This window comes from Nicotiana tomentosiformis, chromosome 8, assembly GCF_000390325.3.
Source record: "Nicotiana tomentosiformis chromosome 8, ASM39032v3, whole genome shotgun sequence".
NCBI lineage: Eukaryota > Viridiplantae > Streptophyta > Magnoliopsida > Solanales > Solanaceae > Nicotiana > Nicotiana tomentosiformis.
The window spans coordinates 137,959,821-138,031,909 of record NC_090819.1 but is presented as its reverse complement, the minus strand read 5'-3'; the positions used below and the strand labels follow the sequence as shown (position 1 = coordinate 138,031,909).

Below are 72,089 nucleotides of genomic sequence, written 5' to 3'. Positions count from 1 at the left end.
ATCCAAGGGAAAATTTCTCTCACACAAGGTTAGACATGTCACTTACCTCGATTTGCTCCAATTTAATCACGTAGTATGCCTTTTTCTCAATTTTTCGACTCCGATCAATTCGTATCTATTCATTAATAATTCGATACAGTCAAGAGAAATTATAGAATCAATTCCATAAGAAAATACTATATTTTTCAATAAAATCTAAAATTAACTCAAAAATTGCACGTCTCGGAATACGAAGTTATGAAATATGAACGCCCATTCAACAACGAGTCTAACCATACCAAAATGACCAAATTCCGATAACAATTCAACCCTCAAATCCTCAAATCTATCCAAGAGAGTTTTCAAAATTTTCCAACTTAAATCACCAATTAACCGATAAAACGGTGATGGATTTGGGTAATCTAACCAAAATTGAGTTAAGAACACTTATCCCGATATTTTCTCTGAAAATCTCCCAAAACTCGCCTCAATTCGAGCTCCAAATCGTTAAAAATGAAAATTCCAGAACTTAAACTCTCTGCCCAGGCTTTTACTCTTCCCGATCGCGAAGCACAAATTTCCACTGCCCAAATTAACTCTACGCGATCATGTATATCCTCACGCGATCGCAAAGCACAGAGTTCCCAGCTCCACGCGATCGCAGGCCTCTTCACGCGATCGCATAGAGCAAATGCGTGACCTCCACTCCTGCTCCGTTACTCTACGCGAACGCGATTGTCTTCATGCGTTCATGAGTCACAAGGTCTCAAAGCTATGTGATTGCATCCCGTTTCACGTGATCGCGAAGCACAAAACTTAGCAACCCTCAATTAACCTTACGCGATCGCAAACAATGCCACACGATAGCGATGCGCAGACTATCCCAACCTACGCGATCGCGGTTGACCTCACGCGATCGCGAAAAACAAAATTAACAATGCCTCAACTAAGCCTACGCGATCGCGTCCCAATCTTCGCGATCACGAAAAAGGTTTAAAATACCAGAAATCGGAAGCTACCAGCAGTGCCAAAATGAAGGAAAATACTCTGAATACCATCTGAAACACACCCGAGCCCCTCGAGACCTCAACCAAATATATCAACAAGTCCTAAAATATCATACGGACTTAATTGAGTGTTCAAATCACATCCAACAACACTAAAAACGAATCACACCTAGATTTAAGCCTAATGAACTTTAAAACTTTATGTTTCTACAAACGACGCCGGAACCTATCAAATCAAGTCTGATTGACCTCAAATTTTGCACGCAAGTCATAAATGACATAACATAGCTACGAAATTTTCAGAACTGGATTCCTACCTCGATATCAAAAAGTTAACTCCCCGGTCAAACTTCCGAACTTAAATTTCTATTTTAGCCATTTCAAGCCTAATTTAACTATGGACTTCCAATTAAAATTTCGAACACGCTCCTAAGTCCAAAATCACCATACGGAGCTATTGGAATCATAAAAATTCTATTCCGGGGTCGTTTTCTCAAATTGTTGACCAAAGTCAAACTTAGCATTTTAAGGCCAACTTAAGGAACCAAGTGTTCCGATTTCAACCCGAACACTTTCAAATCCCGAACCAAACATCCACGCAAGTCATAAATTTATAAAAACACATACGAGGAGTTTTATTTAGGGGAACGAGGTTCTAAAAGTCAAAATAATCGTCTGGGTCATTACAACATCTTATCAGACCAAGCATCAATAAACTAGCTATACGAGGAGACTTTGAGGTATATCTGCCAGCGTCCGCAGACTCTGGAGACCCCTTCTATCTTACTATGTTGTCTTTTTTATTTGCTTTAGACTCTGATGTATAGAGACATAGAGAATAAATTCTTGTGACTTATTTCTACCGGGTTTTGGGAGTTGAAATTGTTTAAATTGTAGTTTATTTATTTCAGATATCTATTATTATTCCACATTGATAGGATTACCTAGTCTTAGAGACTAGGTGCTATCACGACGTCCTACGAAGGGGATTTGGAGTCGTGACAAGTTGGTATCAGAGCTCTAGGTTCATAGGTGTTATGAGTCACAAGCAGGTTTAGTAGGGTTTTGCGGATCGGTACGGAGATGTCTGTACTTATCTTCGGGAGGCTATGGAACGGTTACACTTCTTTGATTCCTTATCGTGCGCATTTGTTGACTTCAATTTTTTTTAAACCATTGTCTTTCTAATCTCTCACAGATGGTAAGGACACGCACAATTGGATCCGATGATCAGACACCCGTGCCCCATGTTGGAGCCGCAAGAGGTCGGGATTGGGGCAGAGGCCGAGCTAGAGGTCGAGGAAGACCACGCGGTGTAGCCAGAGCACCTGCACGAGCTGCTGCACCATAGCCACCAGTAGCTCTAGTTGTAGAGCAAGCACCTGAGACGCATGTTACTACTCCTACACTTCAGGAGACTCTTGCCCAGTTTTTGAGCATGTTTGATACTCTAGCTTAGGCATGGTTAATTCCACTTGCTCCTGCCACATCTTAGGCCGGGGGAGGAGCACAAACTCCCACCGCCCGTACTCCAAAGCAACCAGCCCAAGTTGACCATGCCCCAGAGGTTATACTAGTGCAGCCAGTTGCCCCAGTTCGGCCTGATATTAGGATAGGAGTTTCAGATGGGGAGCAGCTCAGGCTCGAGAGTTACAAGAAGTACCACCCTCCCACTTTCAGCGATTTAGCTTCAGAGGATGCTTAGGGTTTTCTGGAGGAATGTCACTGTATCCTTCGTACTATGGGTATTATGGATTCTAGTGGGGTTTCTTTCACGTCATTCCAGTTTAGAGGAGCAGCCTACCAGTGGTGGCGGTCATATGAGATGGATAGTCCCGCTGAGGCATCTTCACTCACTTGGACTCAATTTTCAGATATGTTTCTCAGAGTCTTAGAGATGCATGGCTTGCAGAGTTTGATTAGCTGCGCCAGGGTTCTATGACTGTGTCGGAATATGCGTTCCAATTCAGTGATTTGCTAGGCATACATCAGCCTTAGTTGCTACAGTTCGAGAGCGGGTTCGATGATTTATTGAGGGTTTCCACCCTAGTATCAAATTCAGTATGGCCCGAGAGCTAGAGATGGACATCATATATCAACAGGTGGTGTCAATTGCTAGGAGATTGGAAGGTATGCGGATTCGGGAGAGGGAAGAGAGGGAAGTTAGGAGACCCCGAGATTCTGGCACATATAATAATGCTAGTGCCTAGTTGCAGCCCATCATGGTAGAGGTTATGTGAGCCGTACTATTCATGCAACACTTCCAGCTTCCAGTGGTATTCCGGCTACTCCCAGACCTCAGGTTCCATATTATGCACCGCCAGTGTCTGTTGTACCTCTTGTACATGGTGTTTTCAGCGGGCAGTCTAGTCGATTAGGCCCGATCCAGTCCCAGCAGCCACGTCCTCTAAGGGCTTGTTTTAAGTGTGGTGACACTTGTCATATCATGAGAGAATGCCCTAGGTTTAGGAGGGGTGCACCTCCACAGATTTCTAAGGCCTCACCTATTCCACAGGGCCCTCAAGCTTCTCAGGCCATGATTACTGCACCAGTTGCCACTCCACATGCACAACCAGTTAGGAGTGGTGGTCAGACAAGTAGAGGTCGCCCTAAAGGGAGAGGCCATGCCAGATATTATACCCTTCCTGCTAGGACAGAGGCCGTTGCATCCGATTCTGTTATCACAGGTATTATTCCAGTATGTCATAGAGACGCATCACTCTTATTTGATTCAGGATCCACTTACTCTTATGTGTCATCTTATTTTGCCCCGTATTTGGGTGTATCACGTGATTCCTTGAGTTCTTCTATTTATGTATCTATACCAGTGAGTGAATCTATTATTGTGGACCGCATGTATTTGTCGTGTTTAATTGTTGTCAGTGGTTTTGAGACCAAAGATGATTTATTATTGCTCAGTATGGTAGATTTCGATATTATTTTGGGCATGGACTAGTTGTCGCCCTATCACGCTATTCTTGATTGTTACACCAAGACGGTGACGTTGGCTATGCCAGGTCTACGGCGGCTAGAGTGGAGAGGTACCTCGGATCATGTTCCTAGCAGGGTTGTTTCATTTCTTAAGGCTCAACGAATGGTTGAGAAGGGGTGTGATGCGTATCTGGCCTATGTGAGAGATGTTAGTTTTGAATTTTTGATACTCCAACCGTGGAGTCAGTTCCTGTACTAAGGGATTTTCCTGATATATTTTCAGCGGACCTTCCGGGTATGCCACCCGACAAGGATATTGACTTTGGCATTAATTTGTTATCGGGCACTCAGCCCATTTCTATTCCACCATATCGTATAGCCCTAGCAGAGTTAAAAGAATTAAAAGAACAGTTACATGAATTTCTTGATAAGGGCTTTATTCGGCCTAGTGTATCGCCTTGTGGTGCTCCTATCTTATTTGTAAATAAGAAGGATGGCTCTATGCGGATGTGTATTAATTACCGCCAGCTGAATAAGGTTATAGTGAAGAACATGTATCCATTGCCACGTATTGATGACCTATTTTATCAGCTTCAGGGTGCCAGGATATTCTCTAAAATTGACTTGCGTTTAGGCTATCATCAGTTGAAGATTCGGGAGTCAGATATCTCGAAAACTACTTTTAGGACTCGGTATGGTCATTATGAATTCCTTGTAATGTCATTCGGGCTAACCACCACCCCAACACCATTTATGCACTTAATGAATAGTGTATTTCAGCCCTATCTTGATTCTTTCATCATTGTGTTTATTGACGACATTCTGGTGTACTACCGAAGTCGGGAAGATCATGAACAGTACCTGAGGACCGTGCTTCAGAATTTGAGAGAAAAGAAGTTATATGCAAAATTTTCAAAGTGTGAATTCTGGCTTGATTCAGTGGGATTTTTGGGTCATATAGTTTCGTGCGAGGGGATCAAGGTAGATTCGAAGAAGATTGAGGCGCGCAGAGTTGGTCCAGACTTTCCTCATCTATGGAGATCCGGAGTTTCCTTGGTTTGGAAGGGTATTATCGCTGATTTGTAGAGGGTTTCTCTTCTATTGCTGCATCTATGACCAAATTGACCCAGAAGGGTGCTCTGTTCAAGTGGACCGAGGAATGTGAGGAAAGCTTCCAAAATCTCAAGACAACTTTGACTACAACCCCAGTATTGGTGCTACCTATATGTTCAGGGTCTTATACTGTGTATTATGATGCATCGCGTATTATTCTCGGCGCAATGTTGATGCAAGATAGTAGGGTGATTGCCTACGCGTCGAGACAGTTAAAGGTACATGAGAAGAATTATATGGTCTATGACCTTGAGTTAGCAGCTATTGTTCATGCCTTGAAGATTTGGCAGCATTATTTGTACGGTGTCCATTGTGAGGTCTACACCGATCACCAGAGTCTACAACATCTGTTTAAACAGAAGGATCTTAATTTGCGGCAGCGGAGATGGTTGGAGTTGCTTAAGGATTATGATATCACCATTCTATATCATCTCGGGAGGGCCAATGTGGTGGACGATGCCTTGAGTCGTAAGGCGGAGAATTTGGACAGTTTAGCATATTTACCGGTAGCAGAGAGGCCTTTAGCCTTGGATGTTCAGGTCTTGGCCAATTAATTTGTTAGATTGGATATTTCTAAGCCGAGCCGAGTTTTGGCTTGTGTGGTTTCCCAGTCTTCTCTGTATGATCGTATCAGGGAACGTAAGTACGATGACCCCCATCTGCTTGTCCTTAAAGATACAGTTCAGCACGGTGATGCCAAGGAAGTCACTATTGGAGATGACGATGTATTACAGATGCGGGGCAGGTTATGTGTGCTTAATGTAGATGGTTTGTGTGAGTTGATTCTCTATGAGGCTCACAGTTCGCGGTACTCCATTCATCCAGGTACTACAAAGATGTATCAGGACTTGAGACAACACTATTGGTGGAGGCGGATGAAGAAAAACATAGTGGAGTATGTAGCTCAGTGTCTAAATTGTCACCAAGTAAAATATGAGCATTAACGACCGGGTGGATTGTTCAGAAGTTAGAAATTCCAGAGTGGAAATGGGAGCGGATCACTATGAATTTTGTTGTTGGGCTTCCACAGACTCAGCGAAAGTTTGATGCAGTTTGGGTGATTGTGGATAGGGTGACCAAGTCAGCTCATTTCATTCCTATGATGACTACCTACTCTTTCGAGCAGTTGGCTCGAATCTATATTCGCGATATTGTCAGACTTCACGGCGTACCAGTATCTATCATCTCTGACCGGGGGTACACAGTTTACCTCATGGTTTTGGAGGGTTATACAGCAAGAGTTGGGTACTCGGGTAGAGTTGAGTATAACATTTCACCCTTAGATGGATGGGCATTTCGAACGCACTATTCAAGTACTGGAGGATATGCTTCGTGCGTGTGTGATGGATTTTGGGGGTACTTGGGATCAGTTTTTACCACTTGCAGAGTTTGCTTACAACAACAGTTATCAGTCGAGCACTCAGATGGCTCCATATGAGGCCTTGTATGGTAGGCGGTGCCGGTCTCTAGTGGGTTGGTTCGAACCGGGCGAGGCTAGGCTATTGGGTACAAACTTGGTTCAGGATGCCTTGGAAAAGGTTAAATTGATTCAGGATCGACTTCGCACAGCCCAATCAAGACAGAAAAGTTATGCGGATTGAAAGGTTCGTAATGTTGCATTCATAGTTGTTGAGCGGGTCCTGCTCCAGGTTTCGCCTATGAAGGGTGTGATGAGGTTCGGAAAGAAGGGCAAGTTGAGCCCTAGATATATTGGGCCTTTTGAGATTCTTGAAAGAGTTGGAGATGTGGCTTACAGACTTGCACTACCACCTAGTCTCTCTACAGTTCATCCGGTATTTCATATTTCTATGCTCCGGAAGTATCACGATGATCCGTCTCATGTGTTAGACTTCAGTTCAATTAAGTTGGACAAGGATCTAACCTATGTTGAGGAACTAGTGGCTATTTTGGACATGCAGGTTTGAAAGCTGAGGTCAAAGAACATTGCTTTCGTGAAGGTTCAGTGGAGGGGTCATCCGGTCGAGGAGTCGACTTGGGAGACCGAGAATGATATGCACAGCTGTTATCCTTATCTTTTCACCACTCCAGGTATAATTCTAAACCCATTCGAGGATGAACGTTTGTTTAAGTGGTGGAGAATGTAATGACCCAACCGTTCATTTTGACTTTTAGAACCCCGTTCCCCTAAATAAAACTCCCCATATGTGCTTTTATAAAATTATGACTTGCGGGGATATTTGGTTCGGGATTTGGAAGTGTTCGTGTTGAATTCGGAACACTTGGTTCCTTAAGTTAGCCTTTAAAAAATGCAAAGTTTGACTTCGGTCAACATTTTGAGAAAACAACCCCGGAATAGAATTTTGATGATTCCAACAACTCCGTATGGTAATTTTGGACTTAGGAGCGTGTTCGGAATTTTATTTGGAAGTCTGTAGTTAAATTAGACTTGAAATGGCTAAAATAAGAATTTAAGCTTGGAAGTTTGACCAAGGAGTTGACTTTTTTGATATTGGGGTCGGAATCCAGTTCTGAAAATTTTTATAGTTCCGTTAGGTCATTTATGACTTGCGTGCAAAATGTGAGGTCAATCGAACTTGATATGATAGGTTCCGACGTCGTTTGTAGAAATTGAAAGTTTCAAAGTTCATTAGGCTTGAATCTATGTGTGGTTCATATTTTTAGTATTGTTGGATGTGATTTGAAGACTTGACTAAGTCCGTATGATGTTTTAGTACTTGTTGGTATGTTTGGTTGAGGTTTCGAGGGGCTCGGGTGAGTTTCGGATGCTTAATATATCATTTTTGGACTTGGCTTGATAGCTGAAGTTCTAGATTCTGCAGGTTCTGATTCCCTTCTACGCGATCACGTGAGAAGGTATGCGATCGCGTAGGGTTAATTGGGCAGCTGGAATTTTGTGCTATGCGATCGCGTGGGCTAGTCCGTGATCACGTAGGTTGGGCAAGTCTGTGCATCGCGATCGTGTGGCATTGTTTGCGATCGCGTAAGGTTAATTGAGGGCTGCTGAGTTTTTGCTTCGCGATCTCGTGAAGCGGGATGCGATTGCGTAGCTTTGATATTTTGTGACTCACGAACGCGTGAAGAAGGTCGCGCTCGCGTAGAGAAACGAGGCAGAAGCTGGGCCACACATTTAATGCTTCGCGATCGAGTGAGAAGGCTTGCGATCGCGTAGGCTTGCGGAGACTGTGCTTCACGATCGCATGGGATTTTCCGAGATCACGTAGAGTTAAATCCGGGCAGTGGAAATTTGTACTTCGCGATCGTGTGTGGATGTTCGCGATCGCGAAGAGTAAATGCCTGGGCAGAGAGTTTAAGTTCTGAAAATGGGACTTCGTCCCATTTTCCATTTTTAACGGTTTGGAGCTCGGATTGAGGCGAGTTTTGGGATATTTTTAGAGAAAACATCGGGGTAAGTGTTCTTAACTCAATTTTGGTTAGATTACCCAAATCCATCACTATTTTTATAAGTTACTTGGTAATTTAAGTTGGAAAAGTTTAAAAACCCTCTTGGATAGATTTGAGGATTTGAGGGTCGAATTGTTATTGGAATTTAGTCATTTTGGTATGGGTAGACTCATAGTTGAATGGGCCTTCATATTTTGTAACTTTCGTCGGATTCCGAGACGTGCGCCCTACGAGCGAATTTAAGCTAATTTCGGATTTTATTAAAAAATATAGTATTTTCTTATGAAATTGATTCCTATAATTTTTGCTGACTATATCGAATTAATTATGACTAGATACGAATCGATCAGAGTCAGAAAATCGAGGAAAAGACATACTACTTGGCTAAATTGGAGCAACTCGAGGTAAGTGACTTGTCTAACCTTGTGTGGGGGGAATTTCCCCTAGGATTGGTATTGAAGTGATAAATTAAAATATGTTGAAAGTCATGTACACGAGGTGACGAGTGTGTACACGGGCTAAATATGAAAGATTATGTCTTTAAATTGCATAGATCGTTGTTGCATATTAATTAAATAATTTTACCTTGTTATATTCTTCATCATTGATTTAAATATTTATACTTTATATTTGCCTAACCTTTTCTTGCTAATTATTTTACCTGTTTAGTTGAAACTTGGTTTCTTCTATTCTGTGCATTATTTGAAGGGTAATTTTTTAAAAATTAAATATTATTAATATGAATTATTTGACATTTTAAATTTGGTATTGAAGCAACGTATTAAAATTTTGAAATATTATTTTGTTGAGTTATTTATTCCCGAATATTTTTGTGAGATTTTCGTACTAATTGTGATGGGGCTGTGAGCTCTTTATTGTGGAAAAATATTATTGTTAAATTATTTTGACATGAGCCGTGAGCTCTTTATCATGGAAAAATATTGTTGTTGATTTATTTTGGCAAATTGAAATATTTGGGCACTTGAGGTGCAAATTGTGATATATTGTGATATTGATACGCATGCGGTGGTATAAGGTTTGGGTGTTGAAACGCATGCGGTGAGATAAGGGTGGCATGATACGCGTGGCTAGTAGGGGAAACTACTAGAAGTCATGCGGTGTGATAAAGATAGCTAAAACGCGGGATACTATTTCGGGAAAAATATTTTCTTTAAAATAAAATTATGAAGGCTCCCGCGGTGATATAATGAAATGAGATATTGTGAATTTATTTATGATTTGGGACTACGAGGTGGTACCTCGGGAGCGCCCTTGTGGATATTGATTTATGGCCGTAGTTGCCTTTGATTATTGTTGTAATTTTCTTAAAGTTGAAAAGAATTCTTTTTGCTTCCACGAGTTATTAATTGCCATTATTTGGTGTAATTAAATGGTGACATACTACTTGATTCCATTGTCATTTTATCTTATTATATTGTTAAACATTTTATCATGTTATTATTTATTTTTCAGTAGGGCCTGACCTGACCTCGTCACTACTCTACCGAGGTTAGGCTTGACACTTACTGGGTACCGCTGTGGTGTACTCATACTACGCTTCTGCACATCTTTTTGTGCAGATCCAGATACATCTTATCAAACTAGGCATTAATAAACTATATGTACGAGGAGACTTCGAGCTATATCTGCCAGCGTCCGCAGACTTCGGAGTTTCCTTCTATCTTACTATGTTGTCTTCCTTATTTGCTTTAGATTCTGATGTATGGAGACATAGAGAATAAATTCTTAAAAGCTTTTGACTTATTTCTACTGGATTTTGGGAGTTAAAATTGTTTAAATTGTAGTTTATTTATTTCAGATATCTATTATTATTCCATATTAATTGGCTTACCTAGTATTAGAGACTAGGTGCCATCACGACCTCCTACGGAGGGGATTTGGGGTCATGACACTTAAGTACAATTTACCTCCCTTGAAGCTATATCAAACTGATTTAGTGCGAAGTGCCTGAGATATTTTAGGATCTTAAGGCAATTTTTCATGCTCGAGATAGTCAATGATCTCGTTTCTCCAGTCCCAGACCAAATTAGTCGTATTTACCTCGTAATAGCTATCCACATCCAATACCGAGTGCATAAGTTGTACGACTGTACCAGAGTCCGATCCCTTCATTTTTGTGGACGATCCAAGATTGCCTAGTGTATCTGCTTCCTCATTTTCTTCCCCAAGGACGTGTGTTATTGACCACTCCTAGAAGTGAGCGAGCAGAGCCTGGACTTTTATTACATATTGTTGCATGCATTCCTCTTTGGCTTCGTAGATCCCGTAGACCTGATTTACTACCAATTGGGAGTCACATTTGATTTCAATGACATTAGAATCCAGTCCGCGGGCCATCTCGAGTCCAATAATCAAAGCTTCATACTCTACTTCATTGCTAGTTAAAAGAATAGTTCTTATGGCCTGCCTTAGGGTTTCTCCCGAGGGCGTGATTAGTACTATACCGATCACGGACCCCTTTACATTGAAAGCTCCATCTGTGAACAAGGTACAGACTCCTGATGTTGATTCTGACACCATTACTGCTTCTTTGGTGGCCTAAGATAACAGTCCCGGATTGAAATCAGCCACGAAGTCGGCCAAGACTTGTGACTTAATCGCAGTCCTAGGTTTATCTTCTATGTCAAATTCACTCATTTCGACTGCCCTCTTGTCCAGTCTGCCCGAAAATTCAAGTTTATGAAGGACGTTCCATGGGAAAAAATATGGTCAGCACAACTATCGAGTGACATTGAAAATAAGGCCTTAGTTTTTTAGCGGAGATTACGAGGGCTAAGGCCAATTTTTCCAGATGTGGGTAATGAGTTTCCGCTCCCGTCAAAATCTTACTAACATAATAGATAGGAAATTGCTTACCTTCGTACTCGTGAGCTAAAACGGCACTACCACTACCTCCGAGACCACTAAGTAGATCAGTAGTTGTTCGCTTTCCTCTCATTTTGATAGTAACAAATGACTTTACAAATACCTCTTCAGATACTTCAAAGCTTGCTGACATTCCGGTGTCCATTCAAAGTTATTCTTCTTTTTGAGGAGCATAAAGAAATGATGGCATTTTTCTGAAGACCGGTAAATAAATCTCCTCAGAGCGGACAGTCTCCCTGTTAGCCTTTGAACTTCTTTTATGCGTGAAAGTTGGTCCGAGATGTCTTCGATGGATTTAATTTTATCGGGGTAAACCTCGATCCCCCTTTGCGACACAAGGAATCCCAGGAACTTACAGGAGCTGACCCTGAATGCACATTTCTCGGGATTAAGCTTCATGTTGTGTTTCCTCAAGATGTCAAAGGTCTCTTGCAGGTGTTTTAGATGGTCACATGCGTTCAAAGACTTAACCAGCATATCATCTATGTAAATTTCCATAGTTTTTCCTATTTCCTTCTCAAACATTTTGTTTACGATCCGTTGATAAGTGGCTCAAGCGTTCTTTAGCCCGAAAGGCATCACATTGTAACAATAATTGCCAAATTTTGTTATGAACGAAGTGTTTTCCTGATACTCCTTGTTCATCTTGATTTGGTTTTACCCGGAGTACGAGGAAACTCATCAATTCATCCCCAGTCATTGCATCGATCATTTGATCAATGTTTGGCAATGAGAATGAGTCTTTTGGGCACGCCTTATTTAAATGCTTATAGTCTACGCACATGCGAAACTTATTCTTCTTCTTTGGAACTACTACTACATTGGCTTGCCAGTTAGGATACTTCACTTCTCGGATTGAACCAATATCAAGCAAGCGAGTTACCTATTCTTTGACGAATTATTCCTAACCTCAGCAAAATGACATTTTTTCTGTCTTACTGGAGGGATGTTGGGATCTAGGCTTAGTTTGTACACGACCACTTATGGCGGGATACATGTCATATCTGCATGTGACCAAGTGAAACAATCAATATTAAATTTAAGGAATTCGATAAATCCAGACCTAAGCTCGGGGGTGTAGTCTTGTCCCCAAGTGAAGCTTCCTCTCCAAGAATTTCTCGAACAATGCAACTTGTTCAAGCTCCTCCACTATGGATTTTTTCGCGTCCGTTTCTTCTGGTACCTGAAAATAACTTGGTACCTGATAGGATTCCGACGACTTCTCCCCTTGGTTGATTGTGCTCGGCTCGGGAGCAGGCGCCGGTTCCTATAATTTCTATACCGCATGCTCCTTCCCTTTGCTACTGGAAATCGAGATTGCATTAATCTCTCTCGTTGTTGGTTAGACGCCTCTTATTTGTTTAATCCCCTAGGAAGTTGGGAATTTCAGTAGCTAATGATATGTCGACGACAAAACCTTCATCTCGTGCAACCACGATTTACCCAGGATAATTTTATAGCTCATATCACCGTCCACCACCTCGAAAAGGGTCGCCTTCATCACCCCTTTGGTGTTCGTGGGTAGCATGATCTCTCCTCAGTTGTCACACTTGCTAGGTTGAACCCGACAAGGAGTTTTGTGGCCATAATGTTGCTTCCTGTGAGCTTGTCTTTCTCCAACACTCTTCATTTGATGATGTTGGCCGAACTTCTTGGGTCCACCAAAACTCGTTTAATTTTTAAATCTAATACATTTAAAGAGATTACCAACGCATCGTTATGCATTAGCAGCAGTCTATCTGCATCTTTCTCCGTGAAAGTAATGTCATCTTCACCGACTTCCCGAAGTCTTTTGTTGTGTATCACTGACACCTTCGTCTTTTTTGCCGTCGAAATGTCATACCATTAATCTCGTTCCCCTTGAAAATCATGTTGATCATCAGGCGTGGGGAATTTCTCCTGCTTTCGAAGGTTCTACATTATCACGATTGCGGTTATAGTTATGTTTAGCTCGGTCGCTTAAAAATTCTCTAAGATGTTCGGTTTTTAGTAATGTCGCCACCTCCTCACGTAAATGCTGACAGTCCCCTATCTGGTGGTCATTGGTCCCATGATATTCACACCATAAATTAGTATCCCTCTTGATTGGATCAGATTTCGTTGGCTTTGGGAAACAAGAATCTTTGATGTTCCTCATACCCGACACCAGCTCCTCCATGCTGACGTTAAAGTTGTACGCGGAAAGCCTGGGGTAGGAGGAACCTGATGTCTTCTTATCCTACAACGACCTATCATTCCGGCCGTGATCAGTTCTCCTTTCGGCAACGAATATATCTGCTGACCGGAAACCTCTGATGCGCCCTTCAGCCCGTTCATAGGGCAGAACCCGACCCCTTGAAGATCGTTGACCTGAATCAAAATCGTCTCTTGATTTCTCTTTATTCTTCTCCCGGTTTCAACCCTTGGTTGATGTCGGTAAATCGAGCTAATCATCCTCAATTCTTATCTTCGATTCGTATCGGCTGTGAACATCTGCCCATGTTGTTGCTTGAAATTCGAGCAGGCTTTCCTTCAATTTTTGGGAAGCATCAGAACTCCTCGGGTTCAGGCCTTTAGTGAATGCTTCAGCTGCCCACTCATCCGGTACGGCTGGTAGCAACATTCTTTCTTTCTAGAATCTGGTCACGAACTCTCCTAGCTATTCAGACTATCCTTGTGCAATCCTGAATATGTCGGTCTTTCGGCCTGTATCTTCCTGGCTCCGGCATGAGCCTTTATGAAATAATTTGCGAACATCTTGTAGGAATTTATGGAATGCTCAGGCAAGAGTAAATACCATGTTAGGGCCCCATTCGTGAGGGTCTCCCCAAATTTCTTCAATAAAACTGACTCAATCTCGTGCGGAACTATGTCGTTTCCCTTCACCACCGATGTATAGGTGGTGATATGCTCATGGGGATCTAAAGTCCCATCATACTTCGACAAATATCACATTTTGAACTGCTTTGGGATTAACTCTGATGTCGCGCTTGGTTTGAACGGCAGCTAAGTGTACCTCTTTGAATCCAGCTAGTATTGGTGGTGCACCTGGAATTTGATCCATTCGAACGTTTATCTCCCTCATGAACCATATGAGTTTGGTTTTAAAGGGATTATTCTCATTGTTGTTACCAGATCCGCTACCGTTCCCCCCGGCCCTGTCAAAGCCGACATTTCCCTTGGGGTATTGTTATCGACCCTCTGCGTTATTTGATTTATGGGAGCTCCAAGAGGAACTGCACCTTGTCCATTCGCGTTGTTGGAAGCACCCGGCAATGCCTGCTTTAATTCCGTCATGACCTCCTGCCGTGAGAGATGACCCATAATAGCCCTTTGTTGTTCCCTCAGGAACCTTATTGTTTCAACGACATGCTCATCTTCAACATCGTCAAGGGTTGCCTCACAAACATGTCGTGGATATTGCCCTTCGTGAACTGGCGTGGCCTCGTTACCGTCGTTGCAAGTATCACTGATGGAATCTTCGTGTTGAGGCTGATTTCCTTGGGCCTCAACGTTGTGTGTGGTGTTGACACCGCTATCTGCCATTTTTAATGATTTTTGCTAAAAACAAAGAATCAAACAAGTTAGTAATAGATGCATGGATCAATTCAATTACATGACTGCCTATGCCACACGGTGGGCGCCAAATTGTTTACCCGTAAAACGGTATAATTGAATTTATACGTAATTTATAGACAAGTGAATCGATTGATCCTAAGATGATAAATGAATTAGACGAAAATATAAGACTTAGCCTTGATATTGAGATAAAACGGTAAAGATCTTGAGTTCGGGAACAGAGCTTCTGGAGGCAGTAAGAGCAATATAATTTAAGCAAGAAAGTAAAATGTTATTGGGATTTGAATAGAGTGTAGTGTATGCTTATCCAAAAATTTGTGTCCCTTACAATGGTTATGTGGATCACTATTTATAGTGGTGTCTTGGGAATGAGGTGCTAGAATCAAGCCCCTCTTTAATGACAATTATGAGGGCCATTGAAGAATGTATAAGGGTAAGTGATGAATGGAATATTCTCTGTAACGGACCATGCACTTAATACTATAGAATATTCTTTATTAAATGCTACCAGGTGATAGGCATTTACTTCGCCTTTATGAATATCATTCTCTCCGGTATCAAGCGAGATCGTTGTCCTCGGGCGCGACTGTCTTCTGTTTTCGGCTCCACGTGTCAATCTCTCATGCTAACATTAAATATGAATATATTTTTCCCCGTACACTAGCCTAGAAGGGTAACGATTTTGGAAATAAATAAAAAAAGAAGAAGAATATAGAGCCATTTATTTACCATTACAGGCAGCTAAACATCATATATGCAGAGAAGTCACTTGGTGGCCTGAATCCAAGTTCAGTGGGCTTAGTTTCTTAATTATTCTTGTCCATATCGTACAAAAGTATAAGGAAAGTACAGTATAACCGTTCCCCAAAATAATAGCAACATAATATATATTTTTTATATATTATATATTAATATACATATTTTATACATAATTAACGTATATTATTATATGTTAAGTATAGGGAAAGTACAGTATAATCGTTCCCCAAAATAATAGCAACATAATATATTTTTTTTATATATTATATATTAATATACATATTTTATACATAATTAACGTATATTATTATATATTAAGTTAGTGCCGGTAATTATTTTTTACCGACTGACCAAATATATTAAAGGGATCTTTACACAAATAGCCGGCCATATTTATTGTTTATATTTTTTAGCCATATACATAGATTATACATTGAATATACATAAATTATGCATATTTTATACATCCATCGACTATTTTTAGTTTAATCAATTTGATGGACGACTATTTAAGTTAATTCTTCTATATTAAAATCCCAAACGTAGACGGGCCTAATCATAGTAACCCAACTAATTGATCCTCAACTTACTATTTTAAGGTTTAAGCTAAATTATCCAACAGGTTACTTAATATCTGGGTTAGAAACTAACAACAAACTGAAATTATGGATAGAGAGAATATATTTTGATCCAAAGACTATCATAGAATTGTTTGAAAGGACCGGTTGTGGTGGGGTGATAAGTACTCATTAATTCTTAACCATAGATCTTGGGTTCGAGTCCCTGGGTATGAAGTCGCCTTTGTAGAAAGCGCTTTACTCCCAATGTGGTACTTTCCAACGCGAATCCGAATTTAGTCAGGCCCTAATGTGAGTACCGAACGCCGGACGAGAAACCAAAAAAAGAATTAATTGAAAGGTGCTCTTGAAATATTAAGCACCCAATACTTTACTTATTTGCTCAATTTATTTTGATTCAAACAAACTTTTTAATAAGTAGTGTATTGAATACCTTTGTTTTATCCATTTTGAACGTCCTCATATTTAACAGAATCCACAAATTTGATACACTACCGATAAAATAACCAACGTCTTTTTACACCAAATATTTTTGTAGCAAGGAGAAGTGATTGACTGGATTCTACTATACTTGGGCCTCATAAAAGACTGGATACTGCTGAATTTATTTGGAGTGTTGGGGCTCGGCCGAGCTGAGACGAATTTAGGATTTTAATCCTATGGATTCAACAATTTAAAATTTTTATCATTGAACCAATTATACTTTTAAAATTATGGGTACATGTCTACTATTTATCTATAATTTTAGTAATTTTTAAATATAAATTTATGCTCCGCATCGAAAGTACTGGATTTAGTTTAACCCGGTAACTCCCGTCCCGTCCCACTTAATTTTAAACGGGATGGCCCCATGTTAAACGGGATACGGGATGGGACGGGATGGCCATTTCGTCCCGTCCCGCCCGTCCCGTCCCGTCCTGTCCCGTCTGTCCCGTCCCGTCCCGCGTCCCTTTTTTACAAAATTATAGCTGTTGGGCAACGACTATAATTACAAATATAGCCGTTCCCAACGGCAAAAAACGGTCATATTTGGCCCCCACTCCCACCAAAACACCCCCTACCCCCAAACTTTTAATATAATTCATAAGTTTATTAAATTACACTTTGGCCTTATTTTGTACTATAAATACCCCAATCCTTCTTCATTTCTTCCCACAAATATAAATTTATGAAAACAACAGGTGGTGAAACTGCTCCTTCTACTTCTAAGTCTAGAGTAGAAGTTCTATGGGAAGATATGGATGATATAACAGGTTTTGATTCCTCTATTGATGATGAACTTGATTCTTATCTTAATCAAGGATTGGAAAGTATTAAAGACGAAGAAGGCAAAGAACAATTTTGGGCATGGTGGAGGGAGCGTGGCAAGGCTTTTCCAACACTTTTCATAATGACCCAAGATATCCTTGCTATTCAAGCATCATCAGTAGCATCGGAGAGTACTTTTAGCGTGGCAAGATTTCAAATCGGAGATCATAGACATTCATTAGCGGAGGACAACCTAGAGATTTCCGTATTATTCAGAGATTGGATTAATTCAGAAAGAAGAAATCTTGGTTTTGAAAAAATTTAACCACTAGGGAAGAAGAAGAATACAATGAGATACTTAGCACTGGGAGCGATGACGGCATGGAACTCATGGAACATCAATCAACATTGCCAATTCCAGAACAATGTCCGAGAGAAATTATAGATAAGTTACAACGAAGTTATATAGGAGCTTATAAATATTAGTATGATAATTTTTTATTGGCTACTAAGAGGCCTAGTTCAAAGTTCAAACAGAACCCTTCCTAGAAGGTGGCTGCATAGATTAGGTGCTCTTCAAAAGAATTATATTTGTATGTGAGATTTGAAAGTTCTATTAATAAAATAATAGGCTCTAAGCGTTGAATTTGTTTTATGAATTCTCTTACACTCAAAATTATATTAAATAAATTATAACTCTATTATATATTTATAATTGCTAGAATATTTTATTACAAGTCTTTTGTTTTAATATTTTATAATTTTTTACTTAGCTTCCTAATTTTCGTTTAATTTTTAAATTTATTGAATAAGTCAAAAAACTAGATGTTGCAAACTTTAAAAACTTAGTCATTGCCAAAAGAATATCCGTTGTCAAACTCAATGCTTAAATATTTTTTTTTTAAATGGCACTTAAGGCCCGCGAACCCGTCCCGTCCCGTCTCGTTTGTTAGCGGGATGGGATGGGCTTATCGTCCGTCCCGTCCCGTCCCGTTCCGTCCCGTCCCGTTTGTTAGCGAGACGGGATGGGCCTACCGTTTCATCCCGTTTGTCCCGTCCCATTACGTCCCGTCCCGCCATCGTCCCGCCCCGTCCCGTCCCGTCCCGTTGAACAGTCATATCCGTCCCTGCTGCCAAGGCATTAATTTATATTATGGGTGGCCAACCAATGTAGGCTACTTACCATAGAAAGACTTCTCAAGTTGCAAATACAACTTAGAGAGGTACATCAAACACCGGCAAGAATAAAAAGGAAACATCGGCCTCGATTTAAGAAGGAAATGATAACAGCTATTTGGGGTGTTGTGGTATATCATACATGGAAAGGAAAGTAAGTGTGCGAAGGTAGACTCAAGCTAAGATTCTACTCGTGAACATAATGGTATATGTCTGCCTGACTGTGAGACCGACTGGTCGAACAGAGACAAAAGTCGGCCATAGTAATCCGGGAGTCCCAAGTGGAAGGGCTCTCGCTCAACGGATCAAAGGTACGCCAAGAATAATAGGATGATGACTCCCATGGAGTTCCGAAGGGCAAATAATTTTATAAAAAAGATCCGATACCAAGTGAATGAAAAAAAAGGGCTCTATTCTTGTGTAGTCTTTATTGACCTCGAACACAAATTTTACCAGCCAAGCCAACCCGATATGATGAGCCATTCCCATCTCAAGTGGTGCCCCGAAGAATCTCTTTCTAGTAGCTCTAACACAATTAGGAGATTCTATAGGGAATTTTATTTCTGAAGGTAACATGCTTGGTCCCGCTTATGGGGTCAAATCAATACGTTAAGATTTTATGACTCCTACTTCTAACTTTAATCTTGGAGCAAGGTGAGAACTACTAAATGTAGAGGTCTTTTGCAATTATTAATGTGTAATTAGTATGTTCTCTTGATGCTTAACTCCCATCGCACTCTTTCTGGAAGGTGGCAGTGGAATTAGGTGCTCCATAGATTTTGTTTTATTTGTTATTAATGATAATATTCACCGTTGTTACCCAAAATAAAGGAAAAGTGATTGCTATTTTGAAATTTTATGCATACACTAAATACAGACGAATTCCTGGATGTAATTTACAAGATTCATTGATCTACATGATACACAAATGTATATTCTATTCTTATCTATTACAGAAACCAAGGTAGTTAGTTATTATCCAATTAGAGAAGAAATAGTGTATATTTGAACCATTACATACTACTACAAATTAAAATAAAATACCAAATAGCCTTTACGGGGTGAAAATCCCTTCTGCAAGAAGCTTCCAAAGAGTAGTGAACAACTTGAAATCAACCACAACACCTATAGCAGTACACACATATATACATTGACAATATAATTTTTTTTAAAATATTATCAGTGCAATTTAATATATTATAGCAGATGCATTAAAAAATATCATAGCAGATTGCCACATTATTTTTTAGTTAAACCAAGAGTTATTCTTTTAGTGACTTGATAGGATAAGAATTCTTTCACAAGTGTTTTAGAAGTTAAACAGAATTCGAATAGATAAGATAAAGTCTTTTTGAATTAGATTTTGTTTTATCCGATCACATCAACATTAATCACTCCTATAAATATATGAGATCCTTCCTTTATTCTTCGTTCTCTTAATTCCCCTTCATACTACTCAGAAAACGCCATGACAAAACTAGCCATAATCTTTATTTTTCTTTTCTCTTTTGCAACTTTGTGCCATTCTTTTCCTCTATCAACAAGCTCTAGATGGATAGTAGATGAAGAAACAGGCCAAAGAGTGAAATTAGTTTGTGGAAATTGGGCTGCCCATTTACAAACTATGTTACCAGAAGGCTTAGATCAGCAGCCCGTTAGTCAAATTGCTAGGCACATATCATTAATGGGCTTTAATTGTGTCCGTTTAACATGGGCTACTTATATGTTTACTCGCCATTCAAATCTGACTGTGGCCCAATCTTTTATTAATAATGGGCTTAATAATGCTATGTCTGGATTGGGCCAGAATAATCCACAACTTTTGGGCCTGACTGTTGTTGAGGCCCAAAAGGCTGTGATTGAGGAATTGGGCCGACATGGTGTGATGTCTGTGCTTGATAATCAAGTTGGTGAGCCCATGTGGTGTTGTGGGAGTAATGATGGAAATGGTTTTTGGGGAGATAAGTATTTTGAACCTAAAGAATGGTTAAAAGGATTGGATATTGTTGCTAATCGATACAAGGATATACCAATGGTATGTATAAATCATATTTAGTTTTGTTTTTTTCCTTTTTTTTTTAAAGGAGCAGATTGGTGCACAAAGCATCCTATATTCATGTAGTGTCGAGAAGGGCTGCACCCAGAGGCGGATCCAGGATTTAATATTTATGGGTTCCTGCAACGATCTCGAGTGAATTTTCAATAGTAACTCGATTCACATTCAAACATTTATAGATATTTAGTGAATTTATCGAATATATTTACATTGTTTGGACAAAAACTACTGGGTTCACGTGAACCCGTAGGTTACAAGGTGGATTCGCCCCTGGTCGCACCCTAAGGAGTGTGCCGTAGATAATCTACCCTAATACAACTATGAGTGGTTGCTTCCATGACTGGAACTCGTGGCCTTTAGGTCATATTGAGCAACTTTACCGTTGCTTCAACGGCCCCCTTCCTTTCTTTGTATTTATAATTATTTTAAAAAATTAAAATCTTTTAAGAAATAAAAAATACAAAGAGTTGAAGGCAATTCCTTGAAATAAGCTATTGTTGAATTTATTTGTTGTGCTCCTTTGTAGATAAATTGTTATTGATTTTAATTTACTTTTTGTATCTAGGTTATCGGCATTAGTCTACGTAACGAGCTACGTGGTCCTCTTCAAAACCAAAGTGTATGGTACGAGTATGTTGAGAAGGGTGCAAAAACAATTCATAGGGCTAACCCTAATCTTCTATTAATCATATCAGGATTAGATTATGATCTTGATTTTACCTTCTTAAAGGAAAAACCCTTGAACTTAAACATGAGAAATAAGATTGTATTCGAGACTCATAGGTATTCATTTACTGAGGGACAAGCAAATTGGTTTTTAACTCAGCCACTAAACAAAGTTTGTGATACTATTAAAGAAGAAATTATGAATAAATCAGGGTTTTTGATTAAGGGAAAAAATGCAGCTCCTTTATTTGTTAGTGAATTTGGTATTGACCAAAGGGGAACGAACCAGGCCGACAATTTGTTCTTGGGCTGTTTTCTTTCACTTTTAGCAGAATTGGATTTGGATTGGGCCGTTTGGGCATTGCAAGGTAATTATTATACAAGAGAAGGTCAACAAGGAATGGAGGAAATGTATGGGATGTTTAATTCTACATGGAATTCTCTTAGAAGTCCTGAATATCATGCAAAATTACAACTTATTCAACAAAAACTCCAAGGTAAAAGTTTTACTATTTCTTTTGTCTTATGTCCCTCCTTTTGGTAAGAGATAATTGTTTGGAATTGAATCCTATCAAGGTGTCTGCTAATGGATTTGACGATACGGTAAAGAATTTTATACTGTTAGTGTATTTTAATTTATTGAAACAATTAATCTGTCTAATTACATGAAAGTTAACTTGTTTATATTGATTTAACTTCTTTACATTGGTATTATCTGTTGTAACAGCTAACCTGTTTTATTTTTTGGAGTTTAACTTGTTCATACCAACTTATCTTCTATACAATTGATAGTTTATAGACTTTGTATTCTACATACACAATACAATTGATAGATTATAGTATTTGTATACTACATACACTGATAATCTGAAAAAATTTATACTATTATTTTATTTAATTTGTTATAGTAGGTAACTACCCTACTTTTTAGTATTTAACTTTTACATATTGTTAGTTAAAAAGAATTTTAACGGTATTAGTCAAAAAGATACATACAACTAAAAATGAGATTAGTAATATAAAAAATAAGAAAAGCTACATGCTACGACACGTTAAAGATAGATTCAATTTTAAAGTTTGTTATCTGTTATTATCTTTTAAGTGACGTGATAGCAAAAGAATCTTTTACATTTATGGAAGTTAAACTTGCATATTTACTCGAGTGCATTGTTACTTTCACTATGTTAACTCCTAGTATATTTGAATTTTATAGATCCAAAATCAAAACAACCAATGTACCACTTATTATTCCATCCACAAAGTGGCAAATGCTTGCATGCTGCAGCCAACAATGTATTATATGCAAGTGATTGCATCGGAGCAAGCCGGTGGAGCTACGACGGCGACGACACGCCGATCCGATTGACCGGAACTTCTCTCTGTCTCACAACATCAAGAGAAGGTTTGCCTGTAACTCTTTCAACAGATTGCAGTGAACAAAGTACATGGAAATTTGTTTCAAATTATCAACTTTCAAATCATGATGAAAATGGCACTGAGTTGTGTTTGGATTTTGATACCTATTATTCTTCCTCTAAAGTTTTGGTTAGAAAATGCATTGGCTTAGATGAGAAGAGCAATGACAATCCTCAAACTCAATGGTTCAAGTTTGTCTCAGCCAATGTTTAGTAGAGTTCTTAGTTATTTCAATGTTTAGCGATTATTTTTGGTACATTTTAGTTTACGTCTTTGTTTGACTCTTAATTTCAATCCTCTGTTTGGAATATTTTGAGTACATTTTAATATATTCCGTTTTTATAAGACATGAAATTGGAATGAGGGGATCTTGTTTAATTGATCTTATATTACAGTGTGACATTTTATATCCTTGAATAGCCCCATTTGAAAACTATTGGTTGCAGATAAAATTATTAACGGCTGACATTCCTTATTAATAAATTGTTGTGTTTCAGGTAGAAAATGGATTGACATTGGCACATAATCCAGTATCAAAGAGTAATTCTGAACCTTTGAGTATACTAATATTTTCCTCCTTTTTTTCTTGCTGTGTCATCATATTTTCTTAAATGACTTTTTAACTTTTGAATATGTCAAAGATTTACAAAGCGAGAAAAGGAGAAAAAGAAGACAGATAACAATGGAATAATTTGGCAAAAAGCAACAACCTTGAGATTTTCCTCGTAACTTTTCAAAGTTTTTTTCTCCATAATATTCTTGTTTTTGTTTTTTGTGGGTTTGCTGTGTGATTTAAAAAAAAAAAAAAAACAATATCGATGTACCATAATTAAATGAGTCAAATGGGTAGTAGAAGTCCTCTCCTTGTTTTCAGGTCAAGACCTCTTATCATTAGTGAAGTTTGTGTTATACAACGAAATTTAAAGTAAGTTTTGTGTCAACAGCTTCTTGTTAGAGTAAAGATTATACTAATATGAATTTGATTATAAGAGAGACAAATGAAGGAAGAATGAGACAACAAATAAAGCTACTTTAATACCTAAATGATGTCTTATCCATAATCACTAGGAATCAACCATTAAGCAGCAGAACAAAGCATAGTATAACTTTTTTTTTTTGGTCCAATAGAAGAACTTTTAAAAGAAACTTATTATCACTTTTAGCCCGCGCCAGAAACTATTTACATCTGATAGCCGAAAAAGTATATAAAACTTGTATAATTTTTATATATAACATAGAGAATGTATATATATACAAAAAATATACAAAATTTTATATATATTTTTGGCTATTATTTTTACAGCGGCTTTACAGTGTCATTTTTCCAAAATACTCATTTCAGTGATATTATCAGTTTTTAATATTAAGACACTAAAGGCGTTAATTATAAAAATATTCATCTAAATTACACATTACTTTTCTTTAAATATCTTACTTTATTAATTGAAATTGTAGACAATAAATTTACGTAGAGAAAATAATCGAGACCGAAAAATATTGCAACACTAGTAGTATTTTATTTCAAATAGTTTGAGCGTTACAATATCTATGGTTCCTCTGATTCTTCTTTTCAACAGTAAATAAATTCAAGGGCCTTTGAGCTTGATCTTTAATCTATATTCATTGTCACGAACTTTGATCTTGAATTCAACTAGCACGAACTTTGATTTGAACTCGTACTCCTTGAATCTTGATTTGTTCTTTGTTCTTGAACTTGATTTCTTGAAGCTTGAACTTGACTGCTTGAAACTTGTGGAGGAATTTTCAGCGTTTGATCCGCTAGCTCTTTCTTGCTTCTTGTTATAACTTATTGTATCTTTTCTGAGTTATGAAGAGCCATATTTATAGTTGTAGAATGGAGAAGTTGTGATGAGAACAAACTCTTTCCGACCAATCACATTGAAGAGTGACAAGACCGCGTTTGATTGGTTAAAACATGTCACTTGCACATCTAGCGTGATTTCATGGGCCTTTTGATTTGATTTGGCATGCCTTGTCATTTGGACACGTGTCATGATCATATTGGCTCTTTCGTTTGACTTGACGCGCCACGTCATTTGACACGTGACATGAAACTAGTAATCTAGGAAGATGACATATTGGGCCTATAAAATGAGCTAATCATTTGTTGCCCAACAAAATGGGCTAGCCTAGTCAACATTTATTGGATTTAAGTAATTAATCCAACTATATTGACACATAATATTTATTCGAACTAATATATTTAACATATAGTCCAAATGATTTAATTGAATTTAAATCCAATAAAATTTAAATGCTCACGGAAACATTAGTGATAAATCTTAAAAAGGAGGTAATAAATAATTCCATATTTTTCTAAAATGGTAATAGTTTATAACTAGTCCGATAGGAAGTTTGGTAATTAGACTCAACTTTGGCAAGTGTGATGTTTAAGACCTTTTTGACTATGCTTTTGCACAAGACTCCCAAAGCTCTTTCCTCTTTTGTTGCAAAGTCTGACTTACCCTACACAAAGATGTTCTTCTTTCCAAAAAATTAAACTCTTTACCAATTCAAATTTAAGAAAGTTTAATTAGCTCAATCAAAACATAATCTCTTCACAAGACCTACATTTTCGACTGCCTAAACTTGAAACAAAATAAACTACTATGACTCCAGCATTAACTTTTCTCACATAGTCTATATGCGATTGAGGAATCAATGAGAATGACTTAGTGGTTAGTGTCTTCTATTAAATACATAATTAACTAGATAAAGAGTGATTTCTTTAATACTTCAAGCTTGATTTACATATGTTAACATAATAGTAGACTAGGAAGTTACGTTCGAAATCTCAACATCACTCATTATAAAAGAGGTTTTTATGTGATTAGCCTATGAAAAAGAATAAAGTCCGCAAATGAGGAGCGTGTTGAAAACACAATTAACAGAATAAAAATATGCTCTCTAACGGGTTAGGTTTTTTTTTTTCATATTTTTTGCGAGAGAAAAAACAAGGGAGTAAAGAATGTCTAACTGGATAACAATTGCCGTAAAACTAATAGGGCAAGACAAGGTTAATACCCAGGATTATAATTTCACCTCCTATATGAGATAGATAATCTCAAAATTCTAGTATAAATTTTATCATAGTTTAACTAATACGTACAACCAAACACTGAGCATAAATTTAATTCCCAATTGTATACTGAAAATCTGGAATAACTCCTTAATCCTGATAAACAAACGACCCCTTAAAATTTAAATTCGTAATATTGTGATTCAAATGGCTACAGAAGAACATTTCCGGTCAATAAATGATGAATGAAGGTAGTTGGAGCTTTAATCAATACTTCACTCACTTCAAAGGCACACTATGGTAGGTCCTTTGAAAGTGTTACTTCTCTCGTTCATTTTTAATTATCCACTTTGGATGTTGTATTATCTTTAAGAAAAAATAAATGAAATATGGGTGTGTTATCACTTATTTTCTTGAAAATAATTGATTTTTTCCTTGTTTAGTTGGTGAGTAAAAAAAATTTTCCGAATTTTTTTTTTAATGTTTGGTTAGAGAGTAAAATATTTTTGTTAGAAAAAATAATTTTTATGCTACTCTCTTGACCCCTCCTTTCCCCTACGTTTCATGTGCTCTCCCCCCACTCCCAACCCAAATACCCAACTTTTTCAGGATTTTATTTTCTTCATGAATTTAATTATTCTTTTAAAATTCACACAAACCCAAAGTAACTAATGTGTTGCTTTACTTTTTTCATGCAAAAAGAATGTTGAAATTTGTGCTACATTGAAGTATTGAAGAAGAGTTTTGGAAAATATTTTCCCTTCTTTTGATAGGGAAAATATTTTCCTCCGATTGGAGAAAAATGAGTTGATGAGAATTTTTTTTTCCAAAATATTTAAGCCAACCAAATATGAAAAAATTGGAAAATATTTTCTGGAAATTGTTTTCCTTCATACCGAATACAGTAATATACTTTGTGTATTTTATAATTTTACCCATAATAATGATAGTATTTCCAAAAGTCTTGAGAAATGATTTGGGTAATGTGTAGTTAATAATAAGGGTAAAAAGGAAAAAAAGATTATTTTTCTCTTAATTTAGTATAGTGGATAAATAAAAATAAAAATATATTTTTATTATAGTGAACAAGCAAAAGTGAATGGAGGGAGTAATAGATTAAGATGTTGTGCCAAAACTATACGAAATAAATCGTCTGAACGACGTACATGAGCATTCACAATTTTTGGCGGATCCACATCACTCATTAACTTTGACCATATTTGGTAAATTTGTATAGGCAATTATAAAAATATTTCGATAAATATAGAGTGAGCACTCACAATTAAATTCATTTTTTCTCTTCTTCTGAAATTTGACTTTAAAATTTTGAATCCGCCACCATTAATGTCGGGTCCAAACATACTCACGCAAGTATACGTGGTCGTCAAATAATAAAGTAGTGAATAAAGTATCGTTCCCACGAAGACTTATGATTAACTTTTGACTAATTCAAACTCGAATAGCTTATTGATTCAAAATATTTCTGACAAAATATATAATTTTCTAAATTACTACCTAAAGACTATCAAATAATGAATTGCTAAGAATTAAACATAATATTTAATAGTTTTGAATAACAATCAATAGGATATAATATTTCAGGGTCACGGGTCATCTAATATTCATATTGCATTCTTAGTTTAAAATAACTAAATGATTTATCTGAATTGTTGATTCACAGGGTTAATTTCACTCGTAAGAATCTGTCAAGTCCTTACTCGCCTATTCAAGTTAACTTAATACCTATATGTCTATGGAATTAAGTTTAACAAGAACGCATTTACAATTCCTGTATTGCAACCGAGTAAGGCAATTAGGTATATGTCTATCCTAATTGCGAATTCGTTCCCCGATACCCGGGTTTGAGAACTTACTCTATTTACTTCTATATGCAATCTAGGGTTCCCACTTTCGAGTTCAACTCTAGATTCATAGATAGTATTTCACTGTTAGCTACTCAGCAAAATAATTAAAAACAGAATTAAATAAACAACCCAATATGATAAACTCAACGTCGTCAAATTAAACTTCAAACATCAACATTCATGTATACCCATGACCCTAGAACAATAGGGTTCTTAGCCACTCATATTCAGGCAATCATCCAAAATTTCAAAAGAGTGCATAAGAATCAATAAAAGAAAGAGAGAATAAGAACTAAAGACGAATTCCGTGGTTTTAGAACTTGGTTGTAGCTTCTTTTTTTTCTCCAATATCTCTCCCCCTTAAAAAAAAGCGTTTTTAAGCTTATATATTGCGTCCAAAAGTCGTGGGCTAGAGTTCTCCTAACCCTAGTCCAAATCGGCTTCACGGGTTGATGCTAAGGTGGATGCGACGCATCCACCTCGTCCTCCATTTCTTAACTTTGCATGTGAGGGTGGATGCGACGCATCCACCCTTCTATTCTACTTCCCAGTTTCGGATGCTATGGCAGACGCTATGGGCCGACTTCACTGCTAAGGGTGCACGAAAGATGATATTTTTCTAGGTTGGATGCGACGCATCCAACCCTTCTTCCTCTGGCTAGATCACCTTTTCTTCATATTTTTGCACTCCAAACACCTTAAATCGTCACACATAACTTAATTAGTCATAAAACCAATAATTAAACTATGTTGGGCATTTTAAAGATTAAATAACATCAAGAAACGGTTAAAACATAGGTAAAGTAACATCAACACATATCGAAATATGCCAAACATCAGTTAACAATGCCGTTTAAATCACTTCTAACTTCAAATCTGTGCAAGTGTTTTTAATTGCATGACCTAGCTAGGTAAAATTTACTTTAACTCTTTTAAGTAAACTACTAAAGTGAACTAGCTAGGTATTCTGGGAACTATATCAAAAGATTAAAAATGGCTCTCATTTACTATGGGATTATAACAACTAAGTCAAATCAAAGGTTATACTTTATTTGTTTTGGTTAAAAATGCTGCGATTTATCTCAAAGTGTGTGATTTCTTCACTATTGTGAACTGCAACGTAACGAATTAAAGACGACTCCACTTTTTCGGTTATTGATTGATATGCTAGCAACCTCTATTATAGCTGAAGGTTTTGTAGATTTCAAGCAAAAGATTTGCTTCATAGTTGGGCCAGATCCGGGTACTAGATGACCCACGAGCCCATTAGTTATTTCTCTACGTAAAACCCTAGAGTTATGGGTGTTTACGATGTGACTTTCAATGATAACAGAATGGCCCGGGTTTGGAAGAGTTCTCTTCATCTATGAGATTTTAGGTTGTGGACAAAGAGGATTCATCAGCCTCGTGAGAATTCCCGACAAGCAGTGACATAGGCCGTGGTTATTGCAAATCCGCTAAGAAGGAACACGTAAATCTCCTAAGCTAATATTTTACATTTAAATACTACAATTGTGCAAAAGAAACAACTCAAGGATGTATGTGTATAGGGTAAAATCTGATATGACGCGTGGTTGACTAAAAGGAGGACACGTGAAATTCAAGATGGAATGGCTGAGGATCGAACACAGCCACTGCGCTTGTCACCGGAACGGATAACGTTCATAAAAGTGTATTAAATGTTTTGCGTCACGTAGCATTTACTAAGGAATATTCTACAATATTAAGAGCGGTGGTCCGTTACAAAGAATTTAACATTTACGATCAACGTTATATCTTCATCAATAACTCTCATAATTGACATTAAAGGAAGGCACAATCCAAGGACATTTTTCCCTAGACATAGTTATAAATATTGACCTTAGTTATCATTGTAAGGGACACAAAATTTCTCGCAAGAGCATAGATTATATTCTATACAAAGCTTTATACAATTTCACTCTCTTACTTTTTGATCCCATCATTGGTGTGTTCGGAAACAATGTTCACGGAATCAGTATCTTTGTTATTTCATCTACATTTTAAGGCTAAGTACTGTGTATTTCTTCGATTATTATATTATTTTAGGATCAAATTAGTTCACTTGTCTAGAAATCACGTATAAATTCAACTGTACCGTTTTATGGGTAAACAGTTGGTGCCCACCGTGGGGCCTAGACACCCGTGCAATTAAATTTATTCTTGCCTCTTTTACTAACGTGTTTTGACTATTTTTGTCTTAGAAAAAATCACAAAAAATGATAGATAACACTGTTAACGATGCACACAACCCCGAAATTTGAGGGGATCAACCTCATTTCGAGGACTCAATCAGTGACACCCGCAATGAGGGGAATGACGCCACGCCGGTACGTGACAGACAAGACCCTCGACAAGTTCGAGAAAGAACTCCCGATGATGCTGATGAGGAGCAAGTAACGGATGTTGTGAGGCAAGAACAACATGCAATCATTCTAGGCCATCTCACGCGGCAGAATCAGGTTATGAAGGAACTGGAGTAGGCGTTATGAGGTGCTTCGAATAATGTGAACATGTGCGATCCGATTCCTCTTGTTGTTCCCGCAGACCAAACAACACAAGGAATCGATAACAATACTCCCACGGGTGAAGTCGGCTCCGATGGGGCTGGGGGAGCAGATCAGGTCTTAAGAACGAGAATGATTCATTCAAAGATGAGCTTTTACGGTTCATGAGGGAAGTAAATGCCCGCATGGATCAAATTTCGGGCGCACCACCAGTATTGAAAGGCCCGAACACGAAGAAGTATGTTCAATTATTGTACAAACCAAGTGCGGCACCTGTACTAATCCCGAAGCGTTTCAAAATGCATGAAGTTTCAAAGTATGATAGAACTTCAAATCCACAGGAACATATTACAACTTACACAGCGGTGGTGAAAGGAAATGATCTAACTCATCACGAAATTGAATCTGTGTTGATAAAGAAATTCGGCGAAACTCTCACGAGAGGAGCCCTAATATGGTATTCGTTACTACCCGAGCATTCCATAGATTTCTTTGATATGCTCACGGATTCTTTCATTAAAGCTCATGTCGGGACCAGAAAAGTGCAAGCCCGGAAGGCCGACATATTCAGAATCACGCAAGGAGAATCAGTATTATTACGAGAGTTTGTTACACAATTCTAGTAAGAAAGAATGTTGCTCCCGTCCATCCCGAATGAATGAGCAACTGAAGCATTCACCAAGGGATTGAATCTGAGAGGTTCAGATGCTTCCCGAAAGCTGAAGGAGAGCCTGCTTGAGTTTCAAGCAACAATATGGGCAGATGTTCACAATCGGTACAAGTCGAAGATGAGGATCGAAGATGACCAGGTCGGTTCTACATCATCGACCAAAGGTCGGGAGAAGAATAGAGAAAAACTAAATGATGACTACGACATGGATAGGAAGACTTCGTGGGGTCGGTTTTTACCCTTCGAGCGTACCGAAGGCTGCGACAGAAATTTCCAAGCAGCAAACAAGTTCACCATTGACGGAGGGATTGATCATAGTCGAAGCAATAAATCACTTCAAGATAAACAAACGTCGGGGACTCGAGATCTTTCTTACCCCATGTTATCGGAATATAACTTCAAAGTTAGTGTAGTGGAACTGGTGTTAGCCATGAGGAACATTAAAGAAGCAAGATTCCCAAGACCTATGAGGTCCAATTCTAGCCAGAGGGATCGTAGTTTATAGTGCGAATACCACGGGACGAACGGTCACGGGACATGGGACTGCCGACATCTTCGGGAAGAGGTGGCAACGCTATTGAAGAATGGTCATCTCCGAGAATTCTTGAGTAATCGAGCTAAGAACAATTTCGGTCGTAAGAGTGACAACACGGAATCCTCGAAAGTAAAGGAAGAAACCCCACGCCAAACGATCAACATGATATTTGGGGGGAACGAGATTAACGGGATCAACTTTTCGGCGGTAAAGAAGACTAAAGTATCGATAACTCACATCAAAAGACTCCGGGAGGACGATATTATCATAGAGGAAGACGCAGACGGATTGATGTTACCACACAATGACGCACTTGTAATCTCTTTAAATGTGTTAGATATTAAAATTAAGCGTGTTCTAGTGGATCCAGGAAGTTCGGCTAATATCATATAATAGAGAGTATTGGAATAAGCTAAACTCACCGGAAGCATTATTCTAGTGACAAAACTCTTCGCTGGATTCAACCTTGCGAGCGTGACGACCCGGGGAGAGATCTTGCTACTCATGAATGTTGAAGGAGTAATGAAAATAACTCTCTTCAAAGTAGTGGATGGTGATATGGGATACAACATCATCTTAGTAAGGCCATGGTTACATGAGATGAAAGTTGTACCTTTGACGTATCACCAATTGCTGAAGTTTCCGACGCCCGAAGGAATCAATTAGATAAGAGGTGACCAACTGGCTGCGAGGGAGATGAATGCAATCTCAGTTTCCAGTAGCAAAGGGAAGGAGCGCACAACATAGCAATTACAGAAACCTACGCCTACTCTCGAGTTAGAAGAGGTTATTCCAGGGGCAGAATCATCAAAACAATATCAGGTTCCGAGATATTTCCAAGTTTCGGAAGAAACTGACGCAACAAAATCCACGACAGAGTAACTAGAGCAAGTGGCATTGTTTGAAGAATTCTTAGAAAGAAAATTTTACTTGGGGATATGACTGCATCCCGAGCTCCGGTCTGTTTTTATTGAATTCCTTAAAATTAACGTTGATTGTTTTTGCATGGTCGCACGAGGATATGATAAGTATCCCGATGTAAATAGCCGTGCACACGCTGAGTTTGGATCCCAACTGTTACACCTCCTTTTTCCCGATGGATAAGGAGTTTTTTTAATTTAAGTAACATTATTCAAAATGAGATTATTTATTTGATTAGAGTCACCACTTGGAATATTTGATATGGTGTCCAAAGTAATCGATTTATTTTAAAATCCCAAATCGAGGAAATTGACTATTATTTATGGTCTGCGTACACAAAAGACCAGGTAAGGAATTTTGTTAACTCGGAAGAAGGTGTTAGGCATTCCCAGATTTCATGGTTTTAACATGGTCGCTTCAATCATACCTGGCTTAATTGTTAATTACGTGTGTTAAGAACCTATGTGCGTTTTCTCTTTTACCGCTTTTAAATTATGGCGTTATGGATTTATCTTTGAAACGGATCACGTGTGCGTGGATTTATTTTATTTGGGGCGCTAAAATCATGTCACGCGTACATGTACATGATTAATCATGCTTTATAATTCTTAAGGATTGTTTGGCTAAAGTTGCGCGAAGGCGTACTTTGATTTAATTTAGGAATCAAAATTATGTCACGCGAACGTGTACACAATCACGATAGTAAATTAAAATCTCGCCTAAGTATTCTACGAATGTTTCATGAGTTGATTGTTTTCCTAAGATTTTAGATTATTGGGAAAGTCCAAGAAGTATTGAATTATTGATGTAAAAAGTAGTAAATTAGTTATGAAAGGGGGGGGGGGCTAGCTTATTCAATTATTTAAGAAAAATGGCTAGAATTGTTATATTGGGTCGGATGAAGTTCAACTTATTGAGGCCCAAATTCTTTTCTTTCATTATAGTCCAAAACTAAACTATCATATGTCAACCAATCACAACTAATTGCCAAATTTTTGTGGCCCAAGATACATTTACAAACAAATCACATGACCTAATTTATTAACTAATTAACCAAATATAAACTCTAAAATTAATCAGCAAAAACAATCAAAACTTACAGTGAATCGGGATATAAACCAATGAAATTTTTTCAATAAATACCACAAACAAACACATAAACAAAGATTCATGAATAAACATAATGAAAAGATCGACCAAAAAATATAAATTGAAAGAGTCAAGAACGGACCTCAATCAGTCGCAATTTTTATTTAAAATGGGAGCTCTCAAATCCAAAGTACAATGAAGAGATTCGACTTAATACTTCTGCTAGAGATCTAAACCAAGATCAGAGGCTTCTAAAAGCGCCATCGCCGGAACCTCGAACCGGCAAACTCGAATATCACCTCACATTAACAATGGTTTCAGAACTGATTTTGAAGCTATTTTCGAGATTTTTCACAGTTGGTTTTGCTGCTCCTTTTTTGCTGGATTTTTAGAAAGAAAGAATGACACGAGTAGAAATTACCTTATCGTAGAAAAGAAATATTCTCTCAATTCTCTCCTCTTTTTTTCTTCTCTTTCTCCCTCACTTCTTCTCTCATTTTTCACTTCTATTATAGAAAAAAAAATCAGAATTTTTTAGATTTGTTTAAAATTAATTTATTATTTTTTTTAAAAAATAAATAAAACAAATTGCCAACTTTCTTTTACTTTTATTTTTTTAATGTCCCAATTTTTTAAATTTTTTTTAATTTTCACTTATTTTACTTTTCTTTTTTTTTTTTAATTTTCACTTTCTGTTACTTTTCTTTTTTAATTCCAACTTACTTTTTTTTTCATTCTTTTACTTTTATTTTTTAAATTTTCCACTTTCTTTTACTTTTTTATTAAACAATTTTCACCAACTTTTACTTTTACTTTTTTTATTGCATATATTTAATTTTCCTATTATTTTATTCCCATCTGAAAATTAAAAAAAACAATTTTAATTTTTTTCGATTTTTTAAATATTTATTTTATTTTAAAATAAAGATAAAAATAATAGTAATAGTAATAATTTGACCTTTTAAATTATTTTTAATTCTTACCCTATATAAAAAAAATATAACAAAGCTAAAAAAATATATATTAATTTTTTAAAAATATTTACATAGTAGATGGTAAAAATTCAAATATAGTCAAAAATTAGGTGTTCACAGCTGTCCCTCTTTGCTTGGAAACATGAAGAGTTTTCAGGCAAAGATTAGGTGAGCCATGTGACTAAGTTTTGACCAAACCGTTATTTAAAAGAAAAAGAAATAAAAGATAGGGTGCAACCGAGTCCTGGTTTTGTACAACCTACATATCCCGGGTTGTAGGGGAATCAGGTCACATGTAGTTCAAGGAGAATGGTGGAATTATAAGTTTGAGGAGTCGAGTGAGGTTCCGTCGAGGTTCCGGTCCGCGGTCCTGCTATTATAAAAAAAATAATTAAACAAGCCTATCAGCTATGAGTTATAAGATTCCTATCTATGAGTCTTCTGAAACTTGATCTTGAGTCTTGACTGGTTCTTCATGCATACTCTTATCTAAACCTTGATGCTCGCTAGCTATAAGTGTTAGTTAATTGTTCTATAGCTTCTTCTAATCAAAACGGGACTCCAATGCTCGTGGCTTCAGTCATGTCTTGAACATTCCACATCTTTTCAACTGCATTTGCATTTTGGATTCACCTATATTTTTTTTCTTTTATTCTGAATTGAGACTTCTTCTTTTGTCCATCTCGAACCCAGTGCCTCGAGATAAAACCTATTCAGACACCAAAATAAACAAACGAACAAAATATTTCTACCCTAGTTTGCACTAGAAAAATTTCGTGAGTTATTGTAATAAAATTCTAAGCTACTTCTTTATTGAAAGCAATAAAAGGTCGGGAATGGTGTACCCCGAAAATAAAACAGAGGCTAGGGAATAGAGACCCTATGTCTAAAATAAAAGAAACTAGGGAGTGGAGACCTTATATTGAAAAAGCGACTAGGGATTCGTGTACCCTGATACTGGTAAGGAAATGTAACCAAGGGTTGATACCCTGTTTTATGGAAACAAAAAATATAATCAGGGGTTGGTACCCCGTATTACTGAAAAGAATGTAGTCATAGGATGACGCCCTGTATTACTGAAAGGAAATGTAACTAGGGGATGACACCCTGTATTATGGAAAATAATTGTAACAAGGGGTTGGTATCCTGTATTACTGAAATGAAAATGAATCCTCTAGGCGAAAAGGTTCTACCTGGGTTAAACTGTGAAAAACAAGCCTGGCAAAGAGTATTTCTACTCGGATTATGAGCTGGACCCCCATAGGCGAAAGGTTTCTACCTGGGTTAAGCTACGTAAAACAATCTGAGCGAAGAGTACTTCTACCTGGAACTATGAGCTGGATCCCCCTGGCGAAACGGTTCTACCTGGGTTAAGCTACATAATACAACCTGAGCAAATAGTACTTCTACCCGGAACTATGAGCTGGATCCCCCTAGGCAAAAAGGTTCTACCTGGGTTAAGCTACGAAAAACAACCTGAGCGAAGAGTACTTCTACACGGAACTATGAGCTGGGTCCCCTAGGCGAAAAGTTTCTACTTGGGTTAAGTTACGAAAAACAGCCTGGGCGAAGAGTACTTCTACCCAAAACTATGAGCTGGATCCCCCTAGGCGAAAAGGTTCTACCTGGGTTAATATACGTAAAACATCCTGAGCGAAGAGTACTTCTACCCTGAACTATGAGCTGGATCCCCATAGGCGAAAAGGTTCTACCTGGGTTAAGCTACATAAAATAACCTGAGCGAAGAGTACTTCTACTTGGAAACTATGAGCTGGATCCCCCTAGGCGAAAAGGTTCTACCTGGGTTAAGCTATGAAAAATAGCCTGGGCGAAGAGTATTTCTACCCAGAACTATGAGCTGGATCCCCCTAGGCGAAAAGGTTCTACATGGGTTAAGCTACAAAAAACAACCTAAGCGAAGAGTACTTCTACCCGGAAACTATGAGATAGATCCCCCTAGGCGAAAAGGGTCTACCTGGGTTAAGCTACGAATAACAGCTTGGGCGAAGAGTACTTCTACCTGGAACTATGAATTGGATCCCCCTAGGCGAAAATGTTCTACTTGGGTTAAGCTATGAAAAATAGCTTAGGTGAAGAGTACTTCTACCCGGAAATATGAGTTGGATCCCCCTAGGCAAAAAAGTTCTACCTGGGTTAAGCTACGTTAAACAGCCTGGGCGAAGAGTACTTCTACCTGGAACTATGAGTTGGATCCCCCTAGGCGAAAAGGTTCTACCTGGGTTAAGCTACGAAAAACAACCTAAGCGAAGAGTACTTCTACCCGGAACTATGAGCTGGATCCCCTAGGCGAAAAGGTTCTACCTAGGTTAATCTACGAAAAACAAGCATGGGCGAAGAGTACTTCTACCCAGAACTATGAGTTGGATACCCCTAGGCGAAAAGGTTCTACCTGGGTTAAGCTACGAAAAACAAGCTTGGGCGAAGAGTACTTCTACCCAGAAATATGAGCTGAATCCCGTAGGCAAAAATGTTCTACCTGAGTTAAGTTACGAAAATAATCTGTAATAGTGATGCATGCTGAAAATAAAAGAAAATAGAGATTTTGCGAAACTCGCCTTTGGTGACATTCGTCCTTTAGAAATCACCATTCTGCACTGCTTTGTTCATGCTGCAAACAAAGAAAAATTGTGAGTTTTGAAAGTGGTGGTCGGTTTGTGGACTTGATGTCTTTGGCAGCTTGGCTTTGTGCCCATCTTATTTTGATGATGATTTCAACATGCCATTAGATGTTTCGTTAATACCACTTGCATTTCTGGCCCCAAAGAGACTTTGACTATTCAATCTTTTACGTGACGGTTAGTCGCGTGGGACTTAACCTTTTCAGCTTTATTTTTCCTTTGTGGTATTTCACTTACGACTTCTTTCCTCCAAAACTTTTAATTTCAGAGCATTGGGGAACCTTTGGCTTTTTAACTTTGCCAAAACGGTTAGCCACTTGGGACTTAAGCTATTCAACTTTATTTTGCTTGTAGGCATTTTCAATTTGATTTCCTCCTTACAAGAGATTTTGCTTTCTAAGCATCGACTGCTATGGCTAGTCGAGGTTGAATTGATGCTCCTGTCGAGTCTGGGTGACATTTTGGCATATTAGCTTGTATCAAACAAGAGCCATGTAAATCAGTCTTGTCATCCCTTCTTTGCCTTAGTTTTTGGAATAAAGTTAGACCGAAAGGGATTCAAAGAACAACAAACAATGGAATGGACAATATATTTAGACAAGAGGTGTCCCTTTCGGAGAAAGGAAAGAAGGACTTATTTGGAGTACATGCGAACTTCAATGAACATGACATGCCTTGGGCTGGACACCTGATCCTTGTAAACCGTCCGACTTTTAAAAATTCATCACAACTTTTGCCTCGAAACCGAAAAGCAATGCCCGGGATTGTGTCTATGCTAGTGACTGTGAGGATCCTCTTTTCGATCAGTAGTGCCCTTTGCGTATTTTCACCAGCTGACCTCTATCATTTATCTTCTCACCATCACCTTATAGTGCTCTTTGTAAGTTTTCACTAATAAGACTCTCATTTAAGCTTCTTTACTCCCCATGGCGTTACTGTACCCGTGAGAGTTTTCACCAATAAGACCCTATCATTTTATTTCTCTCATTTTGGTTGCATCAGATCCAAGTGACTGTATCCTCCAACTTTGAATATTCTCGTTGATTGATCGGAAGAACTTGAAAAGGATTTGGGTAAAAAATGATTTGGATTGAATTACAACTTTGGAACCTTTCAGGCGAAACCATCGCCGAACCATTATAACATCTGCCCTAGTTTCAACTTTTGGGGGAATGTGGATTTTTATTTTGGTGTGACTGAACCCTAGAGAGAGGCTGCCTACGTATCCTTTCGGAATTATGTCAAACATAGTTCAAGGTAACATGAACTATTTCTTTTCTTTTGTCTTTTTATTTTTTTCTTTTGCCTTTCTGTCTGTTTTGTTTTCTTTCTCTTTCCTTTTCCTTTTTTTTTTTTTTCTTTCTTGTTTTTTTTTTGTTTTCAATAACTCCTTCAGATTCCAAAGAGGGTAGTCAAAGAAAGGTAACTGGCTCAAAGGATTGGCAAAAAGGGTTTATGGTGTCTAGGTAGCGAGAATGAAAGCCTTCGTCATCCCAATCAAAGAGCATTAAAGGTGCGTGAAAGGTCAAACATAGTACCTTTTTGACTGCATCATCTGGAGCCAATATCCTTTAGCTTCTTCATGATGGAGGAGGATACATCTCAGAACGAGTTGCCCCACTTCAAATTTCCTGGGCCGCACTTTCTTGTTGTAGGCACTAGCCATTCTTTGTTGCTACAACTGCCCATCAGTGTCAATTGTTCCAATCGATTCTTGACCCAATATTTGTCCTCAACATCGGCTTCAACAATGATCTGAAGAGAGGAAATTTCAACTTATTCTGATTTTATTCGGACTTGGCCTAGGCCTACTATTCCAATTCTTTATTTATTTTCTAACAAGCCTTATCTTCAACACATTCTGCTTCTTGATTCATTATTTCGAGGTCTGACAACATTTTAGGATCTAGGCATGAAGTCCGCAAGCATGTCAAGTCATTAAAATATGCATTAAAAGAAGTGAAAAGAGAATAAGAAAGGTGACAAGATTAAGAAAAGAGACATTCGATGAAATATTAATTTTATTTGATTTCATTTTTTTGTTTAAAAAAAAAAAAATTAAAGATAGAAGGGTTTACATGAGAAAGTAAGAAAATAAAAGCAAAACGTTTGCATTACACCCTGAAATAATCCGGACACAAAAAAGATAGCAAGACCGGCTACCGAGACTCCCATATGACAAATAACTTTTCAGGTTTGGCGCCCGTTTTTAGGTTTTTCTTTTGCTGCGGTAATGGCTACCGTGGCTTTCAGTGTTGGATCATCCTGTCTGCAAATGCCCTTTTGAGGGTCCAAAAGTCCTTTGTATCATGTCCCACTGCTCTAGAGTGGTATTCACATCTAGCATTAGCTCGGTGTGAGGGGAACTCGGGGTTCGTCCGGTTCGGGGCCACTAGCTGCAACAGACCTAGTCTGATTAACTTTTGGAACAAGTTTGAATATGATTCACCAAGAGGGATGAAGTGATTCCATCTCGAGAGACTCTTTTTTTTATTCTTTTTTTCATATCTTGATTTCTTTTTCTTTCTCTTTTTGTTATTTTTCACTCTTTGTTTTTCTCTCTTATTGTTTGTCACTTTTTTATTTCTTTTTCACTCAATTTTTTTTCGGTTTATTTTTTCACTCAATTTGTTTATGGCTATGATCGAATCCGATGGGGATTGCCTATGTATCATGACGTCGCATTAATCAGATCATTACGTAGTTCAGGAAAATCGGGAATAAACTGAGCCATTTTCTTTTTTTGTCTTTTTATTTTTATATAAAGACTTTTAAATATTATTATTATTTGAGTTTTTTTTTTTATAGAATTTTGATTTTTTTAAAAAAATATTTAAAGAAGGAATTCTAAAGAAGAAAGAAAATATTTTAGATTTTGATTTAAAAAAATTTTTTGTCCTTTTTTTTCCGAATGAAAGACTTCGGAAAAGAAGGAAAATATTTTAGGATTTAATTTTTTTTGGATTTTCTAAGGAAAGAATTCTAAGAATGAATTAAGGAAAGGGTTTTTTTTTTTGAATATTTGGACCGGAACCGATGAGGTTTGCCTACGTATCTCACGTCCGATGAGAATCAAACCCGCGTAGTTCGGTCCATTTTGACAGAATAGGGGAAATATAGCACTTGAAAATTTTGGCTCAATTTGAAATGCCTCCTTTTAAAAAAAAAAATTTGGGCAAAGGTTCGCTATTTTTCAAATACCGTGATTTTTGGAAACCGAATGAATTTTTTCTCTCCTACCTTTCACTCCTGCTTTTCTCAATTTTTTGTTCTTATTCTAGAAGCCTGTCAACATGTAAACCAGATCAAACAAAATGGACAAGTAGCACATATTATGCATTATGATGGTCTTTTATTTTGGGTACACATATCCTAGACGGACCCAACCCCTGTGTTGAGTCCCAAAGTCAAATGCATGAGATGCAAACAAACATTCCTACTAGGAATCTAGCATGAGTCTATGTTATTCTAGGTTTATATTCTGTGGGTGTGTTTTAGACCTGGCTTACCCAAGCGGACAACTCGAGCCAAGGTTAGGGCAACGTACCGGGAGCACGAAAGTCTACCCGGCCTAGTTACTGATTCAACCTCGTTCTATTTGGTATGACCTTTAACAGAAAAGTGGGCCACGCGCACATGTGTACCATAAATTCAGAAGACTCAGAAGGGAGGCGTAAAAAGACAGTTTATACAGTTCAAATAATATCAAAGTGATAAATGAGCGATAATTAACACATTAGGTTCACAAACATAGTAATATCAACAATCAAGAAAGCCAAATATAGATCGCATTTCAAGCTCGAAATCTGAACCCTGAACTAGAGATTCTGGGTTCTATGTCCCCAACGGAGTCGCTAGAGCTATCACATCTTCTTTTCCCCGAGGGATCGAGAGTTTTTTCAATTTAGTAACATTATTCGAAATGTGATTATTTATTTGATTAAAGTCGCCACTTGGAATATTTGTTATGGTGTCCCAAGTCACTGATTTATTTTAAAATCCTAAATCGAGAAAATTGACTCTTATTTATGGTCTGCGAACATAGAAGACTAGGTAAGAAATTCTGTTAACTCGGGAGAAGGTGTTAGGCATTCCCGAATTCTGTAGTTTTAGTACGGTCGCTTCAACCATACCTTAATTAATTATTAATTACGTGTTTAAGAACCTATATGTGTTTTCTTTTTTACCGTTTTTAAATTATGGCGTTATGGATTTATCTTTAAAATGGATCACGTGTGCGTGAATCTATTTTATTTGGGGCGCTAAAATTATGTCACACGTACGTGTACTCGATTAATCACGCTTTATTATTCTTAAGGATTGTTTGGCCAAAGTCGCGCGAAGGCGTACCTTGATTTATTTTGGGAATCAAAATTATGTCACGCAAACGTGAACACAATCACGATAGTAAATTAAAATCTCGCCTAAGTATTCTACGAATGTTTCATGAGTTGATTATTTTCCTAAGATTTTAGATTATTGGGAAAGTTCAAGAAGTATTAAATTATTGATGGAAAATGTAGTAAATTAGTTATGAAAAGGGAGGCTAGCTTATTCAATTATTTAAGAAAAAGGGCTAGAATTGTTATATTGAGTCGGATGAAATTCAGCTTATTGAGGCCCAAATTCTTCTCTTTTATTATAGTCCAAAACTAAACTATCATATGTCAACTAATTGCCAAATCTTCACGGCCCAAGACACATTTACAAATAAATCACATGGCCTAATTTATTAACTAATTAACCAAATATAAACTCTAAAATTTAATCAGCAAAAACAATCAAAACTCACGGCTAATCAAGATATGAACCAATGAAAATGCTTCAACAAACATCACAAGCAAACACATAAACAGAGATTCATGAACAAATATAATGAAAAGATCGACCAAAAAATATAAATCGAAAGAGGCAAGAACATACCTCAATCAACCGCAATTTTCATTTAAAATGGGAGCTCTCAAATCCAAAGTACAATGAAGAGATTTGACTTAATACTTCTGCTAGAAATCTGAACCAAGATCGGAGGCTTCTAAAAGCGCCATCGCTGGAACCTCGAACCGGCGAACTCGAACATCACCTCACATTAACGATGGTTTCGAAACTTATTTTGAAGCTGTTTTCGAGCTATTTCGCATCTTGTTTCGTTGCTCCTTTTTGGCGGGATTTTTTGAAAGAAAGAGGAAGAAAGAATGACACGAGTAGAAATTCCCTTAGCGTAGAAAAAATAATTTATCTCAATTCTCTCCTCTCCTTTTTCTTCTCTTTCTCCCTCCCTTCTTCTCTCATTTCTCACTTCGATTTATAGAAAACAATTTCGGAGTTTTTCAGATTTAAGTTTTTTAAATTATTTTATTATTTTTTAAAAACAATAAATAAAAAAAATTCCCACTTTCTTTTACTTTTATTTTTTAATTTCCCACTTTTTTTTATTTTTTTTATTTCCACTTGTTTTACTTTTTTTTAATTTCCACTTACTTTACTTTTTTTTTTAATTTCCACTTTCTTTTACTTTTCTTTTTTAATTCCAACTTTCTTTTTCTTTTCATTTTTAAAATTTCCACAGTCTTATACTTTTTTTTTAATTTTCCACTTTCTTTTACTTTTTTATTAAATAATTTTTACCTACTTTTACTTTTACTTTTTTATTTCATACTTTTAATTTTTCTATTATTTTCTTCCCATCCAAAAAATTTAAAAAATATTCAATGTTTTCGTTTTTTTTAAAATTTATTTTATTTTAAAATAAAGACAAAAAATAAAAATAATACTGATAATAATAATTTTACCTTTCAAATTATTTTTAATTCTTACCCTATATAAAAAAAATGTAACTAAGTTAAAAAAATATATATTAAATTTCTGAAAATATTTACATAGTAGAAGGTGGTAAAAATTTAAAAATAGTCAAAAATTAGGTGATAACACCAACGTACCACCAATACGACAGAAGAAGCGCTATATTGCCGAGACCAGGAATAAATTCGTCAAAGAAGAGGTAACCCGCTTGCTTAAAATCGGTTCGGTCCGAGAGGTAAGATATCTAGACTAGCTAGCTAATTTAGTAGTAGTTCCTAAGAAGAACAATAAATTTCGTATGTGTGTAGACTATAAACATCTTAAAAAGGCGTGCCTGAAAGATTCGTTTCCACTACCAAATATCGATCAAATGATTGATGCCACTACCGGGCATGAACTTATGACTTTTCTTTATGCTTATTTCGGGTACAACCAAATTAAAATGAACCCGGAAGATGAGAAAAAGACTTCATTTATAACATATTTCGGTACATATTGTTACAATGTAATGCCTTCGGGTTGAAAAACGTCGGAGCCACTTATCAACGACTCGTAAATAAGATGTTTGAAAAGCAAATAGGAAAAACCATGGAAATTTATATAGACGATATGCTCGTTAAGTCTTTGAACGCAGGTGACCAACTTAAGCATTTGCAAGAAACATTCGATATCCTGAGGAAGCATAACATGAAAGTTAACTCCGATAAGTGCACGTTCGGGGTCGACTCTGGTAAGTTCCTAGGGTTTCTGATCTCACAAAGGAGAATTAAAGTAAACCCCGACAAAATCAAGGCCATAAACGATATCTCGGATCAATTATCAAACGTGAAGAAAGTCCAAAGACTCACAGGAAGGTTAGCAACTTTGAGTAGGTTTATTTCCCGATCATCGGAAAAATGTCATCGCTTCTTTACGTTGATCAAAAAGAAGAACAATTTCAAATGGATGCCAGAGTGCTAGCAGGCTTTGAGGGACCTGAAGAAGTACTTATCAAGTCCTTCATTGCTCTCGAAACCGAAAGAAGGAGAATCATTGCTAGTCTACCTCGCGGTTTCAGAAGTTGCGGTAAGTGCGCTTTTAGTCCGGGAGGACGAAGGTACGTAGTTTCCTATTTATTATGTTAGCAAAATTTTAACGGGAGTAGAAACTCGCTACCCACATTTGGAAACACTGGCCTTAGCTATCGTAGTCGTTGCTCGAAAGCTAAGGCCCAATTTCAATGCCACCCAATAGCTGCAGTGACTACTTTTCTTTTGCGAAACATCCTTCATAAACCCGAACATTCGGGAAAATTTGCCAAATGGGCAGTCAAAATGAGTGAATTCGACATAGAATATAATCCGAGGACTGCAATTAAGTCACAAGTCTTGTCTGACTTCGTGGCCGATTTTAGTCTAGGACTACTACCCCTAGCAACTAGGGAGGCAGTAATGGTGTTTGAATCGGCATCAGAAGTGTGGAACTTAATTATGCACGGAGCCTCAAACGCAATAAGGTCCGGGTTCAGAATAGTTTTAATCACGCCTTCAGGGGAAATCTTAAGGCAAGCCATGAGCATGTTCCTTTTAACTAACAATGAAGCACAGTATAAAGATTTGATTGCGGGGCTCGAATTAGCCTGAGGAATTGATTCCGAGGTTATAGAAATCAAATGCGACTCATAACTGGTGGTAAATCAGGTTTACGTGATCTTTTGTTACACCCCGCAGTATTACGTCGATGTTACACCTTGTAGTATTGTACGTTGAAATTGTCGTAAGATAATTGATCTCAGTTCAATGACAAGATTATTTGGAGATTATAAGTAATATGCTACTTCAAACAAGTGATAAGTAAATTCGTAAAGGTGAGAGAGTAAGTGAATCGAAGAAAGTGAGTTTTCATCGAAGTTTGATAATTTGGGGATAAAATACTGTCCAAGCTATAATACCCCGTATTTATGGACTTGTGCCATACAAGGTACCATATGACCATGATAGTGAGGTGTATAAGGTATGTTAAAAGTGATTAGTATTTTAAGTAATTTGGGATAATTCTTAATTATGTGGGTAATTAGTTAATTATTGGGTTAGTGGGGGATTAATAGGTTGATTAAGGAAAAGGGTAAATTATTTTGGATAAACTTGATAGGCTCCTAACGTAGCAGTAAATTTTGGCCAAATTAATGACTCTTAAGTCAAGTAATTTGGTGGCACATTAGAGGACTTGTGGCCAAAGTCAACAAAGAATGGGGCCCTCACCCACTAATACAAAAGACTTCTTGAATTCACAAAATAAGATACTTACACCTCTAAAGTGACGGATGCACTTCAGCAAAGAAATATTATATAAGATTAGGATCAAATTCAAAATTGATGGCAAATGGGGGTGGACCCCACTGTCCACTAACTACAACTATTATATTTACTTTTTGATGGATAAACTTATTTCTTGAACATCTATGTATATCATCAACAACTCTTTAGCAAGTGTGGAGGAAATAAATATTTTGCCTCTTCTCAACATAGTTTAGAAAAAGGTCCCCTTGAGAAATATGAGCTACAACATGTGGAGGTAAAGATATGTCCTTGCATGAAAGAAAAATGCGAAGAACGACATAGAGATTATGCCTACGTCGGTTTCCTCCGATGGTTACAAATCAGCTTCAAATCAAAGTTAGAAGAAGAGTGTAATCTTTCTCAAAGACAGTATACAGGTTTTGCGCACCACCTCGATCTCGTTGTTCTGTTTTGGCGCGTTGGTTAATCCGGGCTTTCTTCCATGTGAAGTAAGGAGGAATAAGAGTATTTCTTGGAAAACAAGGTAAGAATTTTCCTCTCCTTGGTATATTTAAATTCTTCCAGGTCATGGCTAAATTTTAGGATGAGAATTATGGGATTAATAGCGGAAACTCGTATTTTGACGTTGCTATTATTGTATCAGTTATTCGGTAATTTTATAAGTTTTATTTTTTGGTGGCTGGAAATCATTGGAATAACTTGGATATATAGTTGTAGTCATCATTGATATGCGTTTTGAAGGAGAGAAAATATTGAAGAAGTATGTTTGATAATCGTAGCCGAGCTTGCCGCTCGTTGTATCATAGTTTGGGTTGTAAAACTTGTTGTGGGAGTTGCTAGTTGTGTTATTGTATTACCTTGACCATGTTAGTCTTGAGGAAATGATAAGAACTGGGGAAATGCCGCCAGTTTCATTGTAGGATTGGTTACCTTCTCTTATGGATTAAGAGAATTGTTCGTGTGGTTGACAATAGTATTATTCGTGTTATTGATAATTATGTATTGCTGGATTGCTCTGGTTATTGTTGTTGGTATATGGTATAGGAAGGGGATCTTGTTACGGGGGAGATGCTACCCAAATTTACTTAAACGAGCTACTAGTTTAAGTTGCGGACTTAGCCTTTACCCAACACTAATTTTGAATCTCTGTATGCTATAGTAGATTGAGTTTAGTTGTTTGAAGAATTGCTTGGAAGGTTTTACAGACGTATGTTAAGGCTATCCATTCTTTTCTTTTAGCATGATCCATATGATACAAACGAAGCGTACAAATGCGAAACTTTCTTAAATAACTCTATTCATAGAAGTATTAGAGACGTTTACGCTCTTAATTCCCCATGTGAATTATTATTATATCTTCTGTTCATGGGTCTCAAAAAAATACGTAGTTGATAAAGTTTATCCGAAAGGTATATTGATCTTATTAATGTATTTCTTATGCATTTCATTCATTTATACATGTACATTGGCCCATGACTAGATGACGTTATATACGCATATATTATATGTATATGGGATATAGGAAAAGGTTACGGCGTTATACACGCACCATCATCTGATCAGCTGGTATACGTTAATAATTTCGCCCACAGTGGTAGAGATGATATGATGGGATACCCTTAGAGGCTTGATGATATTATGTACGCATATACCTATGCATGGTATGACATTTATACGCACATGCATGACATTATAAATTTTTCATAATTCACAGAGCTATTCAGAATTTCAGGTTGAGTTCCTTACTCCACATTTCTTTCATGTCTTTTATATACTACTTTCATGCCTTACATACTCGGTACTTTATTTTTACCGACGTCCCTTTTGCCTGGGGACACTGTATTTCATGCCCGCAGGTCCCGATAGACAGGTTGAGAGTTCTCCTAGTAGGCTATCAGCTCAGCAGAAGGTGTTTGTGCACTCCACTTGCTCCGGAGTTGCCTATTTAGTTAGAATGATTTGAATATGTATTGATTGGTATGACGGGGCCTTGTCCCGACCTTTATGACATTTATGTACTCTTAGAGGCTTGTAGACATGTGACATGTATATGGATACTTGTATGGCCATATTGGCCTATTTCATAAGTATACAAATGATTATGTCGGCCTTATAGGCTCGTATATCACATGTATAAATTTATATATCATGTTGGTTAGTCCTATGTCTAGTATTCCCTTTTTTTTATTCTAGTTATCTCATGACGACCTTTCTGGTTCATTTACCCATGATAGTATGATAATAATGATACGTTACGTTGGTACTAGGTTGAGTTAGGCATCGGGTGCCTGTCGCGGCCCTACGGTTTGGGTCGTGACAGAAGTGGTATCAGAGTAGTTCTATCCTAGGGAGTCTACAAGCCGTGTCTAGTAGAGTCTACAAGCCGTGTCTAGTAGAGTCTTGTTTATGGGTATGTTGTGCACCACACTTATAAGCAGGAGGCTACAAGGCATTTAGGACTGTCACTCTTTCTTCTTACTCTAGATCGTGTGGTAGAGCTCAGCTGTAAGAAATTCAAATTTTTAAATTCTATTTTATTCATTATACAATGACATCTACATCCAGAAAGACAGTTGGTAAGAGATTGAATGTGGTTGTGGAAGAGTTGAGGCAGAGGAACTCGATTTTGCGTCATACTTATGATGATTAAATGTAAGGCCTTCAGTAGATATGTGTGTACTACGACATGTGAGCCTCTTGATAAGGAGCCCTAAGGCATGAATATCTATCTATCCCTATGGTAAAAACCAACAAGAGAATCAGAAGGTAGATACATGTTTCAACAAGTAAAAGAAGATAGGTGAAGAAGGATATGAGGTACCCAGTTAGTGAAGATTATCTGTATTTACAATTCCGGCAGAGAAATATAAGCATTCTGAGTTACTTTCAACAATAACAAAGATATATTCACTTGACAAACCCATTTCAGTTATGCTCTGTGGGAGCTAACAAATATAATTTAAGAGAAGGATGGGATATCAACATCCAGTTGGGGTTAGAGTAACCCAAAATTGTGGATGGATTGGTATCATTAGCTCACATTTCCGAGGGATATTGCAAACGTGGTAATGGTTCTCCTTGTGAGACACCCAGATGGTGCACTCTAGAATAGTACAATCATATATGAATACTAGAATGTTCAAAAATTTCAGAAGATTGGCATTGGAATCCTAGAAGTGATAAATATTTACCTTTGTATGGCTCTCGTCCCTAGTAAATAGAGAGTGTTAGGCGACCCAAAGAGCCAATGAGTTGAATCAATTGGGGGGGCAAGGAGGGCTAAAAGTGAAAGAATGTTTTGAAGAAGTTTTCATAATAAGATGATATACATAAATATTAGCAGGAGAATAAGAAGAAAGTAAATGAAGCATTATGAGTAAGATGTGATAAATGGATGATAACGTTAAATCAAAATATGACAGGACTACAGATTCTATAGTCAAGTGATGGAAAAGACAAGAAGTTACATGCCTTGAGACAATAAAAGAGTATAAGCCATAAAGTCATGTCCCCATTTCGAGAAATGAGTTAGTGACTCACACATGATTACCAGAAGAAAAAGTTAGAACCTCGGAATAATAGAAATTAGTATGGGCTAGTGAATAAGATAAACTGAACATGAATTCGGGGCCGAAGAATTTGATAATAGTTGACATTGTAAGAATTTTATAGATCGCATTCCGGGCGATAATTGAATGGACAACAGAAGAATAACTTTTAAAGGTCATTCAGGAAGACGTTTCCCTTAAACAAGCGATATGAGCAGAGTTAAGCTTAAGGGACTAGGTGTGCTAGTTACACTAGGTGTCACCTTTGTGTGTAAGAAATTCAATTATCCCTAGTACATAAGGGTCACCGCAAGGCAAGTAAGAGTCCGTGAAGATGTGAAAAGACGCCAAATATGAAGATCTGAAACATTTATAGGCAAATTTTCATAGAAATAAATATTAGTACTCACCTAAGAGTAAAGGGGGAAGATGGTGTGATATGATATTAAGTCGGAGTTATGTGGTTAAGGTAACTATGTAATAGTAAAGGAAGAATGTGGTAGAAAGGCGAAAGGAATGAGATTGCATCTATTCAGATCCTACGAATATGATACGATTCCAGAACATTATGTAAGCATGACGACTGGGAGAGGCAGTAAGGGTTCCATCACTAGATGTTATTGATAAATAAGTGCAAATGAACACTCGATACATAAGGATCCAGTGTGCGATATAAGTTAAGACAAAGGATATAACCCAAGAGAGATTATACAGAATATAGATATGAGAATGGACTAACGTGTAGGTAGTAGTTGATTCAGGAAGAACCTAGTCATGGCTAAACAAGAGGATATAGACAAATCAGTAGGTTGTGCAAGATAAACATAATGAAACCAAACATAGGGAATTCAGTCTCGCAAATATGATGACATCGTAATCCTTGAGAAATATTCAGATAGGAGTTGGGGTTGTACAGTCAAAAATTTTAGTTCAGAATCAATCTTACAAGCACAAGGGCACGGAGGTAAGTAATTAAGGATAATTATAGGTGAGTAAGAACGTCAAAAAAAAAAAATCTTTCAGGTATACGATGTAATAAGCTCGCAGCTTTACATGAGTCAAATGGTCTCTCTTTAGTACTACAAAGAAAGAATAGCTGAGAGAATAATGAATAAGGCTTCAACTTAAGCATAGTGACATAAGGAAGAAATGGTCTTGTAACAATAGTCTCACAACAACATTGTATGCACTCCATAAGAAAGTGGCACCTATCGTGGCTAATGAACGAGAATAAATAAATAAATCAAAAGATGATATTTGAGATCATATGAGTTACAGGAAATTTCAGTATTCGTGGGCAATGAGATAAGCCATGTATTCATGTAATAAGTGGCAGAACGGCCATGAAAAGTAATTTCTCACATTTAAAGGTAACTGAGAAGGAACAAAAGGAAATCTATGGTGCTAGCAAGTTAAAGGAAAGTTACGAGTAGTATTAATAGATGTGTGTAGGTCGTAAGCTAAAGTATCGTAGAGCGACAAGGGTTTATGTAGATAGGAGTAAGGATAAGTAAAGATGAGTGAGAAGGTGACAAGAATAGGTAAGGCCTCATGATTAAGCCCATCAAAATAAGAAAGTTGATGGTTTTCGTAAGTTATAGAAAGCCCGGTATAGCCTTTTTAAATGCAAAGGAGTCTAAAACTAGTAGCATTTAAAAGACATGGAATGCTACCTGGTAGTAGAATAAGGGTGTAACTGTGTTAGATAAGAGGATGACGTTTGAACCTTCGATTGAGTAATGATTTGAAGAGGATTTCATGAATTGTACGGGATTAAAATACCGACGTAAGGTGAATCACATTGGGATGCTATAAAATACGATTATTGAAGTACAGTAACTCCCCTAAGCGGATCAGAAAAAATCACTTCAAATATTTCTCGATGCAACGTAAGCCCTAGTGGCAAGGTATACATAAGAAATTTCAAGTTATCAGTGGTAGATTATAGATCAACATTGAGGTGAATCAACAATGGATGGATAAAAGTTACAAAGTATGAGATGATATTAGACCATCAGTCTTAAGATGAACAGTAATGAAGAAGTGTTAAAAGACTTAGCTTTATGCATATAGGATAAGCAACGAGAGTAACCTGGAGTTTGGTAGCATACCATAGTAACGATAAATCGAAGTAAGAGTTATGGTATGGTATGGCCTACTTAGATATAGTAAATCTAATGACGCCTAGATGGACAAATTGTCATAGCTTTGTATACGTTCACAAAGTGAGGCATAGAGATTGGCTAAAAGTTGGAGGAAAGAGGAGAGAAGAGTCGCATAGGCGCATATACAAGATAAGAGTCGTATAATCTGCACGATAGAAAGTAGCAATAGCTACGAGCTTGAAAGATTTCCAACCACAAGTCATGGTATGAGAAAGAGGCCTAAAGGGGGGAATGCCCTGACCTTTGGATTTATTCACAGAACAGTTGCCTAGAAGGCAAGGACAGTGCTAAAACTATTCGTAAGAGATATCCAATTATTAGACCGATAAGCGCAACAGTCAACATTCGAGGACAAATGTTCCAAAGGGAGAAATGATGTTACGCCCCACAATATTACGTCGATGTTACACCCTGTAGTATTGTACGTTGAAATTGTCGTAAGATAATTGACCCCAGTTCAAGGACAAGATTATTTGAAGATTATAAGTAATATGCTACTTCAAACAAGTGATAAGTAAATTCGTAAAGGTGAGAGAGTAAGCGAATCGAAGAAAGTGAGTTTCGTCGAAGTTTGACAATTTGGGGATAAAATACGGTCCAAGCTATAATACCCCATATTTATCGACTTGTGCCATACAAGGTACCACATGACCATGATAGTGAAGTGTATAAGGTATGTTAAAAGTGATTAGTATTTTAAGTAATTTGCGATAATTTTTAATTATGTGGGTAATTAGTTAATTATTGGGTTAGTGGGGGATTAATAAGTTGATTAAGGAAAAGGGTAAATTATTTTGGATAAACTTGATAGGCTCTTAACGTGGCAACAAGTTTTGGCCAAATTATTGACTCTTACGTCATGTAATTTGGTGGTACCTTAGAGGACTTGTGGCCAAAGTCATCAAAGTGTGGGGCCCATATCCACTAATACAAAAAGATTTATTGAATTCGAAAAATAAGATACTTACATCTCTAAAGTGATGGATGAACTTCACCAAAGAAAAGTTATATAAGATTAGAATCAAATTCAAAAGTGATGGAAAATGGGGGTGGACCCCACAGTCCACTAACTACAACTATTATATTTACTTTTTGATGGATAAATTTATGTCTTGAAAATCTATGTATATCATCAGCAACGCTTTAGCAAGTGTGGAGGAAATAAATATTTTGCCTATTCTCAACATAGTTTAGAAAAAGACCCCCTTGAGAAATATGAGCTACAACGTGTGGAGGTAAAGATATGTCCTTGCATAGAAGAAAAATACGAAGAACGACATAGATATTATGCCTACGTCGGTTTCCTCCGGATTATTGCAAATCAACTTCAAAGCAAAGTAAGTTAGAAGAAGAGTGTAATCTTTCTCTAAGACAATATACAAGTTTTGTGCACCACCTCGATCTCATTGTTCTGTTTTGGCGCGTTGGTTAATCCGGGCTTTCTTCTATGTGAAGTAAGGAGGAATAAGAGTATTTCTTGAAAAACAAGGTAAGAATTTTCCTCTCCTTGGTATATTTAAATTCTTCCAGGTCATGGCTATATTATAGGATGAGAATTATGCGATTTATAGTAGAAACTCGTATTTTGACGTTGCTATTTTTGTATCAGTTATTCGATAATTTTCTAAGTTTTTTTTGGTGGATGGAAATCATTGGAGTAACTTGGATATATAGTTGTAGTCATCATTGATATGTGTTCTAAAGGAAAAAAAATATTGAAGAAGTATGTTTGATAATCGTAGCCGACCTTGCCACTCGTTGTATCATAGTTTGGGTTGTAAAACTTGTTGTGGGAGTTGCTAGTTGTGTTGTTGTTTTACCTTAACCATGGTAGGCTTGAGGGAATGATAAGAACTGGGGAAATGTCGCTTGTTTCATTGTAGGATTGGTTACCTTCTCTTTTGGATTAAGAGAATTGTTCGTGTGGTTGATAATAGTATTATTCGTATTATTGATAATTATGTATTGCTGGATTTCTCTGGTTATTGTTATTGGTATATGGTATAGGAGGGGGCTCTTGTTACGGGGGAGATGCTGTCCAAATTTACATAAACGAGCTACTAGTTTAAGTTGCGGACTTGGCCTTGACTCAACACTAAATTTGAATCTCCGTATGTTATGGTAGATTGAGTTTAGTTGTTTGAATAATTGCTTGGAAGGTATTATAGACTCAACAGAGTTAAGGTATGTTAAGGCTATCCATTCTTTCCTTTTGGCATGATCAATATGATACAAACGAAACGTGCAAATGCGAAACTTTCATAAATGACTCTATTCATAGAAGTATTAGAGATGCTTACGTTCTTAATTCCCCATGTGAATTATTATTATATCTTCTGTTCATGGGTCTCAGAAAAATAAGTAGTTGATAAAGTTTATCCGAAAGGTATATTGATCTTATTAATGTATTTCTTATGCATTTCATTCATTTATACATGTACATTGACCCATGACCAGATGGCGTTATATATGCGTATATTATATGTATATGGGATATGAGAAAAGGTTACGGCGTTATATACGCACCACCACCTGATCAGCTGGTATGCGTTGATGATTTCTCCATAGTGATTGAGATGATATGATGGGATGCCCTCAGAGGCTTGATGATATTATGTACGCATATACCTATGCTTGGTATGATATTTATACGCATATGCATGACATTATAAATTTTTCATGATTCACAGAGCTATTCAGAATTTCAGGTTGAGTTCCTTACTCCACGTTTCTTTCATGTCTTTTATATACTACTTTCATGCCTTACATACTCTCGCTGCATTTCATGCCCGCATGTCCCAATAGACAGGTTGAGAGTTCTCCCAGTAGGCTATCAGCTCAGTAGAAGGTGTTTGTGCAGTCCACTTGTTCTGGAGTTGCCTATTTGGTTAGAATGATTTGAATATGTATTGATTGGTATGACGGGGCCTTGTCCCGACCTTTATGACATTTATGTACTCTTAGAGGCTTGTAGATAGGTAACATGTATATGGATACTTGTATGGCCTTATCAGCCTATGTCTTGAGTATACAAATGATTATGTCGGCCTTATAGGCTCGTATGTCACATGCATAAGTTTCTATATTATGTTAGGTTATCCTATAAAAGGATCGGAGTCCGGAATGGTGGTACAACTGATGAGCTCAGTCCTTGATACATATAGTAGGTGAATTTAGCTAGTCTGGTCTGGGACTGGAGTAACGAAATAATCAACTACCTCGAGCACAGAAAGTTGCCCGACGATCCCAAAGCATCACGAGTGTTATGCACCAAAGCTACACATTATAGCTTCAGGAAAGGCCTAATGTATAGAAAATCTTTCCAAGGCCCGCGGCCCGGTGTTTAGGAGCGTCAGAAGCTGACTATATAATAAGAGAAATCCACAAAGGGATATGCGGCAATCACTCAGGCACATAGTCTTTGGTGCTGAAATTGGTACGAGTAGGATATTACTGGCCTCGCATGAAACAAGACACCAAAGATTTTGCAGTGCCAATGCTACGCATGAGTAGTACATCCACATGCAAAACCCTTACATTCGGTTCTATCCCCATGGCCATTCATGAAATGGGGGATGGACATCATCGGACCGCTTCCACCAGCTCCCGAAAAGGTAAAGTTTCTTTTAATTTTAATTGATTATTTTTCTAAATGGGTGGAAGCAGGTTCTTATCAGAAAATCGGAAAACGCGAAGTGGTCGATTTCCTGTGGGAAAATATAATTTGCAGGTTCGAAATACCAAAAGAGATAGCATGTGACAATAGGCCACAATTTATTGGTGCAAAAGTTACAAAGTTCTTAGAAGACCTGAAAATCAACAGAATCACATCCTTACCTTATCATCAGAGCGCAAACGGTCAAGTGGAGTCAACAAACAAAGTGATCATTCAAAACCTCAAGAAAAGGTTGGAAGTTGCAAAAGGCAAATGTCCCGAATAGTTGCACGGAGTCCTATGGTCCTACCAAACAACGGCTAAATCAAGTTAAGGAGAAACTCATTTTTCCCTGGTGTACGTTGCTGAAGCCCTAATCCCGGTTGAAGTGGGTGTATCCACTTTGAGATATTCTCAGACAAATGACGAAGCAATGCTAATCAACTTGGAACTGCTCGTGAGACGCAGGGACTTGGCGCATGTAAGAATGGCAGCTCAAAAGGAAAGGATGGAGCGATATTACAACCGGAGAGCCAACTTTTATTTTTTCAAAGTAGGAGTCTTGGTTCTAAGAAAAGTTACACAAAATACCCGTGATAGCAACACGGGAAAGCTAGGTCCAACGTGGGAAAGCCCTTACCGGATTTCAGCTGTCAATGGGAAAGGTTCATACGAGTTGGAGAACCAGAATGGAGACAAATTGCCCAACAACTAAAATGTGGCACACCTCAAAATATATTATTGATGAAGAACAACATTCAAACAAAAAGTATGTGCTGCACTCTTTTTTCCTTCGCTCAGTTTTTGTCCCAATTGAATTTTTCTGGCAAGGTTTTTAACGAGGCAGCGACTAAAAGCATACTACGAAGACAACAACAATAAGACCTTTAATAGCAAGGCAAAAAAACAAGCTTCTACTCGGGGACGATTAGGTAATATTTGGTTCGATAGCAAATTCCCACCAAGAAATTAAGTTTGCTTCCGAACAGAGATTACCCTACCGTTTATGGGCACAAAACACCATAGGACTGTTAGGTATTCTTTCGCTTGATAGCATGGATTCTTAAGGGGAAACAAGATATATTACCGAGTGAAGGATTACCTAGCAATTCATTGGTGGGACCTTCGAAGATACAAGACTTCTAGTGTTCCAATTCGTATTCTTCATATTCAAACACTGTGGGGAATGATATGAGGATACAAAAATAATAACTGCCACATCAGCAGAAAACAAAAATTTGGAAACAAAGTGCATCATCGGGACCGACGACTGCACAACCAGCCCCGTAGAAACAAGTTGTACAAGATAGCCACAAGTAATGGCAATTTCTTTTTTGCATATCAAAATACTTATGTAATTTCTGAAAATAGAAGGAATAAAATGAAATCCATTTGCATTTATCTTGTTTCTTGTCTAAACGATGAGCTAACTTTGTCATTTGACAGTTAAATAAGAACTTCAAATGTTAGTGCCGTAATGAACATAAGACGTCCTCTTCAAGAGCACCGTAAACATAAGAGGGACCTCTCTTATAAAAACCCTCACGTTAAAGGGTTGGTTTCGTAAAAATCAATGCCTAGAATCCAAAATGCCATCGAAAAAAAATACACCCGAAGCCGCATATAAAAAATAGGCAAATATTCATAGAAACACTCATTTAAAAGGGAAACTTGCACAAGTATTCATAGAGACCCTCATGTAAAAGGGAAACTTGCGCAAATATTAATAAAAACCCTCACGTAAAAGGGATAATACTCTGAACCAAAATACTTTGAGGAAAAGGCATTTGAGACTACACATAGTAAAGTGCAAATTGAACCAACATGCACAGAATACTTGAGCAAATGCAAAAGATAAAGGCTTGCAGGGATATTCAAACGAAAATAAGACTAAAATGACACTTGAACAAAAAGAAGAAAAAATGTCTTTATTTACAAGAACGGGTCAAAATGTTACAAATGCAAAATGGGAAAAGAAAAGGCTAAATTGCAGCGCCTCCAAAACCAGGAGTACGAGAAGTATCCGCATTTCCGGGAAGAGCAGGTGGTTCCGCCGATGGCTCAACGATTTCCCCAATTTGGTCTTCGGCCTCATCGCCTTCCGATCCTTCTTTAGTTTTCAAAAACCTAAAACCGGAATTAGAAGAACCTGGAGCATCAGACTGCGCCAGGAGTCCATGTTTTGCAGCCAACTTAAGATCTCGGGCCTTAGCAATTTCGGCATCAACATCAATGATACAAGTTTTGGCCTCTTCCAAGGATTTCCTCCTCATACTATACATGGAATAAGTTTTTTCAACAACGAGGGAAGCCGCTCGATGGTTAAGTTCTTCTTTTAATTGAATAACCTCGACGGAAAGGTTTTCCTGGGTGGATCTAGTAGATTTAAGGCTGACGTCAAGCTCGCGGACAGTTGCAATAAAGAGCCTACTATGCTTGATAGTTTTCCTGTACTTCTCTTCTAGCTGGGCATGTTTCGCCTCCACAATAACAAGCTCTTCACTTTTAGAGTTCAAGGCTGCCTCCAAGTTAATCACTCTTTCAGCGGAGGCAGTCTCACAGTCGATTGCAACAAGAACGACATTTTGGACTTCTGCCTATTTGGCCTTGGCCTCATCAAAATTAACCCTTAGCGGCCTAATTTCTTGGCTGAGGGTTACCACTTCTTGCTCGCTTTGCTGCAAATGAGCCTCCAAAACAGAGGCCTCAGTAGCTCTGGGTTCCAGTTCAGAGAGTCGGAGAGCAGTCTGGTCCCGTTCCGCCAAAAGTTGATCTCATTCAGAAGTAAGTTTTTCCTTCTCACGAATCAACCTTTGAAGGCCCTCAGAGGCAAGAAAGTTGGACTATAAAATAAGAAGAGGAAAAACTTAGAATACATTAGTTCAAAAGTAGAAGAAATAACAAAGGAAAGAAGGAACGTACTGCCGCGACGTTATGCATAGCATTGTTGAACAATCATTCGCCCGAGAGTGTCTGAATCTTTTTCCATTCTTTTTTTGAAGCCAAAGGCTTCAGGTAATTATCAAGTTCCATCGGCCATGATAGTAGGTTGCACCCGGTAGAGACCGAAGGAGTAATGTTCCTCCTCCTTTGTGGATCTTCAAAAGGAGCAACATAATTTTGCCCCAAGTTCCCATGAACTGGGGACTATGGAAGATGAACACCTTCTTTATGGTCAGGTGAGGCCGATAGAGATGGTGTAGAAACCGCTGGTGGAAGAGTAGACGAAGATGGAAATGATGCAGCAGTTGTTGGTGTTGGTGAAAGTGCAGATGAAATTGATAGAGTTGGAGAGTGAGAAGCAGCTTCATCAAATGCAGTGCTGGTTGTTTGATGCTCGCTAACCAAAGACAACAATGACCTGGTACTCAGCCCCGCAGCACTGGCTGCAGCAATTGGGTCCCGAAAACGGGAGTTGGCATATTCTACCAAATCAGACTCTCCACAAAATACTGAGACATCGTCTTCAGTTGATGTAACTATCTCAATAGACAATAGGTCGAGCATCCTGTTAAGATGATGAGGATCGTCACCTTCTATTTAAAGAAATCTCCCTTATCAACATCTTCTTCATCTTCATCTTCATCAATCATCACGGTGTCTACGACCGACTCAGAAGGAGGACTAGTCATCATCGCCACCAGAGATTATTTGGGGGCATCAACCTTCTGAGTAAGTGCTTCCTGAAGTAGCCTCGCTGCATCAGCAGGATCATCCAGAACGTCCTCCTCAGGGACAGCAACAGAGCCCACAAGTATACCTAATTCCATGAACAAAGTCAGAAGGGTTCAACCAAGTTCTTCATATACAAAAATGGAAGACATGTAAAATAGAGTTACCATGATTTTTGGCCTTCCACCTGTATTTAAGGGCTAGTACTTTCCACGAACGAGTTTCGAACGTTGTGACGTCCAAAATCTTCTGAACCCACTGGTTCAAACCTTCCATCACCGGTGGGAGCCATCGAGTTACTGAAATATATGAAGGGTGAAGAGATGATACAACCATAGAAGAATATCTAGTAAGCGAAATATTATACAAAGAACTTACGAATGCGGTTCCAAGCAACCGGAAAGGATGGAGTCGTTGTCGGAATGATATTGTTGGTGGAAACTGCAACAAACCACTCCATCCACCCACGGTCGTTGTCATCATCCATGTTAGACAACAAAGCATGGTGGCCTCGCTTGCAAAGGTTTATCATTTCCCCACGGAAGATTTTGGGGGAATAGAGATTCATTACATGAGCTAAGGTTAGCTCCTCCTTAGTTGCTTGGCACAAGCATCAGAGGCAGGCTACCGTCCTCCACACTGAAGGACTTACCCGTGCCAAAACATACCTGTTAGCGAAGGCAAAACTCCGCAATCACGGAATCAAGCTCTCCGCTCAAAGAAAACGCACCCAAAGTAAAGGGATACGTGAAAAAATATGGAAAACTTTCCTTGGGAAGGGTCACTCGCTCCGATAGATCAGGAGCAATGATTTCCAACTCATTGCATCTTCAGTCCTCCTTCACAACATGAATACTGGAAGGACGAATGGAATAAGGGTACCCACTAACAACCCATGTACGAGGAGTTAGGAGTAGGAAATTTCTTTTCAAAATCCTTCGAAGTACTAAGCCTTCTTGGGATAATGGAATCCACTGTTGGAGGAGTGGAATCCTCGGTTTTGTTCTTATTCTTCGTAGAATCACTACATTTGGAGGAAGAAGCCATTGGAAAGGAAGAAGGTAAAGAGTTTATCTTTGAAGAAAATTAGAAAAAGGATGAAAAACAAGGATGCAAATTAGAAGCTCAAACAATTATGGAATGCAAAAGAAAAAAAAGTTACATATAAGTAATATTTTTGCGGCTAAATTCGTGGCCATGATTACCTCGATAACCGGCTAAAGTTTTGTTGAATCATGAGATGACGCGTGTTTGGGGCATTAAATGCGGAGAGACATGCATCTAATCAATTGTGAGAGACCTTCAGAGGGAATTATAGTAATTTCCGCCAAAAATGTATTCCTACCAACTTCTCGGTAACACAAAGTTATGTCACCAGAAAGCAGGGGGACTATCTGTATATAGTAAAATATGATATGACGCGTGACTGACTAAAAGGATGACACGTGAAATCCAAGATGGAATTGCTGAGGACTGAACACAGCCACTACATTTGTCACAGGAACGGATAATGTTCATAAAAGTGTATTAAATGCTCTGCGTCCGGTAGCATTTACTAAGGAATATTCTACAGCATTAAGAGCGACAGTCTGTTACAAAGAATTTGGCATTTAAGCTCAACGTTATATCTTCATCAATGACCCTCATAATTGACATTAAAGTAGGGCACGATCCTATGACCTACTTCCCTAGACATAGCTATAAATAATGAGCTAAGTTATCATTGTGAGGGACACGAAATTTCTAGCAAGAACATATATTATATTCTATACAAAGCTTTATACAATTTCACTCTCTTGCCTTTTGATCCCATCATTGATGTGTTCGAAAATCGTGTTCACGGAATCACTATCTTTGCTATTTCATCTACATTCCAAGACTAAGTACTGCGTATTTTTTCGATTATTATATTATTTCGGGATCAAATTAATTACTTATCTAAAAATTATGTATAAATTCAACTATATCATTTTACGGGTAAATAATATATACGTATTTGCAAAAGATTTATCATCACAATATCTCCTTTTCTTTTACGTTTATCACAATGTAGATAAATATAAAATCAGAAAAAAGTACCTAAAGGATAGTAATAGTGAATGTGGGTTTCATTCACGAACAGACCCCACATTTTCTCTGCAGTAACAAGACAAAAGTTCGTCAGTTCAACTCCACAGATTGAACTTCGTAACTGAAGGTCAAAAACTTTAGGCCAAATACATACATGTAAAACCATTCAATTTGGCTATCATTTTTTATTTTGACACTATATCTCAATCTTATTCCATTTTTATCCTCCAACCTTATTTCTTATTTTTATTTTAACACAAAAGCTGACTAATCACATAGTGTAAGTTGCCTCACCTGGTAGGCTCGTGAGACATTTTGTTTTTGGCAAAATTTCTTCTAATTACTATTGACCCCATATTTAAGCCCCCAACTTCCTTCCCCATTATTTCACCTTCATTATTTCTTTCCCCATTTACTGTTGTCTCATCGTCATTCTCAAAGTTCCAAAGCTATCATCTGCCAATTTCATACATGGTCGTCCAGAAAGCTTCAAACTTTTGCAATTTTTATGTTCGTTTATTTCATAGAACTGCTACGTAGTAAATTGCAGAAGAATTAACTTTTAAGCTTCTGATTGACAGGCCTTAAACAATAACAAACACAAAAAGTTTTAGATTGTTAAAAAGGTCTCAAACACGAGATGCTAAAGTTTCATTCTTTACACAAAACCAACTCTTGCAAGAATTGAATAAAGTTCAAATAAAGCACAAATCAGCTACCAAACAACATAATACTTCAGCTGCAAGATGCCAAAGTTCCATTCTTTACACAAAGTCAACTCTTTCAAAATACGCAACTTAAGTTTGTAACTTTCAGAAGTAACAAAACTGCCAAAAGCCAACAACAATTAAAATTACTCTTCAAATCAGTCTCGAATGTTGATGAATATGAAGAAATAGTTGATGAAATGTGATTCTCGTCTTCAAATGATGAAGAAACCACCGACAATCAATGGGTTCATCATGTGCGATAATGAATTTGGGAAGGAGCTTAGGGTACTATTAGTCGGGTAGGGATTTGTGACAGAGAGAAAATAAGAAGCGACTTTAATTTTACTCAAATACGATCGAGTTCAGGTATTTTAATATTGATCCGTTTGACATGAATGAAAAAAAATAGGTGATAACATTTAATTGAATATTTATTACACCTTAAATTTATGTATACATATGCACTATATTATTTGTACTGATTTTAACTTTTGTGTTAAAGTGAAATATAAAAAATAAAATTAAAGGACTAAAATAAAATAAAATTGAGATCGCGTGTCAAAATAAAAAATGATTCCAAGATGAATGAAGTGTTTATTTATTTGGCCAAAATTTTATTTTCAAGTGACTTCTGTTGGTGGGAAACTGGGAATGCAAGTGGTAAAAACAGTAAAACAAAACGAAATGAAATGAATGTTGAGTTAGTAAATATAGCAAACGGTCCCCTACCTGTTACTTCCTTGCATGTCTGCCACGTGACTTTTCTCCCCAAAAATTATGTTACGTAGTAAAAAAGAACAGTCTACGGATGTTGCAGTAATTCCTCCTTCCCCCACTATCATTCACTGTGGCAGGCCTAATGTGTTCCCCTTCACTCTCATTTTACCCCTATTCCTTCTGCATACCTACACTAGCACCGTTGAATTGTTTTTCCATCTCAAATTATGAGAATTTATGGTATTTTTTTTACGCTTTTCTTTCGGCGTGACTCGAATCCGAATCTAATGATCGTGGGTGGAATTATTTTACCAACTGAGCAATCCTTACTTGTCCGCATAGGTGACTTAGAAGTTCTTAACCAATGAATTTGAAATTTCATCCAACTTTTTGTTTATCCTCGTATGATTAATTCAAATTCGTGTTACATAAGTTTCATTAAAGATGAAAACATTTTCTAGCCGAAGTTATTCATTTTCAGGCTCGAAAATCTTTTATCAAGAGTGGATGAAGCGTAAAAATAATGATTTCATTCAAACCCAATAACTTTAACTCAAATTTTGTAGTATTAAAAAATACATCAAAAAAATTACAAGTAATAGATTTGAATGAATCCATTAAATCAATAAATTTGAAAATTTGCCGCATTTTTTCTTTGGATATAAGGTTCATTAAATGTGAATGCACTCTTCATTATCGATTTTTTCATTTATAGACCGTAAAATATCTTAACTCATTCTAAACTTGGCACGCATTATTGGTTATATATTTGAACTATCTATGGTCTTAATTATCCCCCTATACTTGGTTATTCGATAACTGTTACCCCTTTGGACGATCTCATCCTAGAAAAGTATCATGCACTCGCCTGCCACGTGGATTTTTTTTGTCTATCTAGTTTTTTTTGAAAAATAAAATATATTTTAACCTTTGTAAGTATATTACTTTTTTAGATAATTTTTTTCGAATAAAATTTATAATAAAACTTGGATAGAACTACATTATTTAGGCTAAAGTTTTTTATTTGGCTAAAAATAATAAAGTTTTAGTTATTCTTTTTATACAATTGAAAATAAAGATTTATACAATTGAAATAAATAATCAAGACATCTAAAAAGTTATATAAATACATTGTTTAAAATTATTTATTTTGGCTATAATTTTTTATAAAGCTCTAAATTATAGTGCTTTAAATTTTTTTTCCAGCTTTTACCTGAAAAAGTAAAAATTCACAGTTGAAATAAATAGTCATTGCATTAAAAGAAGAAATAAAAAGGGTATACAATTGCAAGTTCTTTATTTTGGCTATACTTTTTTTATTTAGTAAAAAATAATGGAGTTATGGCCAATTTTTTTATTGGTTTGACTCGAAAATAAAAATACACAATTAAAATAAATAAAGATTATATATAAAAAAACAAAACAGGAAATATACACAACTGGTACTCTATTATTTTTGCTAAAAGTTTTTTATTTGACTAAAATGATGGAGTTCCTACCAAGCGTTTTACAAATTCGGCCAAAAAAAAAAAATATGGAGTTGGAACAAATAAACATTATATCTTAGAAGAAATTAAAAATAATAAAAGTTAGAGTAAAGTCCACATTGTATGTTAAGATGAAGCAAGAAGAAATACATGGTTGTAACAAATAAATCATTATATATTACTATATGACAATTAAAAGTTAAAAAATAACCTATTTCGAAGCTGATTTTCAATTTTTTTCTTCACTCTCACGTGCTTAAAAGAGAGTGCACCCACACTCTTTGCTACATCAACGTCCAGTGGGTAATAACTCTCAAAAATCTAAATTGAGGGGAGTAATTAAGACTACGAATAATTTAGAACTGTAACTAATAATCCGTGCTAAGTTTAGGGAGATTTTTAGATATTCTGCCTTTATAGACAATGGTAGGAGTAGGATTTTCATAAATGGCATTTAAAAAATTAAAAAAATAAATACCCAAATAAACTGAGTGAATTCAATATCTAATATATATATATACATAAAAAGAAATTAACCGTATAAGTCCGTCCGCCAACCTAGCTCTTTGTCTTTTGAAACTCTGTTGCGATAACGAATGTTAATATTAATACAATATTATATGTTTTTCTTTAAAATATTTTAACTTATCCATATTGTGACATAGGACAATGTGTACATCTTTTTTTGTTTTTGTTTTTTTCTTTTTACAATCAATGTGTACATCTTTTCACACAAAATATTAGATGGACTTTGTACGTGTGAAGTTTTAAAAATCTCCCGAAAAAAGTTTTTAGAAAGCATGTTTGTTTAATTCAATGGGGCTGACACAAACACTGCACTTCTTCACGTGACTATTCTGCAACCACCAAATACTATACATAAGCCTAACACCAAGGACACAACTATAAACTATAAAGTAACGCATTCTTCTCGGTTTCATCTTGTATATTACAAAGAATATTCATATTGTCAAATTATTTTAATATAACAGCACATAATTACTGTAGAATGTATTGCAACAAGTTAAACTTTATTAATTGTGTGAAAACTCACATTGTAACTTTTCTCCTTCCAAATACTTGAGCTCTTTTTCTTATATCGCGTCGTTTTTTAATATTACAAAAAACAGAAAAATGAGTTATTTCAATTGCGATCGGATGCGAATTAATGATTTAAATTTTATGAGTTCAACACTTAAGACTTTTAATATATGAACTCATTATATTTTTAAATTTATGGGTTCAGACCTACCATTTATTGCAATTTAATTAATTTTTATGTATAAATTTAGAGTAAGCGTGAAAAATTATGAGTTCAGATAATCTCATTACCGATACTCTACATCAGCCCTGATTGCGTTAACACAGCCTGCAATAACTTTTCAAGAGTTTTAGGAGCTGATTTGCAAAAAAGGGCTAGACAAATTCGTCCATAAAAATAGCTTTAGAAAGGGTAGAGACAAGAGTACATTTTCAATTTAATATTTCGAGATTTATAAACTTTATAGGTAGAAGATTCATTTTTCAAAACCTTAGGGGTGGAAGAGGTTTCCTCTACTAATGCAAGCCATTGGACCCATTTTCTATTTTAGCCCCCCTAACCTCCACTCTTTCATACCACTATTAACTCTTGTGACCCATTTTCATTCTTTTGTCAAAAAAATACAGTTTTGGTTCCATTTTTATCTAAGATTCATATTTATTTTTTTTGGTAAGAGGAGAAATCATCCCCGCTATAATTTTTGCTACAATCTCTGCCCTTCGGGTGAGCACTCTGTGGTAAGCATTTTGTGCGCACCGGGTAAACCCCCCTTTGTAATAGCCTGCAAACCACACATGAGATATAAAACGCACTAGGCAAACCCTGTGCGACAGACTCAAACTAGAAGGAATTGAGGGGGGAATCGATCCCAAATTATACGTATGGATAACTGCCCTCCAAACCAACTGGGCAACCCGAGAGGGTTGCTAAGATTCACAGTTGACCTCTCAATATGTTGGACTTTAAAGTTTAGAACGGGACCATTTGATCATCACTTCCGTGGCACTTGGAGAAAAGGACACTCAAAATAAGATGTGAAAGAGATTAGTGTGATATCTTTCTTAACAGATCAAAATATGTCTGAGTCCATCAAATTAAGGTTACATTATATAAATAATATCTCATATCGAGTTTATAAGAGTATTCAAAAGAGTTTATGAAGATACTTTTCACCTGTTAATTAACAAAATTTTGCACACTCACCGTTTAGCATGTTGGACCAGCACAATTGGTTATATAGTAAGCGCAGTGACGAAATCAGAATTTTTATTAAAGGGTGTCCAAATATAAAGAAGTAAACACGCGAAGAAATCAGTAACATATGCATATGAAATAAAAATTACCAAACTAAAATTTTCGAATAAAGGATAAGGTGGCTCCGGAACCATTTCTTCTCGGCAATGGCACTGTGAGAACGACACACAGATCTGGTGAGTTACAATGAAATAGATATTTTTTCATTTAGTGTTCGGTATATGCTTTAGGACCGATTAATTTTAATTTGTGTCAAAAAATTTCATATCAAGGATAAAATACTTTCTAGACGACTTTATATTTAGAAACATTCGATTATATATGAAGATGTATTTTATCTTAATTCAGATTTTAAATAATTTATAAGTAAAACGGGTAAATGTTAATGAGATAAGGTATAGTCAAAGTATGTTAGAAAAAGTAAAAAATGTAAGAAAATAGTGAAATTTAAAAAGTAAAAACAAGGGAAATGTGAAAAATAAATACTAGGAGTAGTAGTATAAAGAGGTAAAAAAACAGAAAAGCTTTTACCTATCCAAGTTCTGCTACTGTTCTTCCTCTGCCATCTTTCAGTACTGCTACAGTATTAGCTAAGCTTCTCCAATATACACACCATATACTATCCTCTTCCCCCCTCATAAACACACACACACACACACTTTTCTCCATCACTTTATTAGTACCTTTTCTTCATACTATAATATAATAGAACCTATTTTTATACTATACTGGCTTTACCAACTATGGAAGCTTTCAGTTTACTCAAGTACTGGCGTGGTGGTGGCGCCACCGGTGTTTTCTCCACCGATTCTGCCGGTGCTAATCCTCGCACCGCCGATTCTACTACTGTCATCACCGCCGTCAGTCCTAACTCGTCAGACTCTGATTCCGACGACGAAGGAGACGACGGACCGTTTTTTGACCTTGAGTTTACTACGGTTCCTGAAGATGAAGCCGAAGAAGTGAAAGTTGAAGAAAATGAAAGGTATAAAATTAGTTCAGAGTTGGATGAGTCGTCGGAAAATGAGATTAATGAAGGAGAACTGAAATTCACGCTTTCCACGTCGTCCGGTTCGAGCATTGACGACGGTACGGATCCGAACGTATCACTCTCACCGTCTGATGATCTTTTCTTCAAAGGTAGTTTGGTACCAATTGAGCCGTCGTCGCTGTTGCTATCCGCCTCGGAAGCAAATTCGAAATTTACTTCCTCACTGTTAAAGTCAGCAACTAAATTCAGAGTGTTAATGCTGAAACTGAAGAAGCCAAAATTTACAGCGCCAAGTAAAATTGAAAAATCTGAAGGTGATGGTGACGGATTTGTCTCAGCTACTACTCCAAAGCTACGGCGGAAGAGAGTATCAGAGAGTGAAAAAGAGGAGCCTCCAAATCTAACACCGAATAAGTTTTTCACTGTGAAGTTTAAGGTTGAAGAAGTTCCTATTAAGTCGTTGTTTAGTAGAGATAACAGCTCTAAAGGCAACATCAATAACAGTGGCAAAATAGAGAAGCGGCATCCGGAAGAAGTATGTTCAACAAATAATGCAGCAAATTCAGCTTCAGATGAGAAGAACTTTACTAAAGATGTAATGCAAAAGTACTTGAAAAAAGTGAAGCCTCTATATATTCGCGTCTCGAAACGTTACGGTGAGAAGCTTAAGTTCTCAGGACAGTTAAGTTTACCCGGAAATGCTGCAACAAATAAGGCCGGTCGTTCGCCGCCTCCCTCAGCGGAGGCGAAGGTGGACACGGTGACGGACGCGGCACCGGCGGCGGAGAAGAACCAGAAGCATGGGAATATTCCTACGGGGCTGCGAATAGTCCGGAAACATTTGGGGAAAAGTAGATCGGCGTCGTCGGCAGTTGTTGCGGCGGCGCCGGTAGCATCAAACCGGCGAGACGACTCACTATTGCAGCAACAAGATGCTATTCAAGGCGCCATTTTACATTGCAAGAGGTCTTTCAATTCATCTAGAGGTAAATTTAACTAACATTTCAGAAATTTAACTTATAAAATAAAATTTACTCTATAATAGAGTAATAGTTTCTAATACATTTTCAATTTTTTTATTTTTCCTTAAATTCTAGAGTCAGAATCATCCATTTTATCACGTTCAGCAAGCGATGCATCACACGAAAACTCAACGAGCTTGACTACAGATTCACCTACACTAGAGGAGGCCAAAACGGTGAGAAATTAGGAATTCGTTAATGCTAAATTAAAATCATTAAATTGAAGATATTATGCTTAAAATCATTTATTATTAGTACTAAGTTTTAGTTTAGGTAGGTTATGGCTTTTTTCTAGGGGTTATGCTCGATTACAGGGATTTCAACGGTCATGGTAAAACAATGAGAGAAATGAGTGGTCAATTATCAGTTTTTACTCGTGCTTTGCTCTTTGTAAATAATTAACTAGCACTTTTATATTATATATTATATTACTACTAGCGGTACTTATTCCTGTAAAACTTTATCCTTTTTTGCTACTCATTCTGTAAGTAGCTTTGTAAATTGTTATATTGCAGGCATACTTGTCTCTTCTGCTTGCATTCGGTTTATTTCTACAAAAATATATGGGTTCAAGGTACAGGACAAGAAAATACATAAATTATTATAACCCCTAGCTGTTATAATTAAAAGTATTTAAAACTATTTGAAAAAAAAAAGCTTACAATATTTTAAATGGAGGGAATAATTATTTACACTAGAGTTGGATAAGATTTTAGTAACTTCTCAAGGTTCCATGTACTAATAATTGTTGTTGGGTATAAGGGCGAAGCTAGCCTTTCAGTCAGGGTTTAATCGAACTGTAATTTTGGTCAAAATATTGTATTTGTTATTAGAAATTTCGTATTCTAACTTTATCTCAGGTTGGGCAAATCTTTCACTAGCTGAGAACAAACAAATAATAACAAAGTCTGTATAATTCTACGAGTTTGGCCCTGGTAATATATATATACAGAACTTATCTCTATACGTTTTCCTATACTTCCTAGACTAGATGAGAAAGTCACAAAAAATGTAGGATTACATGTAGGGAGTTTTCCAATAATTTGGAATCGAGTAGTAACTTTTGGACTTATAAAGTCTCTTTAGCGGTCAACAAACAGGGTAAAGTGGAGGCAAAGATATCCTAGAAAATATTTCTTTTCTATTCTTTTCATCATGCTCTTTTCCTTTTCCTTTTTTCTTTTTTTCCTTTTTTGGGGGTTCTCTTTTAATATTCAATGTAAAATAGAAGAAAAGACAGGTGGGCCGTTCTTCTTTCTTAACAAGCATAGGATTATAAATCCCTTGATAGGTAAGTGAAGTGTGTGTATTGTCTATTCATGTTAATATCGTAAGTCGTGAAGTTTATCGACGTTGATTTTGATGCTTTCAAAATTGATAGAATACTTGTGAGATTCAATTTGTCTCCTATTGGGAGAATTCGGGGCTACAAAAGTGCTGCCACAACGCCACGCCCTTCTATTTCCTCGCTCTAGGAAAGCTTTTTCCTTTGACCTTGTTTCATTCTTTCTCTAAGCTCTACTTAGTCCCACAAATTTATAATGGATATAATTTCTCATTATTTTTGAGAAGTTCGGAGTTAGATAAACTTTCTTTTCTTGGGTAGGGTCCTTTACAAATGAGAAAAGGAGATAAAGTGAAACTCCTCTCCTCATATGGTTAAAAATACGATGATTATATATCCTTTCGTATTTAAATAAGTCTAATTTATCCGGCATTTAAAAACTATATGTAGCATTGTAGTTTGTTTGGCCACGTTTTTCTTTTTTGGTTATAAGCGTTTTTTAGATAAAAATATTTTTTCATCTGAAATTTTAAAATGTTTGGTCAAACTTTTAGAAAGAAACGAAGTACCTTTAAGTAGAAACAAAAGTTGTTTTTCAGAAGTATAAAAAAAATAGTTTCTTCTCAAAAAATACTTTAAAAAAAAGTATTTTTAAGAAAAAACACACTTAAAATCACTTTTTAAAAGCTTCCAAATATCAATTACTGTCAAAAGTGTTTTCAAAATTAATTTGCCAAATACATATTATTTCTTATCAAAATTACTTTTAAAAAAATACTTTAAAAAAATATTTTTCAAAATAAGGTGATTTTAGAAGTTTGGCCTAAAGCTATTAGTAACATGATAGTGTAAAGTTTTCATGTAACCGTGTTATGAGGATTAAACCCCAGAAACAATAAGAATAATGGGTTGGACGAGGATTTTCGAATGGAAATCCATATGTGGAAGCTTAAATAAAATAAAATTCCATGCATGCCGTTGGTGGGGTATAAGGTGGTGGAAATAATGTAGTCGTTGTCCTTGAGACTGGAGTTGCAACTTCATCACTTTGCACTCAAAAATGCAATGTCAAATCTCACCAAAAAGCATTTCCTTTTACTTAACTTTTTATTTTATTGAAGAGGAGTCTCGTCATGTTTTCTTCGGGTGATTTATAGGTCAAAAGTTTGACTGTAGAATCAATTATTAATACTTGCATTAAGATAGACTTACTACATCACATCCCTTTGGAATACGTCTCTTTCTCGAACACTAGACTCTAGCTCTTTAACTTTCTAATTTGAATTGATAAAATGTTTTTTTTTTCCGGACCCTAGTTACACAAGTCACTGGATTTCAGTTCTGAAGGACATTTATTTGTCCTTTCCCTTTCCTGTATGAATCAAAATATGAAATTACTTTCTCGAATATTTTGACAGACCAGGCAATAAAGATAGACTAAGTACCAGGTCTGAAGTTGGTGTCTTTCAAAGAGTTAAATAATAGAAAGTGACAAAAGTCACAAAGTTTTAGGTAGCGGTGAAGCAAAGTTGTTACAGGAAAGGATCCAAAAGATGGTATAGGTCATGGTTACTTATCACAAACTAAATCTTTTATTTGTTTTCCTTGAAATAGTTTTATGTTTATTAGTCTTTATTAAATGAAAATTTGAATAAAACAAGCACAAGAATCCATATAGTAGCTAAAGGCACAAAACTAGCTTAGCCGTTTAGTAGTATCTTGTTTTGGGTAAGAACAGAATCATTCTACTTTGCAAGTGGGTTAAAGAGTGGATTTATGTACTAGTCCTAAGTAGAAGGCCCGCAGTTCAATTTTATCCTTTGCCCATTTTGTCTTTAATTAGGGGATTATATCTCGAAAATGAATTTCTATTTTTGTTTTTCTTTTTAGTTGCTTTCGATTGTCTCGTGTAGATCTCGCATGATGCAGCCGACTTTAAGAAATATATAATAAAGCAAGACAAAGTAGATTATAGGTTGTTTTGTGGCAGATCTCATATGTATGTGACTAGTCTTCATTGAAAACTTATGGACAATGCTACCAAAAAAGTGGTAAATCACAAGTAGGATAAGAAAGGAGCACAGTGAAACCCAAATTTTACAGTTTAGAATGCAACATAGTAATTTTCCGGTGAAATTATTACTATACAATTAATTATCAATGAGTAACAACAATTTTTTTTGGCTTCTCATGTTCTAGTACTTGTTTTTTTCTCGATTAATCTGGATTCGTGCCGAAACCGACACTGCAACCTCTGAATTTATGGATGCTCATATCAAGTAATCACACATTGATAAATATATAAAACACTATTGCATTTATGCCTTATGATCAATCATTCAAAACTCAAATAAAATTACAAAAGACAAAAAAAATATTGTATATATTACCTAGATAGAGACACTATTCTGTTGCAATCGACGTCTCTAACATCCTGACTTCTCAAATCAACAGTCATTTTACAACTCATTTTTATTTCTGCACTCTTCTTAATAATTTTCAAAATATTTACTCTTCCATTAATTCTTGTATATGTACTCAGAGGCAACTCACCGGACTTTAAGTCATTCCCTAGCCGGGGAATGCTCAAAATTTTCTCCACCATAACTTCCACCGTCACGTTGATCGGTAACGTCCGCCGTGCCTTAGCAGTACCCGGCGGCGTTAGAGCTTCTCCGACGATCACATCATCATAAAACAAACTAGTCGTTGCTTCATTAAACTTGAATGAGGCTGCATTAGGATTTTTCACTGACACTTCAGCGGAGACCGTTAAGTTAACGTTTGGTTGGAGAGTGGACTTACTTGTGAGGTAACTTAATCCGTCAATCTTGACGGAATTCAACCTTATAGACGGTGAATGCACACGGAAAATTGTAAAACCAAGAACCAACATAATCACAACGAGAACTAACACGCCGGCTGTACAGCAGCCGCAACATTTAATAAAACTTCGACGACGACGTTTCTTCTTATGCAACTCCAAGTTAATATAATTATCGTCGTTATTGATGTAAATTGGATGAGATCCTTGTGCCAAAAATCGAGCATGATCATTGAAAGAAGTCATTGATGAAGTTGGAGATTGTGGTGGACACATTGTTTGAAAATTATGAAAGTTTTTTTTTTTAGTTTCATAAGAAAGCTTAGTGTAACGAGTGTTTTACACTAATATAAATAAAGTTATGGGAATATCTTGACATAATATGGTACTAATTACCGTGTTTGCACGGATTTGAATGTTGACTTGGCGGGGACTGTGTGTTTTATTCGATAAAAGGTCATTGATGTGTGTATAGATTCTCTATTAAAAGACCATTTGTCAATCCTTAGTATTGTGAATATCGATTAGTTGGGTTCTTCTTTACCTCTTTAATT

General features: G+C 36.9%; 3 protein-coding genes across 3 annotated transcripts; 2 read left to right on the top strand and 1 right to left on the bottom strand.

Moving 5' to 3' along the window:
- Nucleotides 1-20,077: 20,077 nt before the first annotated feature.
- LOC104100317 (glycosyl hydrolase 5 family protein-like) lies at nt 20,078-23,103 on the top strand. Its single transcript, XM_009607531.4, has 3 exons — nt 20,078-20,654; nt 21,241-21,838; nt 22,555-23,103. The coding sequence occupies exons 1-3, from the start codon at nt 20,088-20,090 to the stop codon at nt 22,968-22,970; spliced, it is 1,581 nt and encodes a 526-aa protein (XP_009605826.1). The 5' UTR covers nt 20,078-20,087; the 3' UTR covers nt 22,971-23,103.
- Nucleotides 23,104-65,941: 42,838 nt separating this feature from the next.
- On the top strand, nt 65,942-67,944 carry LOC104093155 (probable membrane-associated kinase regulator 2). Its single transcript, XM_009598874.4, has 2 exons — nt 65,942-67,390; nt 67,502-67,944. Exons 1-2 carry the CDS (start codon nt 66,157-66,159, stop codon nt 67,612-67,614), a joined length of 1,347 nt encoding a protein of 448 aa, XP_009597169.1. The 5' UTR covers nt 65,942-66,156; the 3' UTR covers nt 67,615-67,944.
- A 3,153-nt stretch (nt 67,945-71,097) lies between these two features.
- Nucleotides 71,098-71,811, bottom strand: LOC104093159 (late embryogenesis abundant protein At1g64065-like). The gene has a single exon (XM_009598876.1). It carries the CDS (start codon nt 71,809-71,811, stop codon nt 71,098-71,100), a length of 714 nt encoding a protein of 237 aa, XP_009597171.1.
- Nucleotides 71,812-72,089: the final 278 nt, after the last annotated feature.

Excerpts from the sequence above, each read along its gene's own strand:
- LOC104100317 (XM_009607531.4), top strand. The coding sequence starts at position 20,088 with ATGACAAAACTAGCCATAATCTTTATTTTTCTTTTCTCTTTTGCAACT. Across the intron at positions 20,655-21,240 it reads GATACAAGGATATACCAATG|GTTATCGGCATTAGTCTACG; the intron begins GTATGTATAAAT and ends TTTTGTATCTAG. Across the intron at positions 21,839-22,554 it reads TATTCAACAAAAACTCCAAG|ATCCAAAATCAAAACAACCA; the intron begins GTAAAAGTTTTA and ends TGAATTTTATAG.
- LOC104093155 (XM_009598874.4), top strand. The coding sequence starts at position 66,157 with ATGGAAGCTTTCAGTTTACTCAAGTACTGGCGTGGTGGTGGCGCCACC. Across the intron at positions 67,391-67,501 it reads GTCTTTCAATTCATCTAGAG|AGTCAGAATCATCCATTTTA; the intron begins GTAAATTTAACT and ends CTTAAATTCTAG.
- LOC104093159 (XM_009598876.1), bottom strand. The coding sequence starts at position 71,811 with ATGTGTCCACCACAATCTCCAACTTCATCAATGACTTCTTTCAATGAT.